The 59,627-nt window shown below is 50.3% G+C and overlaps 1 protein-coding gene across 11 annotated transcripts; it reads right to left on the reverse strand.

Moving 5' to 3' along the window:
- Nucleotides 1-1,979: 1,979 nt before the first annotated feature.
- On the reverse strand, nucleotides 1,980-43,377 carry CD6 (CD6 molecule). Of its 11 annotated transcripts, none has more exons than XM_027114571.1 (13): nucleotides 43,154-43,377; nucleotides 14,879-14,947; nucleotides 13,586-13,936; nucleotides 12,629-12,940; nucleotides 11,590-11,892; nucleotides 10,387-10,452; nucleotides 7,801-7,941; nucleotides 7,340-7,438; nucleotides 6,134-6,256; nucleotides 4,384-4,455; nucleotides 3,905-4,099; nucleotides 3,514-3,618; nucleotides 1,980-3,022 (listed from the first exon to the last, which is right to left on the reverse strand). In XM_027114571.1, exons 1-13 carry the CDS (start codon nucleotides 43,212-43,214, stop codon nucleotides 2,958-2,960), a joined length of 1,962 nt encoding a protein of 653 aa, XP_026970372.1. In that variant the 5' UTR covers nucleotides 43,215-43,377; the 3' UTR covers nucleotides 1,980-2,957. The 11 variants fall into 11 exon arrangements, with proteins under 11 accessions (XP_026970372.1, XP_026970376.1, XP_026970371.1 ...); XM_027114575.1 differs by having other exon boundaries at nucleotides 3,905-4,165; nucleotides 11,800-11,892; nucleotides 43,154-43,376; XM_027114570.1 differs by having other exon boundaries at nucleotides 3,514-3,615; nucleotides 3,905-4,165; nucleotides 43,154-43,376.
- Between the last annotated feature and the right edge of the window lie 16,250 nt (nucleotides 43,378-59,627).

Genomic DNA, 59,627 nt, shown 5'->3' on the forward strand with positions numbered 1-59,627 from the left:
CCATCTCTCTCTACTCCCGTAGCTAACTCCTACCTACCCTTCACGACCCAGCTCAGGCATCACCTCCTCAGGAAGCCTTCCAGGATGGCCTGCCTCCAGCAGGGTCAGGGGCTCTTGTGGGCCCCATGCATTCCCTGTGTTTCGTTCTCTCACTGCACTCGCAGAGCCAGACAATTGCTGAAGCGCCTTCATTTCAGATATAGCCCCTCCCCCATATCAGTGTTTCCGAAATCGGGGTTCAGCTGCCACATCCATTTAACGTCTTTGTGTTTCCTCTCCCAGATCACTGAGGCATATATAATGCAAGGTCTCTAAAGAGTGGAGGGTAAGCGCACCGCTTATGACTGTAACTCCCCTGACGGGCTTCCATTCCTTCAGGTCACAGTGATGTCATTCATCCCAGCCTCTCCAGTCCCAGCTCAGGGCCTGGCTCTGTAAGGAATGGTCTGAGCGCTCTGGACGCATAGAGATGCGGGAAAGGTCTTTCCTGGGAGCAGCTCCCATCACCAGGCCCAGGAGACCTGGCAGGAGACCTTGTGGTTCAGGATGCCAGCCCTCAGAAAGTCCCCTGCCATGTGTGACCCTGGTGGTCCCAGGCTGCCTGGGGGCTGGGAGGGAGCAAGGGAGACATGTCTCAGAGTTTCCCCAATTTCTCTCAGTGTGTATGGAACAGAGGGGCCCAGGGATGGGGTGGTGGCTCTGGTGAGAAATGAGGGAGAACTCAGAGGGTGTCACCATCTCCCTGTCTGACTCCCAACGGGCAAAGGTGGGGAGGGGTAGGGTCAAATTGTGAATTGGCTACTAACTCTCTGAGTGACCTTGGACAAGTCCTTTCCCCTGCCAGGGCTCAGCGTCCTCCTCTGTAAAATGAGAGTGAGACAAACCTCCTCTAGCACCAATGTGCTAAGACCCCATGAATCGCTGTCTTCTCTTCTCCCCTTTCTCCTCTTACGGAGATCTCTTGCCTCTACTGATTCATCTACCAATGAGAGGGAACACTCATTGCCAAGCCTCTAGCCCACTGCTGTGTGCACTTTACGGACAAACTTTATAGCAAAGGCTCAGAGATGTAGAGTGACTTGCCGGAGACCACACAGCCAGGACAGGGTGGAGCCGGGATTTGAACCCTGGCTGTCTGAAAAAAAAGGCTTTCCACAAATCCCACAGACCCTGGGAGTCTGATCCCGCCCACCCCAGCACTAGCTCCCCCCCTAGGAATCCCCCACAGCCCCTTGAGGGTTCAGAGGGCCGGAGGAGGGGGCCCCATCACAGGGCAACCACATCCTGTGACGGTTGCCCTGGGGAGTGCCAGCTTTCTTTGCACCTCTGGGAGAGGCGAACGGAAAACAGGCCCTGCTCAGCCGCTCAGGGCAAGATCCACTGAGTGGCCTTCTCCACCATCCCTGGCTCTGGGAGGGCTCAGAGGAAAGCTGACCCCCAGCCTCCTCCCTGCGGGCAGAGCTGGGCATTGGCTGGTGCAGCTGGGCTAAAACCCCAGCCTCTGAGCAACCTGGGATCAAGGCCTTTTCCAGGCAGGTCTGAGATAAAATCTACTCACCCTCCCCCGCCTCAGAAGCTTATGGAGGCCCAGGTCAAAATGCATTCAGCGCAGCAAGGCTGGCCTCGCTGATCCAGGGCGCACTGGCAAATCAGGAGGGGGATGCTGAACTCACAGGCATCTGTCCATCACCTCCAGGAGGGCAGGCCCTGTGCCTTCCTGTCGCTGCATCCCCAGCATGTTCCATGGTGCCGGGCCACAGTATTCAATACGTTTCCAATTCACCCTGACATTTGCACCTCGATGGACAGAGCTGCCTCCAACCCAACACACACACAGACACACACACACAGACACACACACACAGACACACACACACACACACACAGACACACACACACACACACACACACACAGACACACACACACAGAGGCAGAGCCTGGGTTCTGTGAGTTCAAAGACTTGTCACTCCACCCCTGGTTTCATTCTGCAACTGGTTTAATCTCGGGATACTCAGAGCAAGACACCAGAAGCTGGCCCTGAGCCCTCAGGCCTCTCCCCGGAGGCTGCCTTGGACACGTTTACAGCTCTAGGAGTGACACTGATATTTATGTGTTCATCGGGGAGGATCCCATCCATCCAAGCAGACAGCTGGGGACTCGGGGCTTAGTGCAGCCTCTGGGCCCCTCCTGGAAGACATCTCTGTGCTTCTGCCCCACGGGGACGGAGCCCCACTCTGGGTCTCTGGCGGGGCTGGATGGGACCATCCTTGTAAATCTTTGGAAGCTCAGAATAAGGATTGCTGCCCGGGAATGGTCACTGCAGATCAGGGCTGTGTCTCTGGTGGGCTCCGAGGCTCTCTAGAGGCAGGGCTGGCCTCCGGCCCCGGGTGGTCGAGGGGGGGCAGCCATCCAGCTCCCTGTCCCATCCTGGGCTGTGCCCAGGAAGGCTGGACTCCCTGCTGGGTGCAGGTACCAACCTGAGCTTAGCCTGGGTCAGCTGGCGGCTCCCCCCAGCCAGCCCTAGCACCCACCTGTCAGACCAACAGCAGTCCAACGGCCCCTGCACATGGGGCCTCCCTGCCCCTCGCAGAGCTCCTCTGGGCCCTGAGCTGTCAGAGACTCAGGCAACCACAGCCTCAGACACATGAGGGTCGGAAGGGGCCTCAGGAATCTCCCAGTTCAAACCTTCCACGCGGGCTGCCGAGCAGTGGCCTAGACTCTGCCGGTTCACCCCTGAGGCAGACAGCTCGGGCCCTTTCAGAGGCAGCACCTCTTCCTCGGGGCTGCTGTTTGGGGCTGGGGGAGGGCTGTGCTGGCAGGTCCTGTTGATGGATGGCGGCTGGGCCATACTAGGTGTGGAGGTTCCTTTCACGTCTCCAGGGGAGGACTCTCAGCTCCTGGGGCATGAGGGGGAGGGTGGGGGGAGGGCAGGGGGAGGAGCCGCGCCGGGCCCAGGCTAGGCTGCTCCAATGTCATCATAGTCTTCATTGGAGGAAGAGTCAGGCTGGGGAGTGAGGGACCCTGTGCGGTGGGAGACTCAGGTCAGTGGGAGGTCCAGTCATTGCGCCCGCTGAGCAGGGACAGAGCTGAGCAGGTCTGGGTCCACATTCCTCTCCCCCGGGATGCTGTGTGAGACCATCTTATAATCTTGTTCATGGCTACCTCCTTTGCTAGAATGTCAGTTCTGAAGGCAGAGCCTTGTCTGTGTAGTTCAGGGCTATAGTCCCTGAGTGCTGGGACCCCCTCTGCTGCCACCAGCTCCCCCAAGGGGCCATCTGGCTGCTTCTGCTTGAATGCCTCCACTAATGGGGAGCTCACTTCTTCTCAAGGCATTCTCTTTGAATCTTTCTCTGCCCCACCTACATCCATTTTCCCTACCTCCCTATATTCTTGTTTGCTTTAAAAAATCCCGTTACTTCTCTTTTTTTTCCCCCGTGGGCCAATGTATCCAGAGCTACCCCACTCATCCACCCTCCAGTCCCTCTCTGTGCCCCCTCCCCTGCCCCTGGCACCTGGACATCCAAACTGCTCAGCAGATGGGAGCTGGGGCGGCGGCTGGAAGTTCTGGTACCACTCTCCGGAGGAGGTGCTGGAGCTGTCATCAGCCGAAGGCCCTGCTGGAAACCCCCAGAGCCAGTCACCCTCTGCCAGGCTAGTTCGCAAAGTGCCAGAGCTGGGAGGCCCTCAAGACTCAGTAGAGTCAGGTCCTTAGCTTGACACCTGAGGAAATGAAGGCCCAGAGAGGGACCTTGTCCAAGGTCACACAGCACGTGGCTGCCGAGCTGGGACTAGAGTCCTGAACTCAGACTGGCTCAGGGCTCCCAGCTTTACGCTTCCTCTGGCCAGGTCGGCTACAGGATGGGAGGCTGGAGCTGGCACACAACCCTCCTGGGCCCACCTTACCTGGAAAAGTTGCCTGGGAGCCAGCCAGCTCCAAGTTCAGGGGCTGCCCCAGCAGGGGCTTCCTCTCTGAAGAAAACACTTGAGAGTTCCACGGAGGCAGCCTGCTGCCAGGGCTATTACAGCACCCCTCCCCTGAAGATGTGCTGGAGCCGCCCTTGCTCCTTGGGTGGCGCTGAGGGCCCGTGGAGCGGGGGTCTGCAATGCAGTGTTCAGGGTTGGCAGGTGGGACCTGGGAGGCATGCACCTCTTCGAGTCCTGGGCCTGAAAGACAGAATCATGATAAAGAAGATGCAGTGCAGCAAGAGGGCTTTAAGTTAAACTTGAGAAAGAACTTACTGCCAATGGGAATTGTTAAAGTCAGGAAAGACCTGTTGAGGGAGGTGGCGCTGATGCATTTCAAGGCGAGTGACCTGCTAAGTCTGGAGGCAGGGCTGGCGTCCTAGTCACCCCCCTCCACGTCCCTCCCCAGCCTGACTCACCTTCCTCCAAGGGGGGCATCTGGAACCTGTTCTGCCGGACCTCTTCATCTGTGAAGCGGTGCCGCTGGGAATCTACAAGCGGAGATGGCGGTGAGGAAGGAGGTGGGTAGGCTCCACCCCCTTGTCTGGGGCGTCCGGAGCAGAGCTGGTGTTCTGTGGGATTCGGGAGGCTGAACAGGGCAGCAGGACAACCCTGACGGCTTAGTCTTTTTCATCAGATCCCCAGGCTCAAGTTCTAGTCCAGGCAGACCCCAAGCCTCAATCTGAAACCGGCCTGGGGACAGGCTGCTTCTGGACAGAAACCCTAGTGCCCTGCACCTCCCCAGCCCCAGCCGTCCCTCCTGCCACTTAAGGGAACACGGGGAGTGCTTCTGCTGGGGCAGCTCAGGGCAGCAAAAGGCCAGATGTTGCCCCTGAGGAGCCTTCCAGAGTGAAGCTGAGGGTCTGGTATCTTTGTATCCTGGGCTCTGCGGTACCTCTGTTTCAGAATCAGAGCGGTGCAGATTCATAGCATCTTAAGAACTTGAGTGTCTGGAATCTGGGAATCAGCTTTTTGAATGTGTTACTGCTGACTTTTAGTCTCAGTGTCACAGGATTTTGGACTCCCGGTCTTGCATCTTACATGCCTGGACTCAGAATCTCAGGTTCTAAGGACACTCATCTCTGTGGCTCCCAAATGCTGGACCACGGCCCCGCAGAGTGGAACCATCCACACTGCCCCCCAGAGGCCCTGGTTCAGCAGGTGGGGCCAAGATGGCTGTTGCCCCCAGTACCCATCCTACTGCCCCGCTCCCGGTACTAGGAGACCTCTGGGCTTTATCTGGACACAGCTGCCCAGGACAGAGACTTCGTCTCCCCGCCTCTCTTGCAGCTGCTGGGTTTAAGTTCTGACGGGTGGAAAGTGTGTGGGAGCTGTGGGAGCATCCCTGGCGTCCTGCCATACAGGGTAGGGCACGCCTCACCTTCCCCCTTCCGGCAGCCTAGAATGCAGACACGGTGGTGAGCCACTCTGGACCATGTGGACTGGGCAACGTCTTAGCGACTGCAGAGTATCAAGAAAGGAGCCCGGGCCCCCTCCAAATTCTCCGGATGATGTCATTTGGAGTCTGTGTCACACACAGCCAAACTCTCATCCTAGCTTATAAAGGAGGTCCCGGGTGGGGCTCAGGAAGTTTCGATGAGCTCCCAAGGGATTTCACAATAGATGTGAGAGTCTCTGCTCTCGTCCGACCTCCCGGCCTCACGTGGGTCCTGCCTGAGCACTGGCTTTCCTCCTTCTATATCCCCAACAGGCAGAGAGCAGAGCTGGAGAAGCCGGATGAGAAGTGCGAGCTGGGCTCATGGTGGAGGTGGGCAAGGAGGTGAGATTGACGGGGCAGGATGGGACACAGAAGGGGTGAGAGCATGCGAGAAGCCATCTGAACTGGAGTGCCTCGCAGCAGACACAGACGCAGCCACAGTTAGGTGACTGGCGAGGGACTGGTCTTGAGACCTGCCTGACCACAGACAAGCACGGGAGAGAAGGTGGTCCAAGGGGAAATGACTAGAGATGTCTCCAGGGTCACAAAGCACTTTGAAAACTTCAGTGCGGGACCATTGAGCGTCAGTCCAGTGGTCACAGCGAGGGAGATGCCCCTCTCATCGTGCAGGGGTCACCAAGGGGGGAAACTAGCGCAGGCCCCCCGGCCAGCTGGGCCCTCTCCCTGGTGCGGGCCGGTGGGCCCTCGGGAGTCCGGGCGCGGGCACTCACTGTAGAAGGTGGTCAGGGCCACGGGAGGCTGGCTGCTGAAGTCATAGTGCTCATAGTCTGAGTCCGAGCTGGAGTTCGAGTCTTCAGGGGGCGGAGCCTGGACCTGGATGGGCAGCTTGGGAACTGGGGAGAGAACAGAGTGGGGAGCGTGGCAAGGCAGGGGACAGAAAGCTGCAGAGAGAGGCGGCAGAGAGCGCGGACCGTGGGGGCCGGAGACAGAGGGGCAGGGAGTGCGCCAGGCAGCCCATCTCGTACAAGACCGTCGGGCCTGGGTTTTCCAAGCTCCCCCGCGTCCATTTCAAACACGGGGAACTAAATAACATTTCTTTACTTAACAAACACATAGTAGTCCCTGCAGGCCAGGCACTATTCCAACATTTATAAATATTATCTCAGTTAATGCTCATAAGAACTCCGTGAGGTAGCGAGGTTAGCGTCCCCATTTTATAGCTGGGGAAACTGAGGCACAGAGACATTCTCACATTGCCTAGAGAAGCAGGCCACGTGGCTCTTAACCTCTAGACCATAATATTCAGTGAGTGGCTGCTCTGTGCCTACTCTCGTGCTAGGTCTGTGTTCATACTCTCTTCTCAAATATCTGGATATCCTGTGTGCAAAGAATCTTTATAACATATGTCTGTGTTTTGTATTGGTTTTTGTGTCCCTGAACTCTTTCAAATAAAGGCGATTTAATATATTCATAATGCAGTGTGATTAAACTCAAGCTTCTTCACAAGACTCTCAAGAGGTAATGCATTGATGTATCATTAAAGATGGGTGACTGATCCCATTTTTTTTGACTCGGAAAATATGAAATAAGATTATGTTCCAGGAAGATCTTGATGGGGCGTTGCAGGGAGGCTGATTGGGCAGACCACTGGAAGAGGCAATGGTGTTACAAACCTACTGGCCAATTAGCAAAACAGAGCTTTCCTTTGAGAACCAAGGTCCAAAATGCCCTGGGCCTGTTTTGGTCCAGGATTCAAAAGCTTCGAGTTCTAGAATGAGTGCACTGGAAAGTCATCAGCCTATCAAGGCCCAGACTGAGGCTGGACCTGCTCAAGGTTCCACAGCCACTCGTGGGCTGGCCCAGGTCTCATCTCCAGCTGGGGCACTGCTTTGACCTAAGCAGTACTGACCGTCCGGAAAATATCCCCTTCTTGTCCTCCCCCGCCCTCCTCACCCCCAGGGTGGGTGACATCCTACTTTCTTCTTTGGCGATGGTGATGGGAACCTCTTGATAGCTTGTGGTCCCCGCTGGGGTGGTGGTGGGTAGGTGCTGGTGGTTCAGCATAGCGGGGAGGGCTGAGGAAGGGGAGGCAGAGATCCTGCAAGTCATTTTTTGCACCTTCCAGTCTTCCTGGCTCTGCTCTCATGGGGACACCTCCCTCCTCACCTTCCCCATCCCCAAACACCCTCACACACACACACACACACACACACACACACACAATCTGGTCCTCCTGTGGACAACTTCTGGGGGGCATGCTGGGAAAATCCTTCCCATCAGGAGGTGCTTCTTGGGGCCAGGGCTGGGTGGCCATTGCCAGATCACTGCCATTCCTGCTGAGGTTCCCCATGGCTCATGTCCCCCTGGGAGGACTGTCTCAGTTCTGCTTCTTTTCATCCCTGGGCCTTTCCCATGGCTCCTGGGACTCTGCACCTACCGTATTTTCCTTTAATTCTCAAGAGGATGATGGCTATGAAACTGAGTGAGACAAGAAGGAGAATTCCCAGAACGATGCAAGGGATGAGAAGCATTAGCTCTCGAGATTCCCAGTCCTTCATTTTCACCGTCACAGAAGATTCTGGAAGCAAGAACCCCAAATCAGGGAGAAAAAGGAAGGGACATGGACTTCTCCTTGCCATTCTCACCTCTCCTTCTTCTCTGCATCTGACCTACTTCCCTTTTGGACGTATACTCCTCTTCCCTTCTTTTTTTTTTGAATTTTCCCAACTGCTTTTAGGTGCCTGGTATATAGTAGATGCCTGAGAAATGCATATTGAATGAATAACTGGCTGAATGAAACTTTCTCCTGGCCACGAAGCCAGGAGATCTGTCTCTGCTCAACAATTATTGAGCACCCACTGTGTGCCAGGCACTAGACCTGGGGAGACAAATATGACGGCAGTGTCACGGGCCTTGAGGGTCTCTGTCTAGTGGGAAGTTTGACAAGCCGACTCAATCCAATTCAGCAAGTTTCCTGCTGTGATGAAGGTATAGACAGCCGTGCGGCCCTCCAAGGGGCACCTGATTCTCTACAGGGGAGACCAAGGCTGGATCCCCAGAGAAGGTGGCTCTGAGCATCTGCTGGCAGGGAACAGACCATCAGGAGAGCGAGATCTCCTTTCCTTGCCCCAGATGCGTCCTTCTTACCAGACATGCGCCCTGAGGGCGGGGGTGGGGGGGTGGGCATGATTCCAGACCTCCCAGCTCTGCAGCCCCTGGTGTGACTTCTTGCTTTCCCCTCCCTCCTGGCCTCACCCCTGCTAAAAAGAGCCCAAAGCAGAGAATGGATGGAAGCTGCAATGAGGCCCTAATCTTCATCATCCCAGAGACACGAACTATCTCCTGCTCAGAAAGCCTGGGGTGCGCAGGCCACAGAGCTGGAGGAAGGGTAGCGACAGTAACGCGGGAGGCTGGTGGCAGCGTCTGCTCCCCCTGGGAGATTACCCCCACCTCCACCCCGTCCTCATTTTCTCCCCTCTCCCTTTCTGTTTGCAAACGGGGCAGACTGGGCTGGGGTAGGGACTGGATTTAGCATCAGCAAGCAGGTGCAAGGGAGAGACTGGACTGTGGGGGGCTGTGGGGAGACCTGTGAATGTGGGCCCCATTCCCAGTGTGCTCCCAGTGTGCTCCCTGGAGACCGGCTCTCCATAACAGCTCTGCTCTTCTGAGGGCGACGTGGCTCCCCGCCCCGAACTCAGCAATTGAGAGTGTGCGAGGGTGTGTGGGTCCTGGCAGGAGCTCGCCCTCCAGCCTGCACAGTCCCCAGCATTTCATACCCTCTCCGTGCCCTCAGCCATTGCCAGGTTCCCTGGCAGGACTTGGTGCCCCTCTGTCCCCTCCCCAAGCCGCCCACCCACCTCTGGAGAGGGTCTGAGAGAGGGAGCCAGGAGCCAGGGGAAGGGGTAAGCCTGTGGATCTGGGCCAGCCCCTGTGGTTATCTCGGAGCTGCCACGGGGCTCCCTGCCTGGACTAAATAATCAATAAATAAGAATAACTGAGGCCCAGACAGTGCTTACTATGTACTAAGCCCTGTTGTAAGTACTTTCTAAAAATTAATTTACTGGAGACTCACAACAATGCTAGGAGAGAAGTACTAGGATTATCATCCTTGTGTTTTGTTTTGTTTTGTTTTTTTTTGCGGTACGCGGGCCTCTCACCGTGGTGGCCCCTCCCGTTGTGGAGCACAGGCTCCGGACGCGCAGGCTCAGCGGCCACGGCTCACGGGCCCAGCCGCTCCGCGGCATGTGGGATCCTCCCGGACCGGGGCACGAACCCGTGTCCCCTGCATCGGCAGGCGGACTCTCAACCACTGTGCCACCAGGGAAGCCCCTATCATCCTCGTTTTATAGTCAAGGGATCTGAGGCTCAGAGAGGTTAAGAATTGCCCAACATTATACAGCTAGCAAGAGGCACAGCTGGGGGCTGGGCCCCAGGAGTTGGCTACACACAAGTGGAGGACAGACCAAGTGTGGATTCAGAGTTCACAGCCTTGCAGGCAAATTCTAGCCGACACTGCTGGCCATCACCTCACCCTCTGAGCCCAAGCTTCTTCCTCTATGTAAGGGTTGTGAGAAGACCTCCCCCAGGGGGCTGCTGGGAAGATTAAAGGGTTGGGAAATAATGACTGTAAAGCACTGGCCGGTGCCCAGAACATTATAAACACGCTGCCTGTTGCCCTCGGCGTCCCCAAGCCCCCCAGCTGGTGTCAGATCAGCTCCAGTTCTCTACAGCTCTATCCTCTGCCCTACAGGAGCTCACAGAGAGTGGGAAGAGGACTCCTGTCCAAGAAATATCAGGATTCAGGGAGCTGTGGAGCTGACATGATAGAGGCAGGCGAGGTGAAAGGAGCACGAAGCAGCCAGAGAGCCCCGGGGATGGTGGGGGGAGTCAAGTTCACTGTCTGGAGGTAGCGGATGGGGGACAAACCGTCAGAACCCTCCTGCAGACACACACACACACACACACACACACACACACGTGCACACCTGAGCCTCTGCGAAACTGCATCCCCAGGGACACTCACCCACAGTGACCGGCTGACCAGTTGCAGGGATTTCAGAAGTGGACAGATTGAGCAGGCTCCGGGCACCTGTCAGAAAGCACTGTTCATTCACTCAGCACACGTGCCCGAGCACCTACCGTGGCCAGGCCTTGTGCTAGAAACTGGACAAGACAGACAAGTGGCCTGCAACTGGGGGTGTGTTCCCACCGGGGCCCATGGCGGAGTCTTTCCCACACCCCACCATAAGGAGGATCTCATGGATTTAATGCTAGGAAGGTATTTTGGTTTAAATAAAGGGCTAATGAAAGAATTAGCCCTTCCTTCTGCATAATCTGCTATAGAACACGAGTATTTCCCTTTTCCATCTAGTATTAGATTTGGTCTGCCCACCTGCCTCAGGAAGTGGGAATCTGACAGTCTTGTCATTATCATCACCATCTGACTGGTAAGGGGTGGAGCTTACAACGTCCCTTGGTGGATATTGTCTGACTTCCCGGCTCCCCTGTGACGCGCCTGGTGTCAGCATCCACATATTCACAAGCCGGAGCCTCCCAGCCGGTGACTGGCAGAGCTGGAATTCATAGCCTGGTGTCTGAACTCCATAGAGATGCTAACGCTGTGTTTGTTTAATGCTCTTGCTTTTTCACATGTTAACACCTCAGAAATCGGGGTGATGACATCTATCGTTACAGCTGATGGCACGTCAAGAGTTTATTTTGGCAGCATTTCTGGTACATAAAATACTAACAGTGTGACTCGTCATCAATGCCATCTTAGACTTCGTGAAACCCAATTCACAGAGCAGGTGGGAGGCTCTGCTGAAATATATACTGAGTGCCCGGCAATGCCTGGCACCTGGTTAGGGCTCCAGACACTGTGGCTGATATTATTAGTGTCTCCTAATGCTCTTTTTATGATGATCACCAGCCCTGGGATGGCACATTGGTTTTATCTCCTGAGCCGGCTCCAGTCAAGAGGGAGCACTGCTTCGCGTATAATAACGCCTCAATAAAGATTGGATTCATGATTCTAGGACTGAGGAAGAGATTGCCCTGATTCATCAGTAATGTCTGCCTGGGCATGGTAAGGGCAATGGTCCCTCTTAGGCCAGTATTTGCCGTTCCTGATCTAGCGCAAGCTGTATTCCTTGGGCTATAAATCCAGATGCAATTCCTAGTCCAAATCTGGGGGTGGGGGGAGTGGGGTGGGTGGGAGGAGGGGTACCTGAGCAGAGGACCCTGGCTGCCTGTGATTGTCTGCAGAGGTTGGAGTTATTGAACCGCCAGAAGCACTCGGAGAGCGTGGGCTCCCCTCCCTCGCATGAGTAGTACATCTTGCCCGACAGGGAGTGCGGCAGCCCCTTGGGCACCCGGGCCAGAGTCCCACAGCCCAAGTCCCGGCAGAGCACGTTGGCCTCTGGTTCGTACCACGTACTGTCACACACTGTGTTCCAGACCCCTCGGAAGTACACCTCCACCTGGCCCTCGCAGGGGTCAGCGCCCCCGGTCAGGCGCCAGGACTGGTGCTCTGCAGGGGGTGGGGGGGATCAGAGTCAGGTCAGGATCCTTTGGGCAGAAACCCTCACCAGCCCCGACCCACAAATGCAAACTCCCCAGAGCCAATCGGTCTCCAGATCTTGTGTGCTCTCCCTCCTGCCTCTGCATCCCTCCTCTCATCTGCCCCACCTGCTCCAGCTGGCCCTGCTGCTGTCTACATCCTGGCTGCTCAAATGTGGTCCTTGGACCGGCAGCTTCCGTATCACCTGGGATCTTGTTAGAAATGCAGAATTTCAAGCCCTGCCTCAGACCTACTGAATCAGAATGTACATTGGACGAGACCTGCCTCCCTCCCCATTCTTGGGCACATTAAGAGAAGCGCTGGCTGGACCAGAACTTCCTGTCCTCATCTGGGCTCCAACAGCCTCCACAGGGCCTCCCAGCCTCCATCTCCTCTTGCTGTTCTGAACCAGGTGACCAACTCCCACTCAGAAAAAGCCTCACTTCTAATGTCACCTACTCCAGGAGGTGGGCAGGCTTAGCCCCCCAGCTCTGGATTGCCTGCTGTCTCTTAACTCCACCTGGCTTCCTTTCATAAGGCATTTGCCACTCTCTCTCCTGGATTATGTCTGTCTGGGTCTCATCTTCCCTCTTGGGCTATGACCTCCCATGGGCAGGGACCATCTGTCCAGCACTAACTACAGTCCTGGCGCCCAGCAGGCCTGCAGTAAGTGTTGGATAACCGTGGCGCAGCATCGCCCACTGACCTGAGCACACCACGCCGGCGTCCTCCTTGTGGCCACAGTAGCCATTTCCCGGCAGCCCCAGGCAGTCCCACAGGTAGGTCTCCGACCCGGAACAGTTCACTTGGTCCCGGTGGATGCGTCCTTGGCCAGGCGCAAAGTGCAAGCCGGGCAGGGCCTGGACCGCCCAGCCACAGCTCAGTTGCCGGCACACCACGTGGGCATCGTCCAGGTCCCACGTGTCATCACACACCGAACCCCACTGTCCGTGCTCCAGCATCTCCACGCGGCCCTCGCACGGGCTGCCACCACCCACCAATTTCAAATCGAGGTTTTCTGGGGATAGGAGGAGAAGGGGTTTGTGGATGTGAGGAAGGGGCGAAAGGAAGGGAAGTCAGGGGGAGGGTTGTTGGGCAGGAGAGCTGTGCCTGGGGCTGTGGACCCAGTGAGAGAAAGAGGGGCGGGTAACCCAGTGGGCAAGACTGGGGAACACGGCCTGTCTGGGCTGGGGACCTGGGGTGAGGCGGAGGTGGGGAACTGGTCAAGGCTGGGGACCCAGGGGCGGTGCTGGATACCTAGTGGGAGGGGCTGGGAGCCTTTTGGGAGGGGCTAGTAACCTGGTGGGCGGTGCTGAGGAATAGGCTCAGGGCTGCGGGCGGGGTAGGCTGAGCGGCAGACTAGTGGGTGGGGCAAGAGACCGGGTGGGCGGAGCCTGAAGAGCAGGTCTCGGGGCTGGGGAGCGGCAGCGCTAAGAGATCTTGGGAACCTGGCATATTTCTGTACCAGGGGGTAGAGGCGCTGCAGCCCTCCGGTGAGGGAACCAATTGTATTCGCGTCGGTGGTGGGTCTGGGTAGAAGTCCGGAGGGCGAGACTTGGGTCCAGTGGCCAGGGCTGGGGACAGGATGCGGGGCAGTGGCCGAAGGACGGGGAGGTAGGACAGGGAGGAGGCCGGCGGCGGGAACGGGTTGGTCCGCTCGTACCTGCACAGGTGACCTGGACCGGCCTCTCGTCGCTGCTGCACGCGTGCTCCACCACCTTGCAGAGCTGCCATTCGGGGCCGCTGCACTGGACGGTGGGCGCTAGGGCCCACGTGGTATTCGGGGCCCAGCTGGCGTTTCCCGCGGCTGCACCAGTCGGCAGCGCCGGGGTCGGCGGGACGGGCTGTTCCAGCGGCTCCGCCCGGCCGCAGCCCAGCGAGCGGCACACAGCCTCGGAGGCGCGGAGGTCCCAGAGTGCCCCGCACGCGGGCTCCCAGGACTGCCGGAACCAGACCTCCGCCGTCCCGTTGCAGCGGCTGCTCCCATTCATCAGGCGGACCTGGAGTCGCTCCCCTGGAAGGGCCAGACCCTAGCTGAGCCTCGGCTGATTCGGATTCTGCCGACCTCAGGGATGCAGGTGGAGGCGGACAGCTGCCAAGGGTCCCACCACTGATCTGCTGCGTGACCTTGGACCATACCCTACCCGCCCTGAGCCTCAGCCTTCCAGTCTGCAAAATGGGGCTGGGCTGCCTCATCGCCTGACCCTTTGGTCCTCCTTAGAGACAGGAGAAGGTAGGGCCGAAGGTGACTGGAGGTTAGGATGGGTTAGCCCTGGGGTGTCCAGTCCCCACAGACCCTTCTTTCTTGCCTCTGTCTCCAGAGTCACCCTTGTGTGAAAGGAGGGCAGGGTTCTGGGTTGAGAGGCCCTCTCCCCTGCTACTGTGGGTGCCATGCTGCCCCTCCCAGGCCCCTCCGCTATTCTGAGGGTACAACCATGGAGGCTGCCATTGTGACACCGGAACCTTGGAGGATGGACATGGGGTTGGTGATGGGGTTGAAGGTGGGCGGCCTCAGTGGATGGTGGTCCCCCCTTCCCCAAAGCCCCTCCTGGGGGAATCACCTCCTGTTTTTGCCCAGGATTGCACACAACTTTGCACAGAGTAGGTCCTTAAATATCTGTTGAGTTAATTGAGGACCCATCTGATGGAGCCCCACCACTCCTACCAAGTGTCCTTTAGCTTGTTCTCAACAAATCCCCTTTAAATGCCCGCTGAATACCTTGCCCACATGTGCATGACCTTTCATCAGTGGCCTCCCAAAGATGGCAGCTCTAAGATCTCAAAGTGAATCTAGTGGTGGAGCTTCAGGCATTGGGTCAGGAAGGAGAAGTGTTGTCTGAAGTCAGGGAGCCTCCCTGGTACCATAAAAACCCATTTCCCTTTCCCATCACCCCCCACAGACCACCTACTTGGTCTCAGAAAGCTGACTGTGAGTCCCACAAGATTGTTTCCTCACCTGGCTGCAAGAGCTGGCTCTCTTCACTGGTGGTGTTGGGCTGGCCAGATGGGGCTGGACTTGGGTGACCTGAAATTAACCAGCAACAGCCGTGAGTGAGCTCAGGCCTGGAGGGCACACAGGTGCCTTGAAGGGTAGGGGGCACTTTCTGGATCCTTCTGTGGCTACATGGGGCCTCTGGTAGGACAGGGTCCTCGACCTTGGGTGCACTTACCTCCTTCCGGGGTAGGGAAATTCTCAAGCTTTGGAGTTGCAGCATCCTGCACTTCATCTACTAATCGTGCACACACCCTCAGAAATCAGAGGAGAGCAGAGAGGAACAGCTGTGGCTTTGGGGCCAGACCCACTTACTGGCTGAGTGACCGTGGAGGGGTTACTAACTGCTCTCGGCCAGAGTCCCAGTTAGTTGGCAATAACACTTACAAAAGTTTAGCGAGTCTAAAAGGAGGCAATACCTGTAAAACACTTCACATACAGAAGAAGTTAAAAAATGGGAGTTATTATCAGGAAAAACATTTTCGGTTTGGAAAATTTGTCTGAGAAATTCACACCAGACTTTAGGGTAATTGGAGCGTCCTGAGCTGGGAACCATTGGACTATGAAGTACTTTCAGACACTAAGAAGCTAACATTTGCTGAGGACCGATTATACGCCAAGGTCTTTGCATATGTTATTCCATTTTCCTTCAACAACACAGTGAGGTAGGTATTAGCATCCACTTTTTAGAAATTAGGAAAGGGAGGCCCAGAGAATAGAAATCAATTGACTGTGCCGGATTGTGTCCATTTGTCCCTCCAGAGCCTCTGTCCACTTTGCCCTGGGAGGCTGACCTGTTTCAACTAAATCAGCATCTTCCAGGGCACTTGGGCTCAGCCAATGGGGAGTCCCAGCAGAGAGAGGAGGGAAGGAAGAGAGTGAAGTCGTGGTGTTTATCCTCCTGGTTCCCTCCCGGTGGGATCCCTTGGGCAGGTTGTGTCCCTCATCTGAAGGTCATTGGTCCTCTCCACGGGGTCACTTCTCCTTGACTTTCTCCTTCCGGGTCTCAATGACCACTCTGTGCTCTTGTCTGCTCAGGGTGATGGCAGCTCAGCTGCTCCGAGCTCCTGGTTACTGCATTAGCCTTTCTAAATAGTCCTTTTCTAACTGAGACCCCTTCAAACTCCTATTTTGAGCGTGCCACCTGTTTCCTGTTGGGACCCAGGCTGCTACATGGCCTGAAGCCACCCAGCTAGCAAGTGCCCAGCTAGCAAGCTAGCAAGCCAGGATTTGAACTGTCTCCGAGGAATTGGATCCATGCCGGGCAGGGATATTTCGGTTGGCAGAAACATGAAAGGAGGGATGTGGCTAGGACTGTAGTGCTCATAAAGGAGCTCCTCTACACTTCTGGGTTCTCCTGCCCTTAGGTTGGAGCCATTGATGTCTAGGCAGAAGGATGTGTACCCACTGCTGGACCAAGGTAGGTAAGAGGCAGTGAGCCTCTTCCATCTCTTCCTGCTCTGTTGTGGCCAAATTAGAGGCCTGGGCTCCCGATGCAAAGACAAGGTGGAGGGGGACATTGACCCACCCTGAGTTTTGTGCAAGAAGTGAGCCTTTCTAGTGTTAAGCCTTGAAGATTTTGAGATGTACTTATTATCACAGCCTAGCCTGACCTGGCCTGACTGCTGCAGGGGCTGAAGATTCAGGCATGACTGCTATACATTCCCAGCCTCACCTGAGAATATTCCATGGACTCATACCTAGATGAGCGTACACACACACACACACACACACACACCTGCAGACACAGCTCTCCTACAAGCATCCAACTGGGCTACTCCATCACTCAGACAGAAGTAATCAAGCCTTTAATTGCCTGTCCTCACCAAGTCCCTGGTTAGCTGCCCAGCCTGACCCCCTGAATGGGAAATGACTCAGAATTCAGAGCACAAACTCTGCAGCTAATGTCATAGAGGATCCAAATGCTCCCAGGTCAGGATTTCAGAATCCCGGTTCCCCCAGCGATGGTCCCGGTGCTGCTGTGCAGTTGTTATTATTTCTGCATGTGCTGGGGTGGGGAGGGGAATGGAGGGGCTGGGATGCTGGCTGTGGTGCGTGCGTGTGTGATTGTGGGGGGTGTGTGTGTATGTGGTTGTGAGAGTGTGTATGTGTATGTCTCTGCGTGTATATGTGAGCGTGTGTGTTGTTGTGACTGCCTGTGTGTCTGTGGGGGGTCTCTACATGCCTCTGTATACCTATCTCTGGTCTGAGAAACTATTTCTCATGCATAAAGGCACACATGTTTTCTGCTAGATCAGAAAACCCTGGAGGGCAGGGCCAAAGGCCGGGTCAGCCCCATACCCCCAGAGTGCCCAACACAGTGTTTGCTGATTGACTGAATGAATGAAAGAGTGAGCAGGGGCCGCCAGCTCCAAGGACAGCCATTGCTGAGGCAGTTCATTGATACCAGATATACTCAAGGGTTTGTTTCCTGTGTCACAGGCACTTCCTGTCCCCTATCCCAACAAGGGAGACTGGCTTTTGTGTTTTGACTTCTGTGCGCAGGAACAGAAGTTACCTCTCAGCCTCCTTCCATCCGGGCCTGGGTTCACAGAGAACCCGGCGCAGGATCTGCCCTTCCCAGACCTTGTTACTGCCTTTGCCCGGCCCTGTGCTTCAGACTTTTCTATAAATTTAATTCTCGTGTTTGCTGCAACAAAGTTATTTGAAAAGGAGCCTTTACCCTATCCTGTGAATTTGGGCAAAGATGCCTGAACGTAAAAGTATACATTACAGTTTTCTGAACAGCAAACAATTGGAAAGAGTGAATGCCCATCTGCTGGGAAAGTTGCAGAATAAATATGATCTATTTACAGCATGGCATCTTATGCAGCCTTTATGAAGAATGAAATAGGCTTATACCAGTTGGAGGGATTTCCACGCTCTGTTGAGTAAGGAAGCAAGATACAAAGAAGAAAAAATAATATGATACAACTTTTGTAAAACAATGGCCAAAAAACCACACTTACGAACTGGTATCACTATGTGAACATGGAGGAAAGTATGCAAGAACACAGACCAAGTTATGAAAATGGGTAAATTAGAAAGGCGGGTGGGAATCCCCTGGCAGTCCAGTGGTTAGGACTTTGTGCTTTCAGTGCCAAGGGGGCGGGTTCAATCCCTGGTCGGGGAACAAATATCCTGCAAGCCAAAAAAAGGCAACACCCCCCAGAAAAAGGAGGGCTTCAAGGGAAGGACAGAGCAGGGCCAGCTCCGTGGCCGTGTGACCTGCACTTAAGTGTCCTGGACTTGGTTTAATGCTCTGCCGTCTCCATCTTGAAATTCTTAATAATTTTGGAACAAAGGGTCCTGCATTTTCATACTGCACTGGGCCCTGCAAATTATGTTGCTGGTCCTGGGGGTGAGTCATGCCACTGGGAGAAGAGAGGCGGGAGAGAGAGAAGAAACAAGTGGTGAAAGAGAGAGATGAAAGGCTGTACTAAGAAAAATCACATATACAGATGATTATACATAATTTTATATAGATTCCATCTATATAAGATTAGGTACAGAGGTAGATATGCAGAAAAACTAGACAAGATAACAAGATAAATGGGCTTTTTGTATTGCTTGCCTAAAATACAAGGGAATTGTAAAAATAAGTATCCTAGAAATAAAGCCAAGTTAGAAATGTTGAAAGACATGTCGTCATCAAATAGAGACTCTTTGAGGAGATCAGATGATCTCTGAGGATGACAGAGCATTGAAAATAAAATAATTAAATACCTTTTTTTTTTTGCGGTACGCAGGCCTCTCACTGCTGTGGCCTCTCTCGTTGTGGAGCACAAGCTCCGGACACGCAGGCCCAGCGGCCATGGCTCAAGGGCCCAGCCGCTCCGCGGCATGTGGGATCTTCCCGGACTGGGGCACGAACCCGCGTCCCCTGCATTGGCAAGCGGACTCTCAACCACTGCACCACCAGGGAAGCCCTAAATACCTTTTTTACCACTTTGTTCAGTGTTATTTAATGCTCAGTTCATTTACCACTTGAAATTCTCCTTTGTGCCCAGAAAACCATCTTGGGTTGAGCCTCACGTTCTGGAAAGTTATGGACCAAGAGGGATAAGGGAGGGAGGGGGCGCTGCTGACTGGGAGGCGAAAGAAGTTGGGAGAGCTACCCAGCACCCCCAAGGAAGGTGGCAGCTTTTTTAGGCTGGTCCCAAGCAGAGTGGGGCAGGATGTTGGCTAGGGCAGCAAGAGGAAGATGCCAGGGGAGGATGAAGTGAAGGAGACCAGAGCATGGGGAAAATGAAAGCACTGCAGAGCCACCTTGCCAGGAACCGGAAAAAATGGGCCACTTGTCCCCTTCCTGGGTCACCCAGGCCCATGGGATTTCCCCGTAGCTTTTGGAAGGTGAGAGACACAGGGAGGGAGGAGGCACAGACACTGAAGGAAAGGGGGTTGTTCTCCCAGCCAAGGCCCCAGCTGGCCAGCGCAGTGTCAGAGCAAGGCTGACACAGAGAGTTTCAGGTCCCTGTAGGGGCTGTGGAATGCCGGCCTGGCCACACACCCATATGGGGGTGAGATAAACAGCAGCTACCGCTGAGGGCACCCTCGGCCCTGGCTCCATCAGATGTGCCGAGGAGCACGTAGGCGCATAGTAAATGCTCACCCAGTGGACGATGGATGCAGAGATGCTGTACAGAGGGGAAGGCACGGTGGAGCAGGGCTACAGAACTACGGGGGGAGGAACCCACAACAAGAGCCAGTGAGGGGAGCGTGGCAGGCAGCACTGGCCAGAAGCTTACCTTTCTCTCCTTAATATCAGTGCAAAGTGTTTGTGAGCACGTGTGTCGACAGCCTTAAAAACAAAAAGGAGGGCTTCTCTGGTGGCGCAGTGGTTGAGAGTCCGCCTGCCGATGCAGGGAACACAGGTTCGTGCCCCGGTCCGGGAAGATCCCACATGCCGCGGAGCGGCTGGGCCCGTGAGCCATGGCTGCTGAGCCTGCGCGTCCGGAGCCTGTGCTCCACAACGGGAGAGGCCACAACAGTGAGAGGCCCGCGTACCGCAAAAAAAAAAAAAAAGGAACAAACCAGCCCCTTTTGATCCAGTAATCCCACTTCTGGGAACCTATCCTATAGAAACGATCCAGAATACCACTACACAGCGGTTAGTGTCCACGCATCGGAATTGGAAAGTTCTCGATTCTTTTTGCTAGCTGAACCCCTTTCTAACTGTGTGACTCAGGCAAATCATTGGCCTCTCTGAGCCTCGGTGGCCCTCCTGTAAAACAGGAGCAACAAGCACCCACGTTGCGGGCTTGCCATGAGGATTAAGAGAGATGGTGTAGCCGGGGCGCCCTGAGTGGCTGCCTTGTTAGACAAAAAGCCTGCGGCCACGTGGCTTCTAATAGTTAAAAAACAAAAACAAAACTGGAGACAAGGAGACAACTGAATTGTCTAAAAGGGATCGAAGGATTGGTTAGGAAAACACAGCATGTTAAAAATATTTGCAAAAAACGAAATTTACCAAGAGTTTTTAAGGATGTGAGGGGAAGACCATGTTGCAAGGTTCAGTGATGGAAGCAGGATACACAGTTCTCTCTCCCCAGGGCTCCCGCCCCAGCCTTGGCTTTAAGCTTCTGAAGGTCTTCCAGGACCCAGAGGGACCCAAGTTCAATGCCTCGTTCTAGCCTCTCATCGTACCCTGGACTTTTCCTCTGTGACCCCAGCCACAGGTGATTACGTATTTTATTTATGAGCAGTTTGGTGGCTGTCAGTCCCACTGAATTCTGAATACACACAGTCCCATGTGTATCTCAAGGCCCACAGACTCCCGGTGCAGTGTCTCCCAAGTTGGCCCGGCCGCTGCTCCAGGGCACTGCTGGGGCGGGGGTGGGGTGTGCCCCTCTCCAGGATTGGGACCAGGCCCCAGGGACTGCAGTGCCCACAAGTTTTGGGAGTGGCATGGGACTGTTGGCTGGGAGATCACCACAAATTGTGTTCATGCAGACCAGCCTTTCGTGTCCTGAGCAAGGATGACGAAGGCTAGTTGAACCCAGGAGGACCTGCCTCCCAGGCTCTAGCTTGGGGCCCAGATATTCAAAGAGGGCAGCTGTCCAGAAACATCCACTGGCCCATAGTCCTGAGATTCACTGGGTGGGCACTGGATTGCCATTCCCAGTTTGCAGACGGACATTTGGGAGACAACCAGATGGGTAACTAGTGTTCTATTTCCATCCCACACCGATGGGAGCCGTTACCCATCTCAGGCATCTTGAGTCCGAAATGTAGAGAGATAAGGGAAGGACTTTTTGATTCTTCCCATTGCTCTGATGGAGAAAGGGGAGGCCCCAAGACATGCCAGGTACCCACCACAACTTCCTAGCACAGCTCAGCGATATAGCTGACATGTATTCAGTACTTTCGCATACGAGGCCTTTTTAAAATACTTCAGATGAAATAACCAGTTTAATTCTCACAGCAAGTCCACAAAGTGGGGAAACCAAGGTGCAAAAAAGTTTAGCAGTAATTTGCTCAAGATGACACAGCAAGAAAATGGCAAAGCTAGGATTCGAACCCAGGCTGCATGGTTCAAGAACCCAAACTCTTAACCACTCTACTCCACTGGGTTGGAATTCCACATCCTGGTTTCCGGTTCAGCGACTGACCATGCCAAAGGCGAGGGGCAGGGAGCTCTGGCAGCCCGGGTGGTCTTCCAAACTACTTCCAGCTCTACCACACTCAGCCAGCCCTGAACTTAGGTAGCCCACCTCCAAGGGTGATACAACTCAGTACTCAGTCAAGCCCCAGGGACCAATTCCCAAAAGGGCCCTGATTCTAAAGATGTGCGGCCATGAGGAAGCTGTCCTTCCCTAGGTCAGGAGCCCCTGAGATGGCATTCTGCCCGCCATTCCCCCAACAAGGACAAGATGAGGTCTGGCAGCCCAGCCATGAGCTGTTCCACCACTTCCCCACCGACTCTCCCACACAGGCTGGCTTCGGCACTCCCTGAACCCGCTTGTTTCAATTCTGAGGCCAGAGGAGAAACGGGTTACTTGGAAGAGTCAAGGACTAATAGTCCCAGGGAGTTTAGGGAGAGGAGCCCCGAGTGGGAGGGTGCTGGGACTACAGTGAATGTTTTTCTTTGAAAGACTCTCTTGAGGTTGTTGATGGAGAGCAATTTTTTTTTATGTTTAATACTAGTTTTATTTACTGATAGCTAGTGATCTTTAGTGGAACAGTAAACCTCTGAAATGCTTTTTTTAAAATTTTTATTTTATATTGGAATATAGTTGATTAACAATGTTGTGTTAGTTTCAGGTGTACAACCAAGTGATTCAGTTATACGTACACATATATCTATTCCTTTTCAAATTCTTTTCCCGTTTAGGGTATTACAGAGTATTGAACAGAGTTCCCTGTGCTGTACAGTAGGTCCTTGTTGGTTATCTATTTTAAATATAGCAGTGTGTACAAGCAGTCCCAAACTCGATGGAGAGCAATTGTTAAAACAACTGGAAAGAAGAGACAAACAGTCTATAATTCCATTAAAATTGGAAAGAAGCAGTGCGCTGGCTCGCAAAAATAACTTATGACTTGATTCAGAGGGAATGGCTGTGTCCTGTCTTTGAAGGGACTTGGAGAGGTTACGTTGAGTTTATTTTGTCACAGAGACTGAAGCTGTCCTGGGGGCTTGGTGGGACAGTGTGGTCCTCGCTTCCAGAGGTGACCGGCATCAATGTCTATGTGACTAGACCAGGCTGTACCCACTGGGGACTTTCAAAACCCAGGAAGGTTGGGCTGACTTCTCCCCCCTGGGAACCCAAGAGAAAGTCAGCAACTTGGTGTCTTAGGCTTACTTAACTTATTTTACAGGATTTTTGTTTGTTTGTTTTCATTCTCTCTCATCATACCTAGGAAGGGCTTAGGGACAAAAGGAAAACTCAATGCACAGGCTATGGACTGAATGTGTATGTCTTCCTAAAACTTCATATTTTATTCATATATGAATAAATTCATATTCGAAGCCCTAATCCCCACTGTGATGGCGTTAGGAAGTGGGGGCTTTGAGAGAGAATTTGGGATAGGTGAGGTTATGAAGGTGGAGCCCTCACGATGGAAAAAAAAAAAAAAAAGCAAGAGATATAAGATCTCTCTATTGTGTGAGGATACAGCAAGAAGGTGGCTGTCAGCAGACCAGGAAGAGAGCCCTTACCAGACACGGAATCTGCTGGCACCTTGATCTTGGACTTCTTAGCCTCCAGAAACGTGAGAAACAAATGTTTGTTGTTTAAGCCACAAACATTTAAACCACCCAGTCTATGGTATTTTGCCCAAGCTAAAGCAGCACGTGATTGACAGAGAAAAGTGATGACAAAAGCTTCAAGAGTCCCAGCCCCAAAGGTCCTCAGTCACGCAGGTCAGAGAAATCCAGACTTTTTAGCTTGTATTTGTCACCATGTTATATAACAGAGGATGCTCACCTGCATGACATCCTCCCTACATGCCAGATTGAATTCCCCTCCTTTCCATCACCAAACCCAGGGGAGGTAAAAGACAACCGTTCGTAATCTGCAGTGAGAGGAAACTCAAAGATGAAATCAGGGTACACCACCGGCTTTGGGGTATGATCTGTTTCTGGAACTCCCCTTCCTACTCTCATGCTCAGGAAAGTGAGGGCGTGTGAGCCACGTTTTCCGGAAAGCTGAGAAAAGAGTCTATTGCTGTTCTGCATTCAATTCCATGAACACTTGCTGAACCTGTACCACGTGCTGGGGCCTGGAGTACATATTAGGGAAGTAAGCGTAAATGAGATGATCCCGGGAGCAGGAGAGTCCACAGCCTTCCCAGCACCAATGCATCAGCTTCACAGTTGCCACTCTTGGGAAATTTTTTTTTATTTTCAAGTTTTTTTAATTGTCTTCTCAGTTACTAATAAAAGAACAGACATTTAATCAAAGAAGACATACACCTGGCAAATGAACACAAAAATGTTCAACATCATGAATCATTAGGGAAATGCAATCAAACCATAGTGAGATACATCTCCACACTTTTTTTTTTTTTTTTTTTTGAGGTACGCGGGCCTCTCATTGTTGTGGCCTCTCCCGTCGCGGAGCACAGGCTCCGGACATGCAGGCTCAGCGGCCATGGCTCACGGGACCAGCCACTCCGTGGCATGTGGGATCCTCCCGGACCGGGGCACGAACCCGCGTCCCCTGCATCGGCAGGCGGACTCTCAACCACTGCACCACCAGGAAAGCCCCATCTCCACACTTTTAAAACAGGTAATATTCAAAGTACTGATCATACCAACCAAGAACCGGTGAGGAATACAGGGGGACTGGACTGCTCCCATATTTTTGATGGGAATACAAATGGGTACAGTCATTCATTTAGAACAAGAAACTATATGTTTGTATAAAGAATTTTATGTACACGTTCATAGTAAACTTATCTGTGATAGCCAAACTGGAAACAAACAGGAAATTCTCTTTTCATGATTTAGAACAGAGACTTCGGGGACAGACAGAATAGTGATCCGAACCCATCTCTGTTGATCACTAGCTGTGTGACCCTGGGAAAGTCACTGAGCCCTGCTAGACTTCAGTTTTAACCTGGCACTGGGCATAATACATAAGCCACATTGGATCGCTTTGAGGGGGTGCATGGCTAACATATGTAACATGCTTAGGACGTGGTACATGGCCGCTGCCATTATGTCCCCCCACCCTGCTCTCTCCTGTTCAATCCCCAATGGACATAGGAGGGCAGCTCTATCTATCTATTCATTCACCCCAGGCATAAAGATGGCTCTGAGGGTGCCTCAGTTTTCTCTGCAAAGGGACAATTCCAGTTCCCCCAAAGCTGCCTTCTTTCCTCTTGCCTCCCTGTCTTTCTTAGGAAGCTTAGCAGAGCTGCCTCACACTCACAACTCGCTATTCCCTTCCTTGGCCCTATAAACACGGCATCCAGCATTCCTAGAGATGAGATGTGGACTGCAGTTGCCATGGTAACAGGAGTTCCTCTAAAAGCAAAGGCTCCCGTGGACCTGGCCCCAAGGCTTGCTCAGGTTCCCATGCCAGACTCTACCTTCTTTGCAGCTACCAGATGGTAAGATGGGATACCACCAAGCATAGAGAATCATGAGCAACTCACGATTGAGTTTCTCCAAGTGAGCCCAGCAGGCCAGAGACGCTGGCCTTTTACAAGCCCCATCTTCTTGATCTCCCCGTAAGGATTCAGACCACTGCGTGCAGGAAATGGACATCCGGGTTCCTCCTCTAGAATTCCGATTCAGTAGGTCTTGGATGGGGCCCCAGCACGTGGATTGCGTAGAACCGTCTACCAGGTCTTGGGCAGCAGAAAGAGCATGGGATTGGAACTGAACAAGCCTGGGTTTGAAAACCAGCTTCTTCCTTACTATGGAAACCTTGGGCAAATCTCTTCATGTGGCCAACTTGCCTCCCTCACCTCACAGGTATAAAAACCTCAGAGGACCGAAACAAGATCACACAAAAATCCAATACCTGGCCGCAGTAAGTAGCAAAGAATATCCTGCAGAATCAACAAGCACAAATGAATATATGTGATAGATGTGCGTGTGCATATGAGTAATAGGCAGTAAAGGATTATAAACAAGATACAGGATGATCATATTCTTGTAGATACAATGCATAGAGAAATGGCCAGAGACCTCACTAAGTTGAGGATGCTGCTATCTTGACTCCACAGCAATACTCTTCTATATATAGCTTAGAAAACTATTCGCTGGCAAGTTCACATGTAGACATAGGCAGAGATTGTCACTGCAGCACTGTATGTAATCAAAGAAAATTAGAAGTAATCTAACAGGTCCTCAGCAGAAAATAATTAATGATACTATGTTATATTTATAGACTGAATTATTTTGTTAGAAGAATGAACTAGATCTATATCTAGCCACTTGGATAGATCTTTGAAACACATATTGAGCAGGAGGAGTGAGCTGTAGAACAATGCATCCAATATGATACCATTTATAGAAAATACGGCACATGTACTATCTATTGGGTATTGATACATTTTTATGTAATAAAAGTACAAAAACATGGAAAAGAAGGGTACACGCACCTTGGAGCGTGAGTGCTCTGGGGAGGGAGGGATAAGGAAATATTTCAGCAGCATCTGTATGGTTTGTTTTCTTATTAAAATAGATCTGAGCAAATATGCGAAAATGTAAACATTTCTTAAATCTGGGTGGTGGGGATGCCTAGGAGTTGTTGAAACACTCTCTGTACTTCTGTGTGTTTTTCAATATTTCTCTCTAACAAAATGTCTGGAAGATTCTATAACAGGGTGGTAACAACAGTTACCATTACAGGTAAATTTCTTTCTTTGTTTTCCTGTAGTTGCTAAATTCTGTACTATTTACATTATATATAATTTTAGTGTTGAAAATGAAAACAACAGTTTTTTTAAATGACAACATATGTGAAAAAGCCTTTGTAAATTGCTTGAATCATATCAATGCCCCCTGCCAAGGAGTCTTGTGTGCTTACATGGGTTTTTAATAGCTTTAAATTCTTTCATCTCCATCATGATGCTCAGAGGAAGGTATTATTATCCCCACTTTACAAATGGGGAAATATAGGGCCCAAGAGGTGTGGAGGAACTTTCCAGAACAACAGGGCTCATAAGAGGCAAAGCAGGGGAACTTCCCTGGTGGTTCAGTGGTAGAGAATCCGTCTTGCAATGCAGGGGACGCAGGTTCGATCCCTGCTCGGAGAACTAAGATCCCATATGCCACGGGGCAATGAAGCTTGCGCGTCACAACTAGAGACCCCGAGTGCCACAACTACAGAGCCCACGTGCTCTGGAGCCCGCTCGCCACAACTAGAGAGAAGCCTTTGCGCCACAACTAGAGAGAAGCCCACGCATCGCAACGAAAGATCCCGCGTGCCGCGACTAAGACCGGATGCAGCCAATAAATAAATAAATAAAGGCAAAGAAGGATTTGCACCCAGACAAAGGGTTTCCTGGGCTGCCTTGATTACACCTGTTCAGGAAGTTACTGCAAGAGAGGTGACCTTTGGGCCAGGGCTTGGGGTCTAGGAACATTTCACTGGGGCAGAGGGAGCGGATCCAGATTTATTGAACAGAGAGCTTTATAGACGTCATTCAGAAGCATCATGATGACCCTGTGAGGAAGTGCTATCATGAAACCCATTTAACTGACAAAGAGGCTCAGAGAAATTGTTACTACTCCAAGGTCACAGAGCTTGGTGGTGAAAAAGCCAGAATTCAAATCCAAGCATGTTCCCCAGATTCACTCTTTCCACTGTGTCAGGCGGCTTCTACAAGTGAGAGAAGGCAGAGGGGCATTTTGGGTAGGGCGTACAGCACATGCAAAGGCCCGGAGGCAGGACAGGGCCTGCTGTGTTAAGCTAGAAACTCAAGTATGTGAAATTCAAGAATAAAATTCCCCAGAGTTTGGCCTCTGTACGAAGGGCAGGGCTGGGTTTTTCCGGGTTTCAGTGGAAGCTGAAATTCTGCTCGGCCATGCAGGATTTTCCAGGGGGCCCGTCCCCACCCACCGGCTCTCAGGAGTGGCTCTGGTTCGAAGTCTCCGAGAGCTGCTGCAGCAGCAGTTTCTGGGTGAAGGAAGCTTGAGTGTGGGCAAGGGGTGAAAATCCCCCCAGCTCTCAGGGGTGATGCTGACGCCTTCCTGAGGTGGCCGAAAGCCCCCTTCGGAGAAGGGCCCCCTTAATATCAGGCATCTAGCAGCTGTTGGAAGTCATCATCATCCTTCCTGGGAAGGAAACACAGCCCTTCCCAAGCAGGCTGGGACCAGAATGTCTCCTGGGATGTAGGGACCAACCCTGGCTCAGCAGCTGTGCCCATCAGCTCCAAGGGGCCCCTCCCCTCTCACTACCCACCTCCTCTCTCTAAACAAATCCAGGCCCAAATCCAGATTCAAAGGGGAAACTGGGGAGGCACGGGGGATATTCAGCCTGAATCTCCACAGCCACCTTGTGTCATTAGCAGCTAAAGGCCGGCAGTAGCCAACGGCCACAAGGCCAACCAGGCCCATGAGTTCAAGTTCAGGAAATAAATTGGGGCTCCCTGGGAAGAGGTAGCATGTGTGTGTCCCGGCTTTACATACAGCCCGCCCTCTCCTATGACTCTCCGTTGGGCCCACTGAAGTCTCAGTTTTCCAGGTAAGAAACTTGAGCGACTTGCCCAAGGCCACAGTTACTAAGATGTGGAACCAGAATTCAACTTCCGGTCTCTCTAAATTCAAGCCCACTTCTTGGCTCTCTGGAGACATGGTCAGCCCACACTCCCCTCCATAAGTCACGTCTAGGGCTCTTCTGAAGTGGCTCAAAATCTTTCACGTTTCTGCCCATCTTAGCCCTTAGTCACTCCTTCCTTCCTTCATTCATTCATCTGTTCCTCATTCTTGGCCAGGCTCTGTGCCAGGTCCCAAGCCATGGCAGAGGACGAAGATATACTCAGAGTTGATTATGATCAGGTAGAAGTGCTACCCCAGGGGTCAGGATAAAGTGCTCTGGGAAGAGTAGAGGTGAGAGGGAATCATTCTGACAATTGGGAGGGGCTTAGAGGACGTGTAGGAGTTCTCAAGGATGAGAACATGATGGAGAGCAGGAAATATCCAAGCCTTTGCCAAACAACCTGGGAGATCTAACTTGTACCTTTCCAGGGGGTGAGCGGGCTCAGAGGAGAGATCATGTGGGGCAGTGACCTACCCCTCTCCATGCCACCCTTTCTCCCCACCAGTGGTCTGACACCACAGGGCTTCCCTATCCTTCCTTGCAAAGGTGCTCGAGCTCTGACTTAAATGCTGGGAAGACACTGTTGCTTTCTCAGTCCCTGAACCCCAGCAACAGGTAAGATCTCTGATCAGTGTCTCCCCCTCCAGTGTCTAAAGAGGCCTTTAAACTGGGGCAAGGAGAGAGCCAGCTGAATGTTTGGTCAATGCCAAAGTACGATGGACCCTTGGGAAGCTTTGCAGAGGTTTGAGGCGGGCATTCTAGCTCTGGCAACCAGCACCCACTGCTTTGGGGTGAGGGTCTGGCTCAGCCAACAGACCTCCCACCTACTCACTCCCCGCCGCATCCCGCCCTCCCAATCCACTCCTCTGGCTGGTGACTCTGCTTCTAAACTCCAGAGTCCTGGAGAGCAGAGAGGTCAAGAAGCCACCTCCATAGGGTTGGGGGCAGCACGGCAGAGTTGGAAGCAGGTGGGCTTTGGAGTCAGACAGATGTGAGTTCGAATCCCATCTCTTCCTCTTAATACCAGGATCTGGATTTCTTTTCTTTTTTAAAAAATTTTTATTGGCATATAGTTGATTTACAATGTTGTGTTAGTTTCAGGTGCACAGCGAAGTGAATCAGTTTTACATATACATATATGCACTCTTTTTCCTACACTCTAGTATCATCAGTGACCTTTGCCAACGTAAGCGGTGATGTTCATAGCCACCTCCTGGGGCTATTGGGAGATTAAAAGAGAAAATGATCGTGATGGGGCCTGACTCTCAATAGCTATTTGGCAACACGCTTGCACAATCTTTAATGCAATTCTGAAGCCCCAGATACCCCTGGAATTTTCATAACTCTGTGGGTGGCCTTCCTGACCTGAAAAGATGCTGGTTTGTCCATGGTCTTTATTTATTCTACGTGGTGTGAAAAATCATATATTTTGTTGCAGAAATGTTAAGGTATTTGGTTACAGAGCCTGCTCAGGCCCCTGCTGAGACATTACATCACATAAACATGTCACCTCTCTAAAATCCTAACATTCTAGATTCTGATTTGAACCTGGCCCCGGAGATTCCAGAAAGAGACTCAGGACCTGAAATGGTTTCCTGTCTTTCCCTTGAAGGAGCAGCTGTGTGGATGAGTTGTCGAAATTTAAGGCCAGAAATGATGACCTAACTTCCCCCTTTATCGTCTTCTTTCCTCACCTTCCCCAGTGGAAACCCTCCTCAGAAAAGAATCTTCATCCATTAACCAGTGAGGAAAAGGCAAGCAATAGAATAATGGGCAAAAGGCAGGAAGAGGCCCTTCACAGAAGAAGAAACACACGGGACCCTTGAACATATGAAAAACCCAGCCACGCAGCCGCAGAGGAAAGCAACGTCAGGCCACAGGGAGAGACTGTTTCACAGGCCCTGGATTGTCGACAATTAAGAAGGTGGTAATATGGAGTGTTGCTGAGAATGGGGATCAGTAGGGACTCTGTACATTGCTGGAGGGGGGCGGGGTGGAACAAAACTGTCACAGCCACTCTAGAAAGCATTTCCATAGTCGTGACCCAGAAATTCCACTCCTGAGTCATGTACACACACGCACACACATGCATGCACTGCTATGGGCTGAATCGTGTCCCAGCAAAACAGATATGTTGGAGTCCACGCCTCCCAGTACCTCAGAACGCAACCTTGTTTGGGGATTGGGTCTGCACAGAGTTAAGATAAGGTCACTAGTGTGTGGGCTCTAATCCAGTATGACTGGTGTCCTCATAAAAAGGGGAAATTTGGAGGCAGACGTAGGCACATAGGAGGGCAGAGGTGGGGATTTGTTTCTAGACGCCAAGAAACGCCAAAGATTGTCAGCAAACCACCAGAAGCTAGGAGAGAGGCGTGGAACAGATGCTTCCTCACAGCCTCAGAAGGAACCCACCCTGCTGACACCTTGATCTTGAATTTTCAGCCTCCAGAATTGTGAGACAATACATTTCTGTTGTTCATGCACCCGTTTGTAGTACTTTGCAGCCCTAGGAAACTAAGTCACACACGTACCTGCAACAAAGGTCACCTCTGGGAGGCAAGAGCTGGCAAAAGTCCACAGCTGCTTCTGGGGAGTCTTGGGAGAGGTGGGGGGCAGGGGGGGAACCGCAGGACGGATGGCTGTGCCCTCCACTTCCAGATCGCCAGAGTCAAAAATTCCACAAGTGCTTTGTGGGACTCAGTTTCATGGCTACATGGACGTGGCTGGAACCGAGCCAGCCCCCACAGATGCAGGTGATGAAAAATGGTCTCTAAAGACCTTCAGGGACGGCTTTAGAGTCTATCTAGAGAGCGAGAATTGGGGAGCTGACGTTCCGGTGGTACCCATTTCCCCTCAGAGAGGTTTGGAAACTTGCCCAAAGTCACAGAGAAGGTGGTGCGGCCTGGGATCCCATGCTGGTCTCCGAGACCCCAGAATCCACGTTCTCACAGCCATTCTGACAGATATTCATCAGAACCAACATGGGGCCCTTCCGCACACCCACCTCCGCGCTGATGCGACTAAACGCCCACGACGCTACAGAGACCTACACACTCCCTCCCTCAGGAACGAAAGGCCTCAGTGTGCGCGTGCTGGGTGAGATCTCTTTTAATGTGGTTGTTATAACATTCTTACAATAAGGATGACTAATGTTTACATCGTGTCTGAATTTTCAGCTGCAACCAGGTGGGAGTGACAAGGAAAGATGGTGGAACTGAGACCAGCCACTGCCGTGACCTTGGGTGAGTCCCTGTCCCCTTTGCCCCCCTCCGACAGCCCCTGATGTGAGGTTGCCAAGAAGACTTTGCTTCCCTCCCTCACAACACAGGCCCCGCTGTCCCCACTGCCTCCCCCAAACTGGTCTTTCCACCAGTAACGCAGTATATCCCACACCAGACCAATTTAAGATCCGAGATTAAATAGTATTGAATCACACAGTAAGCAGATGGTTCCTTTTCCAATTGTTCAGTCCTGGGGATTACAAGCCTTTCACAAAGGGAGAGCTGACTTGGGTTTGGCTGGCGGGCTAGTGAATGACGCAGTTGTTCTGAGTGTCTTATCTGTTTATACAGATATATTCAATTTATTGAAGCAACATTGGTCTGAGATATATGAAACCTAGAAGATGTCTAGGTTTAAATAAACTTACTTAGGCTTACACACGAAGTTGATTATAAAAAATATTTGTTAAATAATTGTATATACATAAGGGCAAATCAAATCACATCCTTTTATACTTAAAACTGTCTGATGATTTCCCATTTCCTTTGGATTAATTCCAAGCCCGTACGTGTTCTGTTTTCCCTGACACGTGTCAACCTCTCCACCTCCATCTCCTCCACTCTCCCCTTCCCTCTGTAATCTCCTCCAGCATGTGAAATTCACTCCCGCTTCAGGGCCTTTGCACCTGCCATGGCCTCTGCCTGGAATGTCCTGCTCCCTGATCTTGGCACGCCCAGCTCATCCCATCAATCAGATCTCTGCTCACGTGTCGTCAGAGGCCTTACCTGGATCCCCATTCCAGTCTCTCTGTCTTCCCTCCTTTGCTCTATTTCCCTCGTTGCACATAGACCTCTCTGAAATGATACTATTTTTTTTTGGTAGTCATTTTTTAAAATTAATCTTTATTGGAGTATAGTTGCTTTACAATGTTGTGTTAGTTCCTACTGTGTGGCAAAATGAATCAGCTATACGTATACATATATCCCCCCTTTTTTGGATTTCCTTCCCATTTAGGTCACCAGAGTGCGTTAAGTAGAGTTCCCTGTGCTATACAGTAGGTTCTCATTAGTTACCTATTTTATACATAGTATCAATAGTGTATAGGTGTCAATCCCAATCTCCCAATTCCTCCCATTCACTCCCCCCTTTCCCGCTTGGTATCCATACATTTGATTTCTACGTCTGTGTCTCTATTTCTGCTTTGAAACGATACTATTTTTTAAACGTTTATTCGTCTGTTTTCTCCACTAGAATATAAGCTCCTTGAATTCTGGGACTTTGTCTTACATCCTCAGTGGCTAAAAACAGTGCCCAGCACGTAGTAGGACTCCACAAATGAATGACAGGAAGCTGTGAAGGTGGAGGGAAGACGGGCCGGGGAGCAGGGAGGAGCCCCGCCAGGCTCCACAAGGAGGCAAGGCAAGGTGGTGGCCGTCAGAGGCTCAACCTGAGAGCTCACTCTTGGCCCCATCAGCACCAGCCTTCAAGACACTGAGCCAGCTGGTTCCCACTCACTGAGCCAGCAGAGAAAGCTGAGTCGGCCACTGTATCTGTAGAAGAACGATGGCATCACAACATCACCATCAAGAAACTATCGTGATAATAACTGATCCAGGCCAGAATCAGCCATAATATTACGAGTGGGTAAAGCTTTGAAGGGAACCAAAAAATTTACGTATTCTCAAAGAATCTGCCCACAAGAGACATATTTATCACAAAGGAGAAGAGTGACTTTACCTAGCAGACGTCACCTTAGCCAAGCAATCAGAGTTAGACCATGGGTAATGGGACAAGCTGATACCATGTCTGAGAAGGACACAACTTCACTTCTGTGATACTCCTGCCAGAAACAACACAACTAATCATGAGGAATCATCAGACAAGCCCCGCCGGGGAACATTTTACAGAATAACTGGCCTGTCCTCTTCAAAGTGATCAGTATCTTGAAAGAAAAAAATCTGAGCAATTGGTCTAGATTAAAGGAAAATAAGGAGAGTGAAATGCAACACATTCGATGGAATTTTCTTTTGCCTCTAAGGCAAATTGTTTTGGAACAATTGGCAAAATCTGAGAAAGTTCTACAGATTATTTTTGTAGCAACGTTTATCACCTGATTTTGATATGTGTACGGTGGTTACATAAGCGAATGACCTTATTTTTTTTTTAAGACATGTTGAAGTATTAGGAGAAAGGGAAGTTACGTCTACAACCTACTCTCAAATGGTTCAAGAAAAATGTAATAGACAGAAAAATAGAGAAAATGATAAAAATATTACTAGTCCGGAATCTGAGTAAAGAGCATATGGAAAATCTTTGTATATTTTTGCAACTTCTCAGTAAGTCTAAAATTGTGCTGAAATAAATTTTTTTAAAATAAAACTAAACAAAACAGTCGGGGAGCCATGGAGGTGGTGGAGGCAAAGTGGCTGCAGGAAGCCAGCTCCTCGCCTCACAAAGCTGACATCTCAGAGCCCAGGGTCAGCTGTGTTCACCTCAGACCCACGTCAGACCACAGCCCTCCCCTGCCATCTCCACATCGAGGCGGGGGGTGCTGAGGACGCATCTGTGGGCACAGGCCAGCGCCACACCCTCTGGGTAATGTGGGGAAGGGGCCCCTGGCAGAGCCTGCAGACCCTTCTCACCCCTGCTCCTGACCTTGGGTGCCTCACTCCCCATTTTGCACCTCAGTTTCCTCCTCTGACAAATGGGTGGATGTCAATGACTGGCAGCCCTCTGGGGATGGAGTCTTCCAGCTCAGATACTGCTGCCGTATTTCTAGAACCCCATCTGGAGAGTGCAGCACATCTCTCCAAGGAGCTTGATTCACTTGGCAAGTGTGTTTACTTAGTTTAGCTGAAGGAAAGAGAGGAAGCTGGTCTCGCTGAGCAGAATGGGGAGTAGACGTTCTCCCTGTCCGGGACACGCTTCTCCACCTCTGCCCCCGCCCCAGCCCAGCTCCCAGGCACCCCTTCTGGAAGAGATGAACATCCTAGCAAAAATTTTATTGAAGTGTAGAGAAAATCTTTCCCCAAGCCCCATTTAGGAAGAGGCAGCTGGCGGGGATGGGTTGGTTGGTGCCCAGAAAGTGACTCTGGTCACAGTTCTGTCGGCAGCTCGCTGTGTGGCTCCAGCTTTCCAAGTATTACTTTGTGCTTCTGCGAGATGGACGGACCCATGCTTGGCTTTGCACACGGCTGACGACACAGCGATTTCACCTCTGTGTTCTCCCTGACTCGGGGCTCAGTAGGTGACTTCCAAACTGGAAGTGGGGCACACAGATGGGATTGCCAGGATGCCTTGAGAAGCTCTCAGCTCTGAGGAGCCCCCCCTCACTCACACAGCCTGTGTCCCCGCACAGCCCTGGCCCCCAGCTCCGGGTGCAGACTCCCTGGGCTATGCTGGCCCTGCCCGGAAAGCCCAGCCTAGCTCAGGGTCAGGATAGAGCGGTCGGGGGCGTCCTGGAAACTTACAGGCTGGAACTTCTAATGTGCCCTGCCATCTCCTAACACTCAGTGGAGACCTGGGGGCAACCCCCTTGCAGGGGAAAGTAAGGGGGTCACTCTCCCATTATGGTACCCTAATCCAGCATCTCCCAAGGGCTCCGCAGTCTCCTCCTCAGCCCCTCAGCCCTGCCTCCCTAACCAGCCTCTTGGAGGCTGTCTCAGCTGCCACTTTCAGGCAGAGGCAGTTGGGCCACAGGAGCCTACAAAATGGTGGGCGGAAACCCGGGCTTCCCTCCGCGAGCTCCTGCCCTGGCCCCACGCCCAACAGTAGGTGTGGCCATGGCGGTCTTTGGCGCCCAAGAAGCCCCATGTTTCCCCAAGTACTTCACAACCATTGTCTCATGGAGCCTCATCCCAGCCCTGGGCTCTGGAGGTTGCCACTGACCCCACTTTATGGCTGGGGAAACTGAGGCTGAGTGGAAGCTTGGCCAGGAAGTGGCTTCTGACACACAAGTTCCTTCAAGGGGTTTTTTCACCCAAGTTCCACGACAGCCCAGCTGTTGGTAGCTGAGGTGCAAACTCCCCAGAGAATGGGGGACCTTTCCTATAAAAATCTTGAGGTGGCTGGAGTTCCAAACCCTGCCCGTCTTCCAGGGCTGGGAAACATCGTGGATTTGGAGTCGTAAAGTCAAGTTAAAGATCTGGCGCCTACTAGCTAAAAACAAGACAACAGGGCTTCCCTGGTGGCGCAGTGGTTGAGAGTCCGCCTGCCGATGCAGGGGACGCGGGTTCGTGCCCTGGTCCGGGAAGATCCCACATGCCGCGGAGCGGCTGGGCCCGTGAGCCATGGCCGCTGAGCCTGCGCGTCCGGAGCCTGTGCTCCGCAGTGGGAGAGGCCACAACAGTGAGGCCCACGTACCGCAAAAATAAAAAAAATAAAATAAGACAACAGGCCCCAAGTGGAGTTGTTTATGCTAAAGCCCCACATCACCAAGCCGAGACTTAATTATGGTTTCAGCTCTCCCAGAAATGGCATCTTAAACCCGTCAATCAGGAATCACCTGACCAGCACTAGTTAGGTCATCTGCCTGCTAGACCCCGCCATCCCCTAAAAGAAAGTAACTTTGAGATAACCAACAAAGACAGCACAGGGAACTATACTCAATATTTTGTAACAACCTATATATATGAAAAAATATATATATATGTATGTATAACTAAATCACTCTGCTGTACACCTGAAACTAATACAAGATTATGAAAAAAATAGATATATATGTATGTATAACTAAATCACTCTGCTGTACACCTGAAACTAATACAAGATTGTGAATCAACTATACTTCAATTTAAAAAAATAAAATTAAAATAACAATAAACGACAAAAAAAAGAGTAACTTTGCAATAACCAATCTGCTTTTTTGCCTAGTATAACTTTCTTGTTCCTACTCCCTTCTGCCTATAAAAGTCCCCTTTTATACCTGTCTTTTCTATCTGCTAGATCGTATGCCGCCGATTTGAATCGATTTTTGCTCAGTTTAAAAATTTTAATATGCCTCAGTGTATCTTTTAACAGTCTATTAACTGTGCCATCCAGGAAAAGTCACTTCACCTCTCTGAGCCTCAGTTGCTTAATCAGTAAAATGGGGGCAATAACTCATACTTCACAGGGCTGTGATGAGGAGAAGACAGGTATATGAATTTACACCTGTCGGCCTGGCGAATGTAAATGTAAATGTACGGTTTGTGCCGGGCTCTGTGCCTGGCATGCTCACTGCATCCTCATGACACAGCAGTCTGGATGAGTCAGCAGAAAAAGAGCCTGGAGCCCAGCTCGTCTGGGAATTGAGGCCCTACCTACCCCATAGGCCTTAGACCATGCTCTCCAGATCCTGCTCCAATGGGCCCTTTTGCCTGAAATGCCTTTTTTTCCCCTTTAACTTTTTATTTTGAAATGATAGACTCACAAGAAGTTGCCAGAATAGCACAGAGAAGTCCCATGCACTCATCTTCCAGCTTTCCCTGACGGTGACCTATTCCGTAACTACAGTAAATTACCAAAACCAGGAAGTTGATACTGGCACAACACGACTATCTCACCAGCCTTTGCACGCACACATTTAAAAAATGTCTTCGTGCCTAGGATGTTTTGGCCATCTTTCTTTCGTATGCAAAAGCCTTCTTGTCCCCCGTGTCCAGCCCCTCTGGGACAGGGACGTCCCCCTCTCCGGGACGCTCAAGCTCTCCCTGTTCTGACTCCTGGCTCCCAGAAATAGTGCAGCCCAGTGATGGAGAACATGGGTTTTGGAGATCTACAGACATGGATTTAAACTCAGCATCACCCACTAGCCTGGGGCAAAATACAGAACTTTCTGAGCCTCCATTTCCCCACCTGTAAAATGGGGACGAGTGCCCCAGTGTCAGTGTAGGACAGGATAAGCATGGCTGCTGCTTGGAGAATGGAAGTCCCCTGCAGTGGATGGTGGTTATGGCTGTCATGGGATTGCACCTGTTGTCACATCTAACCCAGAATGACCCTTGTATGTTTTGCCACCTTCTTCAACATTTATTATGTTCAAGGTCAAACCTTCATATCTCAGGGCCATCCCAGGGCCTGGCACATAGCAGGTGTTAAATAAATTGTGGGTAGAGGGAGCCCCCTACCAGACAAGCTTTCCTTTGTCTCACTGCGTCTCTTCAGCTTCACTTCATTCATTCCTGGCCTGGGTGGGCAGGGTAGATGCCCAGCAAACCCATGAAGGCTGGGCTTTGCTGAAAGAGGCAGCCCATTTGCTCCCATCCGATCCTGAGAAGTTTTCCGGGGGGTCCCAGGACCCCAGAGGCCGCTCGGGGCTGTCCCTGGATGCAATGTTGAGGCTGCAAACCCGGGAAGGTACAACACCTTGGGGAGATGCCTCATCCTCAGAGGGAACCCCAGGGGCAGCCAGCCAGGAGACAGGCCGGGCCACTCTTCCCCGTCAGGACACCTCAGCTCAAGCGTTGGCACGTCTTAGCTCCAGACTTTGGACAGGCCTCAGCCTTGCTAACCCCCGGTTTCCTCACCTACACCATGGGGTTGTCACGTGGGTAAATGAGTTTATTGTGCAAATGGCATCACGTGAACCGCTAAATCCTGTATTTACATAGAAGAGATCTTCATCTTGGCTGTGTAACATTTATAAGCTCGCATTTAGGTGGTCGCTGACAGGGTATTAAATACCACACGTCTGGCCAGAAACGAATCACATTGTTTCCACGACGTTTATTTTCACCATTGTTACCATCAGGTGATTTACAATGGCTTTCTCTTGAAGGCAGCAATATAAAGTTTTTTCTAAAAATAAATGTCTGTATACTTTAAAACATCCATTAAGAGTATCAAGCAAACTGTCAGGTAGGATGGCAGCTTTAGTAATCGTCCGGAAGGGCAGGAATGAGGGCCCCCAGGAAATGCTGCTCCTCTGATGCACCTCGCCCTGACCTGGCCGATGGGAGGCAGTGCTGAGGGTGGGATGAACGGTCTGGAGGACCTGAGACTGGGGCAGGCTAGCGATCCGGGCATTCCAGCCCCACCAGCGTCTGTTCAGTGCAGGGCTGAGCATCTGGCATGGGATTTAGTTGTGGTCCAGGCAGGGGGAGGGTGGGCCCCATGCCAGGGGGGTCTTTTCCTCCAGGCCCCTGTCCCAAAGCCTCAGCTGGAGTCACCTGCTTACCCCTCCCTGTCTCAGGGGGACGGCTGATGTTTCAGCCTCAGAATCCGACAGCTGGGGGCCCAATTGAATTTTCGAGCATTCCTGTGAGAAATGAGGCTGGCTCGGAGCAGGCCTCAATAAATGCGAACTGAATGAAGGAGGCTGTGGGCAGCATTTCTCACTCATTCTAGATCCCTCTGGAATCATCTATGTTTGGCTAAATAATGCCAGACCCAACGCCCTAGGAGCTGCCTTGTCCCACATCACCACATGGTCACGGCCATGCTAAAGGTCCCCACCAGTCATACGACCAGAGAGCCAGACTAGGAGAAATATGCAGGTGTCTGTCATACGTTATTTATAGATCTATGAGTTGGAGTCTTGCCAGGCAGGAAGAACATGCGGGGGGAAAAAAGAATAGTAAACATTTGTTTAGTTTAATCCAATCAAGTGGTAAAACTCCCTGGGCTGGGGGGAGACAGAGAGAACTAGGTTTTTGAAACCTGGATCGTGGGTCGAGCAACCAGCCCCATCAGAGGCCATGGGCTATCCGTCAGCAGCACCAGAGAATCATATCTTATATTTTGGCAAAACAACCAAAAAGCTGTCCTCATCTCAGTCCACTGAGATGGAAACTCCAACCTGCTCGGGATAAGCCAAGTTACGTGCAATGGTAGGATTCTTTTCTCCTTGGTAAGTGATTTTTAAGCCCAGGAAGATTAGAATTTAAAAAATAGAGATGTGAAATAACAGAAACCCATAGTATCTGTACCTTTCTGTTACGTTTAAGTTGGGTCAAGTTCTGTATGTTGGTGCATAAAATCCTGTATTTTAATGTTTAAGAACTTTTAGCCATAGAGTTTCTCATGTTTGTGACTGACTAACTGACTTCAGTTGAAATCTGTAAACTTGATTAGACTACTTAAGAGAACTTAATATTCACTTTCTTAATAAGTTAGTTTTTTAGATCTATAAGCATTCTTTTAAATCCTTGGGAAGGTTGTGTTTCTTAGAGGTATTTGAAGCATTTATAAGAAAATCAAATTCATTAAATTTATAAATGTAGTGTAGAGTATCTAAGGTGGTGCTAGCCAGTATAAATGTAAGGTGAGCTCCATAGGTCATTTTAAATTTTCTGGGAGGCACATTTTTCAATTTTTTTTTTTTTTTTGCGGTACGCGGGCCTTCCACCACTGTGGCCTCTCCCACTGCGGAGCACAGCCTCCGGACATGCAGACTCAGTGGCCATGGCTCACGGGCCCAGACGCTCCGCGGCATGTGGAATCCTCCCAGACCGGGGCACGAACCCGCGTCCCCTGCATCGGCAGGCGGACTCCCAACTACTGCGCCACCAGGGAAGCCCCTAGGAGGCACATTTTTAAGAAGGAAAGGAATAGGTAAACTTAATTGTAACAGTAACACTTATTTAACCCAACATATCCAAAATATTATCATTTCAATGTAATCATATAAAAGTTACTAATGAGCTATTTTACAATTCTTGTTTTGAACACATCTTTAAACTCTGCTGTGTATTTTATATTCCTAACACATCTCCATTCAGACGACCGCGTTCCAAATGGTACATTCTAATAGCAGCTAGATTAGACATCACAGATCTAAGGGAGCTCAATTAGCTACATTTGTCAGTGGTATTTATTATTTAAGGAGGCTTACTCTGTTCAACCCGACTTGCTGAAATATTAAACAAAGACCCCTTGAGAGCCATTGTTAAAAACTACTGGACTTGCAAAAAAAAATGAGATCTGTGTATTGAATTTACAAGGTAAGGAAAAACAGATTTTTTTTAATGTGTTAATTTAAGAAACTATTTTTTTAAAGTAAAACCACAAATAGCCTTTTCAAGTGCACAACGGCAGCCCTTGAGGACCTCGCGCCAACCACGGTCCGGATGGAATTCGAGTCACCGACCCCGGCTCGGCCCTGGTGGGAACGGCCGGGTTTTTTGCTCCTGCATCTAATGCAGAGTGTCAGATCTGACCAAGCTCTTAAGGATCATCTGCCCAAAGAGCCCCATTCCACCCAAACTGAGGTCCAGAGCCGACAAGCACCGTCACAAGGTAAATTAAAGGCAGGATGGCAGGAATCGGCTGGTCTCCTGACTCCCCTCCCCCACAACCTCCCCGGTCAGGGGCTTCTAGTTCATTCTCTCCACCTCTCCATCCCCACTTGGCTGATCTGGAAACCGAGGCAGAACTGGAGGATAAGTGGGCAAACAGGTCCTGGACCCAGGCCTCCAGGGAGCGCCAGCAGAGAATTCGGAAGCATGGCTCTCTAGGCCCTGGTCCCTGCCCTGGTCATTCAACAACATCAACCAAGGCCTGCCGAGAGGCCGGCCCAGAATCCAGGCCGGCCTGGCCAGAGAAACAGCTGTGTGAGGCCCAGGATGGAGCCTGGAGACGAGACTGCAAAGGGAAGTAGGAAAGGGGGGGCCGGGTCCACCAGGACCCAGGAGGGCCAGACTCCACGTGCCTGTGGTCTGAGGGCACGGCCCGGTAACCCGCCCAGGCCACGTGCAGCCCTCAGGGTGATGCCCTGGAGCTCCCTGATGGACCTCATTCTCCCAGTTCCCTTTCCTTCCTCCCTCTTCCCAGTTGTTTTTCTCTCTTTCCTTTTCTTTTCTCAAGTTCCCTTCTGCCCAGAGTGCCCCTCCCACCAGGCCCTATTTCCCAGCACTAGGACCTATACCACTGCGCACCCTCAGGAGGGTCGAAGGGAGCAGCATTTAATGCCATTAAATCGCATAGCGAGGAAACTATTCCCGCCCAAAGGGCTTTCAGACCCCCTGAAGAGTCAAGAAGAAAATAACAATTTGGAGGCAGGATGTCTTTATCATCCCCTCATCTTCCCTTTAACAAAGAGGGCTGCCAAAGGCTTCAGGCACAAGGGCCGTTACATTCTTCTAACTTTTTACTAACACAACAGAGGAACTGGTTTTCACCGCCATTTTTTTTTTTTTTTTTTTTTTTTTTTTTTGCGGTACGCGGGCCTCTCATTGTTGTGGCCTCTCCCGTTGCGGAGCACAGGCTCCGGACGCGCAGGCCCAGCGGCCATGGCTTACGGGAAGCATCAGCAGGCGGACTCCCAACCACTGCGCCACCAGGGAAGCCCTCACCGCCATTTATTTTTATGCTTACCTTTACCTTTTATTTGTGGCAAATGATGTCAGTTTTCCATTTGTAATTGTGACATAAAGTTTCCTTTCAAAACTGAACTTGTATTAGTAACAAGTGAGTCAACTGACTGTAAGTACAGTTTTGAAAACACGAAGTTAGTAAATAACTATCCTGAGAGTGGAGTGGGCCGGGCAGAGACAAGGTGATGTGTGAGGAACTGGGCCCCAAGGGACCCTCCTCTTCACCTTCCTGGGCTCTGCCCAGCCCAGGTTCCCACCACCCTTCAGGCACTGTTCAAGACCAGATCCCGGGGCCCAGGATCTGGCCGTCAGACCCAGACTTAATTTTGAGCTGAGGCTGGCAGCTCATGGAGAACAGAGGATGGAGACGCAGAGCGAGGGCCCCAGTCTCAGACCATCTGTCTGTTCAGCTCGGGGGCAGAAAGCGGCCAAGCTCCAGGGTCTCCTGGTAGAGTGAGACAGGCAAAGCTTCTCTTCCGGGCCCATATGGGGCCGAAGGAGCACCTATTCCTGGTCCCAGAGCTAAACGGCTTTCCTTGAACCAGTGTGAGGTCAGGAGGCTGGGAGCACGTGCCTCTAGATAGACAGAGGCAGGGAGAAGAGCCCCCCACGGCTCCCCGAATGCTCCAGGCTTCCTGATGGGGCCTTCCTGGGTCTCCCTAACACCACACTCAAAGCATTTAGCATCTCTACTGCCAGGTGGACCCAGACTCCCAGGTCCAGCATTCTGTTTCCACACCCATCTCCTTATCCCCCAGTGTGAGGGCCCAGAGCATCTCCTGCCCAGCTCCTGCTACTTTGGACCCTGCACTCCACAGGGGCCAACAAGCACCCGATGAGCACAGCCCAGGGCCCCAAACTTCCTGCCACCCGATGCCTGGCCCAGGTTGCGAGGATGTTTGGGCACCCAGACGGAGCTCAGGATCAGGGAGGATTTGAGCCTCAAGAGCTTTTCTGTTCATTTGTGCCCCAAACTACACCCAGTGGAGCAACCAGCGGCCAACTGTCCCCAGCTCTGCTTAGCTTCCCGAATTCTGTTTCAGGACGGCTCTGCTGTGAGCGGTACAAGCTTGGTGAACCCAGGGCCTCAACTTTGGGGTTGAAAATATGATCGTCAGTGGCCCTAGTTCTCTGGAAGGCAAACGGTTCCTTCCTGAGAGTTGGCAAGAAATAGGGATGCAGGGATTCCTGAGCCTGTGGGTGGGAGGTGTCTCCCTCCTGTGAGCGTGGGAGCCCATTGGTAAGACACCCCATGTGCTACCCGCATTATCTGACCCTCAGGGGTCCTCTTAGCACCGCCCAGGCACAGCCTCAGCCCCTCACGGGGGTCCCTGTACCCTCTCTGGGCCCCTAATGCTGTTGACACAGCTGGGACCATCCTGGTACCAGAGTATAGTCCTGGCTAAAAGGCTCCAGACAGGTGAGTGTGAGAAAAGAAGCAGAAAAGGGACCAGAAGGGCAGGTCCCAGGCTCTCCTGCAGGAGTGCAGGAGGTGGGGAGAGGGCTACCTGAGAGAGCTGCCGTCAGCAATCCAGCAACCACGAAGAGGAGCATTATGTCTGGTGTCATCTCCGACCGCTACGCCTGCCCGCGAGTGGGAAGCACCATCCTAGGGCCAGAAGGTGGGCAGGCTACCGAGTGCCCCTCTCAGCGGCTCTGCCCTTAGCTGCTCCCGTTTGTGTATCTCTCTCAGCAGGAGACAGCACCCCTTTGCACGCATGCGGCCAAACCCAGCCTGTGAGTGTCTCTCACGCCTCTGTGCTCTACTTGTGGTTTCGGTCTCCAGGAAGCAAGGCTGGTAATATAGGCGAGGAGAGCTCAGCTGCCTCGACTGTGAGCTCCCCAAGCCTGGCTGAACCCCAAGAGTCGCAGAGTGAGACACACACACACACACACACAGGGGCCTCAAGGGTCTCTTAAGGAAGAGGGAAGCAGAGGGGCCATGCCTCATTTCTGGAGACCTGGTACATAGTAAGTAGAGCGCTCCATCAGTACATATTAGAAGAGTGGATGAGTGACCCATTTCTGTCCTAGTCCATGGAATCTGGCTCTCATGGGATTGAATCCCAAGCTTTACCTGGTTCTCAGGTGCAAAGATGGCTGGGAAGAGGGAGGACGTGGCTTTGCACTTTCAAGAGGGAGCACCTCCACCTCCCCTCAGAGAATGGTAAAGCAGGAAGGGTCTGATAGATGGTTTCCCCACCTCCTCTGCAGGCTGGAACCGGCCCCAGTGACGGCGCAAAAGGCTCCAGTCCCTGCTCCCCTGGGTCCTGGGTTGAGGGTTCATTGCTCTGTGGAAGCAGGCATGGGAGCTGGGCCCCGGAGGATAAGCAGGATTTCAACAGGCAGTGACGGGCAGACGCCGCTGGGCCAGAAGCAGCAGCAGGAGCAAAGGGGCGGGGGCAGGCCGCCCGGGGCTGTTTGGGAAACGCTGAGCTGTCCAGTTGGGCTGCAGTGGACACTGGGAAAGATGCAGGGACCAAGGGTGGGTTTTTTTGTTTTAATTTATTTAATTTATTTATTTATTCTTGTCTGTGTTGGGTCTTCGTTGCTGCGCATGGGCTTTCTCTAGTTGCGGCGAGCGAGGGCTACTCTTCGTTGCGGTGCTCGGGCTTCTCATTGCAGTGGCTTCTCTCATTGTGGAGCACGGGCTCTAGGCGCGCAGGCTTCAGTAGTTGCAGCACGTGGGCTCAGTAGTTGTGGCTCACGAGCTTAGTTGCTCCGCGGCATGTGGGATCTTCCCGGACCAGGGCTCGAACCCGTGTCCCCTGCATTGGCAGGCGGATTCTCAACCACTGCGCCACCGGAGAAGCCCCAAGGGTGTTTAATTCACCACTGCACTCCCTGTGGGGCCTACAGTTGTTGCCGAACAAATGCTGTTGAGTGAACGAAGGAACAGATCACTTAATTTGGTCGTCCAAACAGAACCCTTGAAGAAGTTGAGTCCAGAGGAGGTTGGTTCTGTCCTGACCCTTCCCCATCATGACGCCATCTCAGACTCACCTGGCCTGGCTTGACACTTCCCTCATCCTTGCTTGTCTTCACCTCCCCGCCCTGTGGAATGGAGGGGGGGTATCTGAAGTTACAGGTGTTGGAGCCCCAGGGACCTGGGCCCCTCCTGCCCGTCCCTGCGGGGTGGAGGGAGTTGAGCTGAGGCTGCCCTCTTGTGGAAGGTTCTGGTAGCACAGGCAGCAGGTGGATACCTCCCACTTCCATTCTCAACTCCATTCAACCGACCCTTAGAGAGACCTCTTCAGGAGGAAGAGAGGAAACCACAGCCCCGCCCTCAGAGAGCAGGTAGTTCACAAACACAGGTGACCAACCGCAGGCCAGGGTAGGATGGACACAGGGGCTGGTCTCCTGCTGATAAGCAGCGTCCTGAGGGACACATGTTTGCACAGGAAAGAAGGCTAGACTTCCGTTTCTGGCAACACAGGAGACAGCAAGTGCTGGAAAGTTCTCCTGAAACAAACCACTAAAAAAAAAAAAAGCTGGATAAAAATATTTTAAAGTATCTTTAGAAATGCCTAGCAGAGGTGGCAAGAAATTAAGGATAATTATCAGAGGCCAGAAACAACAAAATCAAACATCCAAAGAGATCCCAGAGAGCATAAGCAGAGGTTGCTCTGTAGTACCTGCTGATCCCACGTGGCCAAGAACTTCAGCTTAATGGGTCAAAACCTAGAGCTTGAGCAAAGTGAAAAGCAGAATCAGTAGCTCCCACTTAAAGCAAAATGATGAAAAATAACACCCACAGTGGATGACCTAGGAGAGGAAAACCTCTGGAAGGGAGCTGATGCAGAACTTGCTAAGCTCAGCCTTGATACTGAGTGAAAGAAAAAGGAACGTCACCCCTGAATTCTCCTAACCACCAGCCTGACCCCAAATGGGCCTGGAGGTGGAATTCACAGCACGTGTGTGGCAACAACACAACAAACAAACAAACAAAAAACAAAAACAACGGGAGAATTTAAAAGAAAGTAGATAGTTGTTCCCTAGGTACTCAGCAGAATCAAATAGGAAAATCCTCTCTGGAGTAACACCTTAAACTTAGGCCTCAAAGAACCCCCACAGAAAAGTTTCACAGGAACATGAGTTCATATGCCAAAAAAAAAAAAATCATAAAATGCAAGACACAAGTGTATTAGTCAGGGTTCTCTAGAGAAACAGAACTAGTAGGCTATATATATATGATTTATTGTAAGAAGTGGCTCACGTGATTATGGAGGCTAAGAAGTCCCAAGATCTCAGTTGGCAGGCTGGAGACTCAGGAATGCTGGTGATGTATTTCTAGTCTAAGTCTGAAGACCTAAGAACCAACAGAGCTGATGGTGTAAGTTACAGTCTGAGTCCATGTCCAAAGGCAGGATACGATCAGTATGCCAGCTCAAAGACAGGCAGAGAGAGACAGAAAATTCTCTCTTACTCAGTCCTTTTGTTCCATTCAGACCTTCAATGGACTGAATGAGACCCACGCACATTGGGGAGGGCAATCTGCTTCACTCAGCCGACCAATTCAAATGTGAATCTCATTCAAAAACATCCTCACAGGCACACCCAGAATAATGTTTAACCAAATATCTGGGCACATGGCCCAGCTAAGTTGACACATAAAATTAACCATCACAACAAGTCATTTTAAGTGAGAATTACACATAGCAATAAATAATAGACTCAAACCTTCAAAAACTTTGCGTATTGGAATTATGGTATACATAATATAAAATAAGGATATTTCCTATGCCTAAAGAAATAAAAGTTAGTTATCAGTGGTATATATATGGAATGAGATTATTTTTTTTTTTAGTATCATTCATTTTTAAAACTCACCACCTCTGCTTTATTGCTGCACTTCAGACAGACATGGGCTCTGCTTTGCCACCGGGCCCCTGGACTGATGTTGATTTACATTCAGGTTCTCCAGCCAGGTCAATCGATGGTCTTGTAAGGAGAAGTATATCTGGAGGTTTGGACTTTCCCAACGGAACTGGGGAGGAGGGGAAGAAACATGTGGAATGCTGAGGACCAAGGTGGAGCTCAGGCTGAGGCTGGACCCAGGGCTAGGCTGACCTGCTGGTTTGGGTCACCTCCTCAGCCCCGCTCGGTGCCCTGTTCCTCCCCAGACCATGCTGCATGAAACCTGAAAGAAGGAACATTTCAACCTTGTACTTGATCCTAAAAAGAGGAATGAGACTATTTTAAATGACTAGGAGAATTTGAAAAAAAAAACAAGATAGTACTTCTATAAATGATGAATATAATCTTCAAAAAAAACTAGCAATCCAATGGGCAGATTAAACAGCAGAATAACGTAGCTACAGAGAAAACTCATGGGCTGGAAATATATCTGAAGAACTTATGGAAAATGCAACACAGAGAAACAAAGTGATGGAAAATGGGAAACAGAGCTTAAGAGATGTAGAAGATGGAACAAGGACTTGAATAGGTCTAAATGGAAAATTTCCAGAATTGATGAAAGACAAAATCTTCAGATCCTGGAAGCTCCGCCAATCCATGCGTGATAAGTAAAAAGAAATCTGCACCCAACACCTACAGTAGCGAAACTGCTAATCACTGAAGAGAAGGCGAACTATAAAGTAGACAGACAGCTAACTTCTTAATAGCAACAATTGAAACCAGAGGACAGTGGAATAACATCTCAACGTGCAAAGAGAAAATAACTGTTAAGCTTGAGTATGCTTCAGATACATTTTCAGATAAAAAATGAAAACATTTACAACAGACCCTCACGTAAGGAAATTCTAAAAGATGTTCTTCAAGGACAAGGAAAATAATCCCAGAAGGAAAGTATAAGATTCAAGTAGGAATAGTGACCAAAGGAATATGTGAACATGGAGATAAATTAAATAAGCATCAGTGGTATAAAATAATTGTAAGAATGTCTAATTTGTTGGGTTAGGAAAATAAAAAAGATAAAAACAAAGAACCAGGAAACAATAGCAAAGGAATTGGTAAGGAGTGATCAGAGTTAAAAAAAAAAAAAAGGTCTATTACTTGCAGGAACACAAATTTTTGAGTAGCTTTTAACTTTGTTAAATTAAATGTGCGTGTTAAATGTGGAACAATTAGTGGGGAAAGCCTTCTATAAAACCAAGAAAGGAAAGGAAAAGAAATGAAATAAGAAAGGCAGGACAAACAGTAGGATGGGTAGATTCAGCAGGTAGAGACAGGTGTAGGGTGGCAGGAAGGGTGCTCCTGGCAGAGGGTACAGGGTAAGACAAGGGAGGACCACATGGTGGAAGCATCACTGGGAACTCACATGATTCACCTGAAGCAGCCTATGTTTCGTGGACACAAAACTCTGAACAGGAAGCTGGCAGATGTACCTAGCTGGCTGCCCAAATCTATGTGCTCATTTTTAGAACTCTTGGAGCCAGGACTTTTTAAACTTAATTTGCAAGAACACCTTATCTTTCTGCATCATGTGGACAAACAGACATTTTTCATCCATACTGAATCTCTCTCCTGCTCTTGGCCCAGCAGGGAAGAACAAGCAACATTATTTAGGGAAATCTGATTCCGACCAGAAGGAAGGGAGGCCCTAGGGCTGCAGCCCCCGCCATGTGACATAGGGGAAAGTTTAATGCCAACTGATACTTAGTGTGCACTTTTTATTGTACTAAACACTTGACATGGGATCCCCCCTCAAGTCTCACAACAACCCAACTAAATAGGTACCAGCCTTAACACATCATTGCAGACAAGAAAACTGAACTTAGAGAGGTAGTTTGCTCAAGTTCCCACAGCTAAGAGTAGTAGGGCTGGGCTCTGAACTCAGGTCTGTCTGACCCAAGACCCTGCCTCTAACCACAGGCAATTCAGCCTTGCTGGGGGTGGTGCTGGGGGGAGTTGTCACTACACAACAATAAAGACTTGGGCTGAAACACAGCACCTCTGCCAGGAAAGGCTCTGGCTCCGTGGGGCTCTGAACTTTGGACCAGCCCTGCCCCCAGTCCAAGTCAAGCCTACTGCTGCGTCTCAAGTCCTGAGACTCCCGAGTCCTGACCACAATCTTCAAAGCAGCCACAGCCAGCCCTTGTCTTTGCTGAGGCCCAGAGTTCTCTACCACCGTCTAAATATTCAGCCCCTTGATGTACGTGCCATTAGCCCCAATCCCTTAGCCATTCATTCACACAACTTTATCATGTGTTCTAGGTGCTGGGGACACACAGCTCTGAACAAAACAAACAGATGTTCCTGTTCTTATAAAGCTCACATTTTAGTGGGAGCGTCTCATAATAAACAGTAGACATAATAAATAAGTAAGTTATATGGAGAAAAGACACAGCGCTGAGTAAGGGAGGTTCGCAGTGCCAGGAAGAGGTGATCATTTTAAATAGGGTGATACCTTATAGAGCCTTTGCTTGCAGGTAGGCTATTTGCGAATGGGATCCCAGGGAGCAGAGAGAGGAACAAGAAGCAGTGAAATCGGAAAAGAAGGGAAGTCGGTAAAAGGATGCACCACTGAGTTGGTCACACTGTGTGCAACTCGTGCTCCATCTCAGACTTATGAGATGGTCCTCAGAAATGTCCACCCCACATGTGGCCTCCATTCCTGTCACCCACAGCAGCAGCACCGGTGTGGCCAAAGGAGAGACGCTGGAAACACCTGCAGGAAAAGACATCACGCCCCCTTGCTTGTTGGAGGCCTCCCTGTGTACACCTTCCCTGCTGGGCATTAACATAAGACATCAAGAACTGCAGGCTTTATGCTCACTCCCACAGACAGGTCCCTCTTCATCTACCCCAATATCCTTATCTCTGATTTTCCAGTCATGTTCCTTCCAGGTTGCTGCCCAGGGGTCCATGTATATCCACACCTCCAGCCACTTTTCCTTCCATGGGCAGTGGATGACCAACTGTACTCTCACATCTCTGCCTGCTGGGAGCATTTCCCTTCACTGTTATCCTTTAGGACCACCTCTAAGTGAGGTTTTAAGGCAGCTTCTGTCCATTTCAAGTTAGTAACAACCATTGTGCTGTCCCATTTGTGAACCAAGCCTGAGGTTTGCCTCCAACAAGGGCAGCTCCCTTGAGGACAGAGGCATGAGTTAAAAGAGGAACATGGAGACCACAGAGGTGGGGACCTTCTGTTCATGTAACTAACTTGTACCTTCTGGGCCTCTTTGGGCCTGAAGCTGTTGTACAGTGAATCACTGCTACCCTCTCCCTAGATCCTACAACTGGTGTGTCTGATAATGCCCAGATCATGACGGGCCCTCAGGTTGCCTGGTCATTGGTGACCCATCATCAGGCACAATCTCTACCAGGGCCCGGTAACATACCAGGAGATGGTTTTCAAATGACAGGTGGTTCTCTGTGGCAGGAGTCATGGCTTTGCTCCAGGACCCTAAAGGTTTGTGCTGCAAATTCTCCTCCATTGGAGCCTTCCAGAGACTTCACACAGCATCCTTATCCACCTTGGTGTCTCTGGCATGATTAAACTATATGGGTCTTAGGGACAGAATGGCACAATGGCTTGCACCACTGCCTGGACCTGCTACAAGAACATCCTCTTGCTCTGAGCCCCACTCAGAATGAGCAGCTCCCCAGGTCACGTGAGAAGTAGTCAGAACAGAATCCCCAAAGGTGATATATGTTCCAAAATCCAAAGAGGGGGCTTCCCTGGTGGCGCAGTGGTTGAGAGTCCGCCTGCCGATGCAGGGGACGCGGGTTCGTGCCCCGGTCCGGGAAGATCCCACATGCCGCGGAGCGGCTGGACCTGTGAGCCATGGCCGCTGAGCCTGCGCATCCGGAGCCTGTGCTCCACAACGGGAGAGGCCACAACAGTGAGAGGCCCGCGTACCGCAAAAAAAAAAAAAAAAAAAAAATCCAAAGAGATCCACCGTGTACTGTGCTGTTCTTAGCGGTAGGGTATGTAAGGTGCAAAGCTTGTTCTTTACCCTAGAGGCAATGCCCCAGCACGCCCCAGACCTTTGGATCTCCCAAATCTTCCTCAGTTTGGCAGCCACCTAAACCTTTGTGTGGTTTTTCTGCCATCGTTCAGCACAAATAGGGCAGCAGCTCTCAACCTCTTTTGGTCTCAAGATCTCTTGATGTTCTTAAAAACTATCAAGCACGCCAAAGAACTTTTGTTTATGTGGATTATATCTGTCCATATTTACCGTATTAGAAATTAAACTGAGAAATTTAAAATATGTAATTTGCTCAAAAATAGCAACAATACTGAAAAAGAATACATATATGTATAACTAAATCTCTTTGCTGTACACTTGAAACTAACACAACATTGTAAATTAACTATACCTCAATAAAAAGGTAAATAAATAGCAACAATAAACTCATTACATATCTACATAAGTAACACTTTTTATGAAAACATTAATATATATTCCAAACCAAAAAAAAATTATTGGGGAGGGTAACATTGTATTGCATGTTTACCCATCTCTCTAGTGTCTGGCTTCATAGAAAACACTTGGATTCTCATATCTGCTTCTTCATTCAATCTGCTGAGATATGTTGTTTTGGTTAAAGTATATGGAAAACATGTGGCCTCATGATATGTAGTTGGAAAAAGAAGGAGTATTTTAATTGTCTTTTTAGGTAATTTTAGATAGTCTTCTCTGACACTACTACAAAACTTAAGTGATAATTTCTAAAGGTTAGTTGCAATATGGAATCTGAAATCATATCAATGAACTTTAATGCACTATTAAATTAAAATCCATTGGTCTGTCTTGCACTTGAATGGATCTTTCATCCATGCGTGATTTTGAAATAACACGCATCAGTCATTCAGGAACATACTGGTTCACAGAGTTATGTAGATCTTCCAAAGGTTGACGTATTTCATTATACAATGTAACAAAAAATCACATTCATTAATATCATCTCTGATCCCATCAGGAAACTTTAAGTATTGGGAGGCTGTCAAGATCATGGTGGCTACTACAAGTTTTCTAAAATTTCAGTTTTCACTTAAAAGCTCCAGTTTCATCATTGGCAACAAATACTGTCAGTTGATTTCTCTGGTGACAAGCTCACTTCATTGATTTTCACAAAATTGTCTGCCAGTCCTTAAGTCTGAATTACCATAGTTTCAAGTAAATGTGGCGTTCCATGAAAAAAAAAAAACAACTAGTTCAGCTGGCAAAGCAAGCAATAGCACAATTGCTCTTCCCAGAGGCAACCACTATACTGCAATATTCAGCAGAAGTGTTTTATACATTATTACGATATTATACTGCTCATTTTGTCATGTAGAATATTAAAAATTCGTGTACATTAGAAATGTGATTTAATCATATTAATCATTTTAATTGCTTCCTTAAAGACATGCTTAAGTAAAATTAGCAAATTTTTTTTTTTTACTCTGGGTGCATATGGGGGTGAAGAATTCAATGGCTACTAGTAAACTTTAATGCCCCCCCTCTGATTCATGCTGAGACACCAGCAGTTTTACCCATCACTGCTTTTGTACCAAGCAAATTATGTCAGTAAAAAGGCAAATTATGTCTTCATACTTTAAAATTTTAATTTAATTTTTATTTTATATTAGAGTGTAGTTGATTTACAATGTTGTACTAGTTTCAGGTGTATAGCAAAGAGATTCAGTTATACGTATACATATATCCACACTTTTTCAGATTCTTTTCCCATATAAGTTATTACAGAATATTGAGTAGAGTTCCCTGTGCTATACAGTAGGTCCTTGTTGGTTATCTCAAAATTACTTTCTTTATGAAAATAGTTTTGACCTCCTAGATTCCTGAAAGGGTCCCAGGGACCCATTAGGGTTCCATGGTCCTCACTTTGAGAACTGCTGGTTCAGTGGGAAGGGCTATGGTACTTAGAGCTGAAACCCAGCATCTTGAATATCCTGTTCTTCTCCCAAGCATTGCCAGTGACACGTAAGCCCTCTTGAAGGAGCAGCCTTGTGGACATTTGACAACAGGGACAGGATGCCCAGGTGTCTTTCCTCTCCCATGGGCAGGATTTCGAGTCCACGCCCCCTCCTGATCACTCCCCACTGAAATTTTAATGTGGTACCTGCTGAACCCAACACTCCCTATTGGGTCTGATCAGCCTGGAGTTGAGCAGAATGATACCCCCGATACCAAATGTGACCTTTGTGAACAATCAAAGGCTTAGAAGCACAGTAGAGCAACTCTGAAAATTAAGAAAAGAAAAAAATCACTATAATCTCATCACCTTGACAACCACTGTTAGGTAGTGGCCAAGGGTGACCTCAAACAATGTTGATTCATCCTGAATTCACCGTTGATGAAAATCCCTAAGGCTTTTTTTGTCCTACTAGTGCTAAGCCATGTCATCCTGGCCATTTCTAGCTGGGTCTGGGGCCCCAAGAAGAGGGTCTGACATTCAAATCTGTATACTTCATCCATATAGAGCTGCCCTGTAGACATCTGTTGGTGTCTGGAGTCCACTGGCTAAAGTTTTTACAGCTCTGTGTGATCTGTAGATGGGGTCCCCATCATCATGTCAACGACCTCTTTCATCAGTTCTCCTATGGAAATGTGAATCTTGGATATAACGTTTAACGGTGAAACCACACTCGCTGATGACATATCTCTTCTAGATTTATTTCCTGTGGCTGATGTAATGAATTACCAAGGATTTGGTGACTTCAACCATAGAAATTTATTTTCTCACAGTTCCGGAGGCCAGAAATCTGACATCGAGGTGTCGGCAGGGCTGCAGAGGTTCTTTGGGAGAACCTGTCCCTTGCCTTTTCCACCTTCTTGTGACAACAGGAGTTCCCTGGCATTTCCTGCTTGTTGCAGCATCACTCCAATCTCTGCCTCTGTCTTCTCAGTGCCTTCTCCTCTGTATGGGTCTGTCTAATCTCCCTCTGCCTTTCTGCCTTTCTCTCTTTCTCAACAAAATAAATTTTTTAATTTATTTATATTTTTGGCTGCTTTGGGTCTTTGTTGCTGTGCACGGGCTTTTCTCTAGTTGCGGCGAGCGGGGGCTACTCTTCGTTGCAGTGCGCGGGCTTCTCATTGGGTGGCTTCCTTTCTGGCACAGCACGGGCTCCAGGCGCCTGGGCTTCAGGAGTTGTGGCACTCGGGCTCAGTAGTTGTGGTGCATGGGTTTAGTCACTCCGCGGCATGTAGGATCTTCCCGGACCAGGGCTCGAACCCGTGTCCCCTGCATTGGCAGGCGGATTCTTAACCACTGTGCCACCAGGGAAGCCCTCTCTCCCTTTGTAAATTGACCCTCTTCACCCATTTCCCCACTCCCCATCCCCTGCCTCTGACAACCACCAGTCTAGTCTCGGTTTCTATGAATTCATTTTTTTTAGATTCCACATATATGTGGTATCATAGAGTATTTGCCTTTCTCTGTCTGACTTATCTCACTTAGCATAATGCCCTCAAGGTCCACCCATGTTACTGCAAATGGCAGAATTTCCTTCCTTTTTATGGCTAATACTCCACTGTGTATATACACCACATTTTCTTTATCCATGCACCCCTCAGTGAACATTTAGGTTGCTTCCATGTCTTGAATAATGTTGCAGTGAACATGGGGGCGCAGGTAACTCTTCAAGATAGTTATTGCATTTCCTTCAGATAGACACCCCGAAGTGGAGTTGCTGGATCCTCTGATAGTTCTAGTTTTTACTTTTCTGAGAATCCTCCATACTGCTCTCCATACTGGCTGTACCAATTTACATTCCCACCAACAGTGCGTGAGGGTTCCCTTTCTCCACAGTCTCACCAATACTTGTTACCTCTTGTCTTTGCCTTTCTCTTATAAAGATACTTGTGATGACATTTAGGACCCAAAAAGATAATCCAGGATAAGCTCCTCCTCTGAAGATTTTTAATTTAATCACATCCTTTGTCCTATCAGATAATATTCACAGGTTCCAGGAATTAGGATGTGGACATATCTTTTGGGGGCCACCATTCAGCCCAAGATACCCTCTCACAGCAGACACTTATTTATGGCCGTAGTTCTCAACCAGGGATGATTTTACCCCCCAGGGACATTTTGCTAGTGTCTGGAGACATCTTTGTTGTCACACGGAGGTGGAGGGATGCAGCTAGCGTTTTGTTAATAGAAGCCAAGGATATTGCTAAATACCCTACAATGCACAGGACAGCCCTATAACAAAGAATTAGGCGGGGCTTCCCTGGTGACACAGTGGTTGAGAGTCCGCCTGCCGATGCAGGGGACACGGGTTTGTGCCCCGGTCCGCGAAGATCCCACATGCCGCAGAGCTGCTGGGCCCGTGAGCCATGGCCGCTGGGCCTGCGCATCCAGAGCCTGTGCTCCGCAACGGGAGAGGCCACAACACTGAGAGGCCCGCGTACCGCAAAATAAAAAAAAAAAAAAAAAAAAGAATTAGCTGGTCTGAAGTGTCAGTAGTGTTGAGTTTGAGAAATTCTGATTTATAATAAATTATTATTATTATATTATACTCTCTCTAAGAAACCTCCACTGTCATCTCCATCTCTTTATCCAACTTTCTCATTATAGCCTTTATTATATGTGACACTACATACATCTTATTCTCTTTTATTTTATTCTCTTCTCTTCTATTCATTTATCTCCCCCAACATGTCAACTCAATGAAAACAAAGATTTGTGTTCGTTTTGTTCACTGTTGTGTCCTCAGCCCATTGAACAGCACTCAGCACATAGTAAGCAATCTCAAAACATGTATTAATTAATTTATTAGTTAAATAAAGTGCAGGTATTTCCCTTACTGTACACCAGCCACAGTGCTGGGTTATCTCATTTTGATGCTCACAAAAAACCCGTAAGATAAGGAGTATTATTCTCCCCGGTTTTTCAGATAAAGAAACTGAAGAGGTTAAGTAGCTTACTGAAGATCGCACAGCTCTTAAGAGGTCAAGACAGAGCCTTTTCTCAGGTGTCCAACCCCAGGGTATATTCCCTTGTGGAGGCAGGGTGCCAGGCTCTGGAACACAGAGATGAAGAAGACACAACCCCTGTCCCCAGAAGTCTCTAGTCCAGTGGGAGAAACAGACGAGTAAGCAGACAACTATGACATGAGTCATGCAGGGGGCTCTGAGGGCTAACACAACCTTGGGAAATCAGGGGAGACTTCTCGGAAGAGGTGACATCTCAGTCAAGTCCTGAGGGACCAGGATTCATTAGTCATGGCAGGTTCTAGGCTGGGGAGGCTGGGGCAACATGTGCCAATTTCTAGATGAGAGACAGGACTGGAAGCTGAAGGCAGAGTGGGGGCAGGGGCCATGGAGAGGGAGCTGCGAGGGATGAGACTCAGACGGTGGCAGGGGATGGGAGGAGCCCTTGCAGGGTTTCGAGCACACCAACTGCAATGCTGACCGTGAACTAGAAGGCATCGCTGCAGTGGTCCATGCAGGGAAGGACGCAGCCTGAATGGGCCATGTGCCACGGGACAGAGAGGTGGGTGGAGATGAGACAGGGTTGTCTGGCAAAATGATTGGGTTTTGGGGGCAGGACCCTTGGAAATTCTGAAAGAGGGGCAGGCTTGCTGGCCCATCAGTTTTGAGAATGGACACTTAGTAAAAGGAAATAATATGTAACAACTATCATCTGCCACGTGTTGCCGCCCCACCCAAACCCCAATCCATGGATGTTCACACTCATGGGTGCTAAGGGGACAGGAAGACAATGCGAGGACGCATCCTCTGCTGCCATCTGCCCCCTGGGGGCCACGGCCTTCCACAGGCCAGTCCGCATCCATGCCAGACCTTCAGCCCTGGGAATGTCTTGCTTTCATTCATCGCCTAGGAAAGGCGTCCACTCTGTTCCATTCCTTTAAAGGCCCCTGGCTCTCCTGGTGCTCATGGGAACGGAATAAACCAGCAGTTCTCAACCTTGTCCTACAACAACCCAACTAGGAACTAGGGTCTTCCGTGTGCTGCTACCCACCTCGTGGAGAATGTGAGTCCTGCACAGACACGTCAGCTGCAGGTTACATGCCATTCCTGGTGCGCCTGCTACACCCCAGGACGTGCTGGGATTGACCACCCCTGGCATAGGAAGCTGCTGTGGGTGGACACCTGCACTGCCGTCCAGGAGCTGCCCCGGGCTGTCGCTGTCCTTCCCTCCACCCTGCCCCTCCTCACTCCACCGCTGCTATGCTTTCAGCCAGCTCTGTTTTTTGTTTTTTGTTTTTTGCGGTACGCAGGCCTCTCACTGCTGTGGCCTCTCCCGTTGCGGAGCACAGCCTCCGGACGCGCAGGCTTAGCGGCCATGGCTCACGGGCCCAGCCGCTCCGCGGCATGTGGGATCTTCCCAGACCGGGGCACGAACCCGTGTCCCCTGCATCGGCAGGCGGACTCTCAACCACTGCGCCACCAGGGAAGCCCTCCAGCTCTGTTTTTGATTCCTACCTATCCTCTAACCCAGGATCCCCTACAGGTACAGAGAATAGGTTGGCCCGTATAAGAAAAATCCAAATTGTCCTGCACGTGTGTGGCAGGCCTTGGGTGGGCCTGGGAGACAAACCTGGCTCCACTTCAGGGGCTGCATCCTGGTCATCCTTACAGAGTTGCAGTGAGGCTGTGCATAGATGATGCTTACCAGGGTCTGTATCACCTGCGGGTGATGTAGCAGGACAGCACTGGGGCATTGCTAAGAAACCGTACCTGCAAGCTAGAAGTTAGATCTAGGTGTCACCGTTTCCTTTTCTCAACCACATAAAGTAACTGTGCTGGGTTTTAGAAGGTGGGGCTGGAGGGCTAAGAGGTTAGGCAAACCCCACTTTGGGACTTCCCACAACCTGGCGTCTCTCACCTGGCCTGGCAGAGGCTGTCAGGAGGACCTGGGGGAAGCCACTACCACCAAACATCCCAGCTTGCAGACAGTGCTGTCCTTGCCTTTCTCACGTTCACCAGTAGCTGCCGCTCGGTGTGAATGTGAAAAGGCTCCTTCACCAGCCTCCGACTGCGACATCTGCAGAGCCGCTTCAGCGATTCAGTGATGGCCTCTCTAGACCGGGGTAGAGTTGCAGACCACCCCCAATTTCCGGAGCAGCCAGAAAGCCTGATTTTCACGTGAACATTTCTGAATTTTTAAGGACATAATTTAAACATATTTTTAAATTAAAAAACGAAACAAGAACTAAAATGACACACCACGGGGCCAAAGGCTGTTTGGGCCAAACCACACATGTTTATGGGTCATGGGCCACCAGCTCTGCATCTCCTTTGACTAAAATTCTGCTCTCTAGCCCATTACATGGGTAATCGATGTCAACTCGTGCCTGGGTGGTAGTCACAAGTCTCTCCAGAACATGACTTCTGCTGTCTGCAGGACACCAATCACCCCTACCCAGCAAAGCAGGTCTCCAGGACTTTCCCCAGTCACCCCGCCTTAGTTCCCGGTCACCACACAGCTCCGGGGACGGAGACCGGTCAGCAAGGAGGAAACTGCACTTATTTTTTCTTGGCTTCTTTCCTCTCCTGGTTTTTCTCCGCTGGCTACATTGTTATTAGGACCTTCACCACCCCATGAAGGTCACTGGTGGCAGGTCACCACTCTCATTGGCAAGGCTCAGGTCTCTGGGATGGCATTTGTCACCTCTGCCACCTTAGTGACCTTGTCAAGAGAGGACAGAGTGGAGTCTGAATGAGATGTGCAGTTCGTCACCACACCCTGGTGATCCTGAGCTTCTACCAATGAGAGGTAGAGGCAGATTAGTCCAAGTATCTGGGAGGGACTGGGAGACTCCAGTCTCTGCCCACCTCATCCACAGCACTGTCCCTGACTGACGTGACTGAAACAGAATCCAGGGTGGAGAGCTCTGCTTTCTCTCCATCACCCTGCCTTACCCCTGCCCTTGCATGGGCTTGTCCCATCCATCACCGCTTGGCTTCTTACCCGGTAGAAAATTTTAACAACCCAGATTTTGGTGGTATCTACAGCTTTTGCAAGACTCCATTTATTTTAGCTTTTGGCCTTCCTGAGGCTGTTCTTACAAATCTTGGCTTGGGACAGTCTTTCATTTATTTATTCAACCAAAAGTTTATTGAGCACCTACTATTTGCCAAGCACTGGGCAGTCATAAGGTTAAAACAGTGAAAAGTTACACAAGCCTCTTCTACAAATAATGCTGGAACAGCTGGACATCTGAGCCAGCAATCACACTCCTTGATATTTACCCGAAGGATCTGAAAACGCACGTCCACACAAAAACCTGCACACGGATGTTTATAGCAGCTTTCTTCATAATTGCCAAAACCTGGGAGCAACCAAGGCATCCTTCAGTAGGTGAATGGATAAATAAACTGTGGTCCATCAGACAACGGAGTATTATTCAGTGCTAAAAATAAATGAGATATCAAGCCATGAAAAGGCATGGAGGCATCTTGAATGTATAATGCTAAGTGAAAGAAGCCAATCTGAAAAGGCTACCTACTTTATGATTCCAGCTCTATGGCATTCTGGCAAAGGCAAAACTATGGAGACGATAAAAAGATCAGTGGTTGCCGGGGGATGGGAGGGTGGGGGAATGAATAGGCAAAGCACAGAGGAATTTTAAGGCAGTGAAAATACTCTGTATGATACTGTAATGATGGATACACGTCATTATACATTCGTCCGAACCCACAGAACATACAACACCAAGAATGAACACTAAGGTAGCTATGGACTGTGGGTGATTACGTTGTGTCAATGTAGGCTCACCCTTGGTAAAAAAAAAAAAAATTCTGGTGAGTGATGTTGATAATGGGGGAGGCTATGCATGTGTGGGGTGGGGCAGGGGGGGTTTGAGAAATCTCTGTACCATCCTCCTGATATTCTTATAAACCTAAACCTGCTCTAAAAAAATAAAGTCTTAAAAAAAAGTTCAACAAGTTCCTTGATCCAGTGACACTTCTATTCCACTGGAGGTGATAACTGGAAATTGAACGAGTATTATGTGCTCCGAAGACAATAAAACAGAGAGAGGATACTGAGAATCCAGTGGGCAACTGCTTAGATAGAATACTAGGGAAGGTCTCCATG

The sequence above is a fragment of the Aethalodelphis obliquidens genome, unplaced genomic scaffold (assembly GCF_003676395.1).
Source record: "Aethalodelphis obliquidens isolate GAN/ISIS:26980383/991018 unplaced genomic scaffold, ASM367639v1 scaffold14, whole genome shotgun sequence".
In the NCBI taxonomy this organism is placed as follows: domain Eukaryota; kingdom Metazoa; phylum Chordata; class Mammalia; order Artiodactyla; family Delphinidae; genus Aethalodelphis; species Aethalodelphis obliquidens.

Bases quoted from the DNA above. Each gene is read 5' to 3' on its own strand.
- CD6 (XM_027114569.1), bottom strand. From the start codon at position 43,214: ATGACACCAGACATAATGCTCCTCTTCGTGGTTGCTGGATTGCTGACG. The intron at 11,893-12,628 runs GTCAGTGGGCGA...CACCCCCTGCAG, and splicing joins CGCCGGCGTGGTGTGCTCAG to AGCACCAGTCCTGGCGCCTG. The intron at 4,456-6,133 runs GTGAGTGCCCGC...CTCCGCTTGTAG, and splicing joins GGCCCTGACCACCTTCTACA to ATTCCCAGCGGCACCGCTTC.